General features: G+C 33.6%; 1 protein-coding gene across 4 annotated transcripts; it reads left to right on the forward strand.

Annotated features, from left to right (window-relative positions):
• Nucleotides 1-7,257: 7,257 nt before the first annotated feature.
• On the forward strand, nucleotides 7,258-50,823 carry LOC143236027 (uncharacterized). Of its 4 annotated transcripts, none has more exons than XM_076474251.1 (9): nucleotides 7,258-7,751; nucleotides 11,696-16,722; nucleotides 28,897-29,127; nucleotides 29,517-29,915; nucleotides 32,581-32,717; nucleotides 40,118-40,269; nucleotides 41,321-42,627; nucleotides 42,664-43,126; nucleotides 44,342-50,823. In XM_076474251.1, the coding sequence occupies exons 1-8, from the start codon at nucleotides 7,718-7,720 to the stop codon at nucleotides 43,090-43,092; spliced, it is 7,716 nt and encodes a 2,571-aa protein (XP_076330366.1). In that variant the 5' UTR covers nucleotides 7,258-7,717; the 3' UTR covers nucleotides 43,093-43,126; nucleotides 44,342-50,823. The 4 variants fall into 4 exon arrangements, 3 of the variants coding, with proteins under 3 accessions (XP_076330366.1, XP_076330365.1, XP_076330364.1); XR_013019427.1 differs by having other exon boundaries at nucleotides 7,259-7,751; nucleotides 41,321-43,126; nucleotides 44,342-47,234; nucleotides 47,319-50,823; XM_076474250.1 differs by having other exon boundaries at nucleotides 7,259-7,751; nucleotides 41,321-43,126; nucleotides 44,298-50,823.
• Nucleotides 50,824-55,144: the final 4,321 nt, after the last annotated feature.

Consider the following 55,144-nt stretch of genomic DNA (forward strand, 5'->3'; position numbering starts at 1 on the left):
TTAGCAATGAAAGATTAGGCTTAAGGCAGCTAATCATCACCACCCACCGTCAACTCTTGGGCCACTCTTTTACGAACCAATAGTGAGATTGTCCGTCACATTATAACGTTTCCACGATTGAAATAGCGAGCATGTTTGATAGGGCGAGGATTCTAGCCGGGGGCGACCCTCAGAATGCGTGTTGAGCGCCCTAACCACCTGGCCATGCTAGGGAAAATATATCGCTAAAGACATGTAACAAAGACTCTTCTCAATTGGAGGTGATTACTCTGTGATGAAACGGGCATCTGCAAGGAAGCAAGAGGGGGTTACCTCAACCCCTGGAAAATAAGAAGCATAATTATTTATTCATTCAGCATATGTATATAAATTTGTTATTCAATTCATAATATCACATTACTTTGCTCCCGTTACCTCCCCCGGAAAATTTTCCCTCTTCCTGGAAAAATTTCTGTGGACGCCCATGGCTGCTGATATATGACTCTTTATATTGAGAGTGATATATTTGCCTTGTCATTGAATGAAGAAGTAATCACCTGAAAATAAAATTGAAGTTTTTGTAAGCATTTTTATTGTTGCTGTGGGGACCCGGCATGGTCAGGCGGTTAAGACACTCGAATCATAATCCGAGGGTCGTGAGTTCGAATCCCCGTTGCATCAAACATTCTCGCCCTTTTAGCCGTGGGAGCGTTACAATTTAAAACAAACAATTTGCTGTGGAATCTTTCCAGCATGGCTGCAGAGCCTAGGGGCTTGATGGGGGCCTTATTCCCCAGCACTATTTTATGTGAGGAATCCAAGCACGTATAGCGTTTATAACATATTCACTGAACTTTTGTTATTGTTAATATTTATACACGTCTTGCGAATTATTGTAAAATGTCACGAGCACATGACGATATACAACATTTGAGCAGAATTTGGATCCGAAATCCACCTTGAATCTTTCGCTAAACATTCCCTCGTCAAAAGTGTTTTCTTTAGCCTTCGGCCCAGCATGGCCAAGTTGGTTAAGGCGTTCGACTCGTAATCTGAGGGTCGCGGGCTCGAATCCCGGTCGCACCAAACATGCTCGCCCTTGCAGCCGTGGGGGCGTTATAATATAACGGTCAATCCCACTATTCGTTGGTAAAAGAGTAGCCCAAGAGTTGGCGGTGGGTGGTGATGACTAGCTACCTTCCCTCTAGTCTTTCACCGCTAAATTGGGGACGGCTAGCACAAATAGTTCTCGAGTAGCTTTGTGCGAAATTCAAAAACAAACAGAGAAACAAACCTTTAGCCTTCTTCTGGTTTTATGTTGAGACGTTTTCAGCCACAAAGTCGACAAAATCGCTACCAACACAACATCGTTTAAAAGTCATTTGGGTGGCTCCCCTTAAGACCGGAACGAGACCTCAAATGATAGTTTCTAAGAGACATTTGTAGACAGTCCCAAAACTGAATTGGGGAACAAGGTAAGGTCTGTTTCCTCCCCTCCTACCTCCGTGCCTTTGATAAAATAACACTTATGTTTAATGCTACCCTTTAAGTTTAGTGTTAGCAAGTGGTAGTAAAAATAATTAAACATTTTCAAGCAATAGACACAGAACTATCCCAACTAGTTATAAATATAGTTATTCTTTAAAACCACTGATAGTAAAAGATCAAAGGATGGAAATTAGCGTTTGCCAAAAAGTAATTCTACGTTTAGCTAAAGTTCAAACCCTAAATTAACAACGTACTAAGGTTAAACTTAAGTGTAAATTCCACAGGAGTCTCGAGCTGCACTGAAGACTGATATTTCTTATAAATTACCAAGAAAATGGTTAAATTTATCTCCTTATGACGTCTGTTGAGCTCTTTCGGTGTTGTCGCTCTTCCTGTGACGTCTTCACATTGCACGCGCTCCGCGCTATTGATAGAATTACTAATTGTAGCTTAGCATCTTCCATTCATCTGGCACGTGCCATAATTGCCAACAGACTGTTCTGGTACACAAAGACTGAAGGACGAACTGCTAGTGCAAGGGCTTCGAGATTGTTCGGGTTAAGTGAGGAGATGAAAATAACTGATAAATTAAACTGGAAAAAAAAAGTATTTTAAAATAAGGTTTGTACACTCATTTAATAAATTTCTTATTATATTACTCAAAGGTTAGAAGTAAAACTAACGAACGATCCATGTTTAACACGATCGTTCAAACAAAACTGTTTGAAAACTAATAATAAAATTGCTAGTTCAAAAACACAGGAAAATATTTTGTAGGCAGATAAAAAACGTTACTATATAGCCAGACACAGACGAGATTTCCATTGCTAATCGGTTCAGGTTTCCCCAAAACGTTTTCCGTTTTGAGTATCCTTTCTCATATCAACCCTTACAGATTAAATCCTCATTACAACAGAGCCACAGAGGGACAACAAAATTCAAACCGGGTCATCACTGTTTCTTTGCTGCGTTACTATCAAAAGTAATAACATCCTTAAATATATTTTCTTTGCTATTTTAAATCACTTCCGCTGGTTATCTGTTGTTTGTTTCATTCTTGTTATTTTTGTTAAGACAAATTCTGAAATATTTGAATAGTTTGCTTGTTTCTATGTTTTTTAATTTCGCGCAAAGTTACACGAGGGCTATTTGTATTAGCCGTCCCTAATTTAGCAGTTTATGATTACAGGAAAGGCAACTAGTCATCACCATCCACCGCCAACTCTTGGGTTTACTATTTTACTAACGAGTAGTAGGATTGGCCAAAACATTATAACACCTTCACGGTTGAAAGAACGAGCAAGTTTGGTGTGACAGGGATTCGAACCTACCACCCTCAGATTAGAAGTCAAGTGTCTTAGACACTTGGCTATAGCGGGGCCTTAAATAGTCAAACAATCCTCTTCGCCTAGGCTCGGACTGGTGATAAGGTAATCAACTCTTAATCTTTGAATCGCGAGTTCTAATCCTGTCACCGAACACACTCGCAAGTTTCAGCAGTAGGAGAAAGATTATATATAATAAGGCTGTCAAAACAGCTGGTCACTGGTAAAAGAGTGTATGTTTTTCTCGTAACAAAGCCACATCGAGCTATCTGCTTTGTCCACTGAGGGGAATCAACCCCCTTATTTTAGTGTTGTAAATCCGAAGACTTAACGCTTCCCCAGCGGAGAACCACTGGTAGAAAACGTCTTGAATTGCCTCCACTGTTCGTTTGTAAACTTGGCAGTAGGTGTTGTTGACTAGTTGCTTTTCCTCTAGTTTGTCACTTCAAAATTAAAAATGGCTAGCGCAGATAACCCTCGCGAAAGCTATCCACGCTAGCGCCTTCTTAGAGTAGATTTTATTTTTAACTGGTAGCAGATAAATAGAACACACGTCTTGTTATGGCGAAGTTGTCTCATATCAGCTGAATTAAAGTCAGTTTTATTTCTTTTCTTCTCCCAGTCTTCATCCATTGAAGCTGTAAAACAAGTCTTAATACTAGCACGTGCTTGTGTGTCCCTTTGTCCCCATATATAAAGTGAGAATCTAAGTATGAGCACAGGACATCAGTAACTAACTGAACAAACTTAAAAAAAATTCAGTTCATTATTTTGATAATTCCTATATGTATTGTTATATGTTAAAATTGATAAAACAATTAAAAATTTGTAAAATTTTAAATAATACGCTCGTGTTTGTCTGTTTGGAACTTTTCTCGCAAATTTGTCAAACGCTACAAATCTCATATCGTTAGAAAGGCCTTTGTCCAGAGAGTGTAGATTACATATGGGTTTTATAGTTCAGGATCACATTATCTGTCTTTCAGTTGATTAATTTTTCAATGGAACGACCTATGATACACCATGACACAATATTTCTATGATCACGTGACGACTAGCTTTGATTTCTACTTCAGTTTCTATTTGCAAAATATTTCATCCAAACAACACTTAACTTCAGTGTAATTGTCTAAAAAAATTAACATTACACTAAATACAATTTTTATGGGCTTTCTTGACTAATTTTGGTCTGAAATACGCATGCGCAATTCATTCAAAACCATATGCTTGTCACTTTGTGAACACACATTCAGATGTTTCTGTGTATCAGCTAAGTTTGCTTTTACTACAAATTTGCATTTATTTTACTTAGCAATGATTTAGTTTCCGTTTCTTCTCATAGCCTGCTATAAATATTTTTTAGCTGCTTTTTCTTTAGTAATGGTTTTATTCTTCGCCTTATGAGTTTCCTTGTTTCCGTTTCTAAAATCGTTTCACACACTGAACGCTCACAAATGTTTCATATTCTGTATACTATAAACACTAATAATTTAATTTACTGTTTACCTTACATGTGGTGTTATTAAATAAAGTTATGTCTAGATAAATTTGTCTGCTCAATGAATTATTTTCAAACAGACCAAGATTTATCGAACTAACACACACTGGCTGCAAAAAAATGAAGATTAAAAAGCATGCGTGAAAATAACAGAATAAGGAAAATTCAAGCTATGTACATGAAAACTACCACAAATGATTTGCGGATCGTGGTTAGTTTCTTATAAATCAGATACAAATTTGTTTATTTGTTTACGCAGTTCAGTTTCTTTAGAACGTGTTTGTATATCAAAACAATTAAATAATTACTAAATCACATGCTTACTGTCACTACCATCGGTTTTCTTCATCTCAAGGCCCAGCATAACCAGGGGATAAAGCATTCGATTCGTAATCCGAGGGTCGTGGGTTCGAATCCCCGCCACACCAAACATACTCGCCCTTTCAGCCGTGGGGGCGTTATAACTAACGATCAATCTAACTATTCGTTGGTAAAAGAGTAGCCCAAGAGTTGGCGGTGGGTGGTGATGACTAGCCGCTTTCCCTTTAGTCTTACACTGCTAAATTAGGGACAGCTAGCGCAGATAGCCCTCGAATAGCTTTGGCGCGAAACTACAAAAACAAACAATCAAAACAAAACAAATCTTCGTCTCAAACGTTATTTTTCCATAAAACCTTTGGTCTATCAAAAGTCACAGCACTGACTGGTTATACATTTTGAATACATAATTGATATATATATATATATATACTCTTCGAAAAAAGAAACGCAAAAGGCAAAATATGAGACAAATTGTTAACAAGTTTATTCCGGGTAGTTCTGTATGACATGTGTGAAACTTTGCACATTCACTGCTGAACATCCAAAGTCTGCAAAGGCGAAGTCCACGCTCACTAGGTGAAGTTTAACGTCACTCAACGTCAATAAAGAGTATGCCCCCCGTGAGCATCAATAACTGCTTGGCATCTCCTGCCCATGGAAGCGATGAGATGACGAATCACATCCTGTGGAATGGCTGTCCACTCAGCCTGCAAAGTTGCTGCAAGCTGAGGTAGAGTCTGCGGTTGAGGTTGTCGCCGTCGCAGACGTCGGTCCAACTCGTCCCAAAGATGTTCGATGGGGTTTAAATCTGGTGGGCCAAGGAAGAACGTTGATGTTATAGTGTCTCAAGAAGACAGTGGTGAGTCGGGCTGTGTGAGGACGGGCGTTGTCATATTGAAAAACGTCGTTGACGTTCACCATGATGGGTTGCACATAAGAATCTCGTAGACGGTTGCGTACGGTCTGATCGGAAATCCTACGCAGCCCTGGTATGGTTGAGGCAGTAGTCGTCGCAGTGGTGGTCCTATCCCGAAGATGACGTAACCGGATGTTGCGATCTTGTGCGAGCGTGTTCACACGAGGTCTGCCAGATCGTGGACGGTCACGAGTTGATCCATATTGTTGATGACGATTCCATAGCCTTGTGATGGTGCTTGGGCGGACATTCACAGCTCTGGCAACATCTGATCGAGATTCGCCTGCTTCCAAGCCACTAATGGCGTTGTGCTTCAGTCAGTCTTGGCGTAACTGTATTGCGTGTCGGTGGCTTAACACTGAGCTATGGAAACCGAGAACCCCTCACTTTTATAGGGATTTTGCACATGCAGAACATGCAGATCTCTCAAACAAATTTATTAGACACGCACGCGTTTTGGCGAAAAATCCGATGTTTTCCTCCGTTTTCAAAGTGCACAACTGTTATTGTCATTTTGGTCTGACAATCAGTGCCTTAACACGTGTAACATCACATACTCTGAGCTTGTAACGCTATTACATATATTTCTCTTTAAAATAACAAAAATATCCCTTTTGCGTTTCTTGTTTTGAAGAGTATATATATAAACTTTAAAATCAACAGTTAATAACGATGTTTTCTCAGTGTTCAAACATTTAAGTTAATCGAGTTTCAGAAGGTTTTTTTTCATAAAAATTGTTTTAATGTCTTATTTCTACGTTTGCAGTTACTAATTGTTCACTTCAGGAATCTAACCCTAGTTATTAAGGTTATAAGCTCTCAGGCTTATCGCTGATCTATTGGGATTCTTTTAAAATTAATAACAACGGGAAGCCAAAAATTGTAGTTTATAAGTTAGCTCTTCAATTATCGACAGCTTTAACCTTAGTGCTTTGTAAGATTCTTACAGAAAATAATGTTTATTATTTCACTGACGTTTTTAAGATAAATCTGAAACCATAAACCAACTGGCTCTAAATAAAATCCTGCTACATAAAGGACTGTGTGTGTTTTTCTTATAGCAAAGCCACATAGGGTTATCTGCTCAGCCCACCGAGAGGAATCGAAACGCTGATTTTAGCGTTGTAAATCCGGAGACATACCGCTGTACTAGCGGGGGGCCATAAAGGACTGATACTGATATCAAGCATATGATTTTTACATTTTATTTTATTACATCATGGTAATGAGTGTTCTACAATATTTGAAATTTCATTAAAGTTATGAAAGGTTAAAACATTTACTTCTAAACAGGTGTGAAAAATAGTTTTATTACTATAATTATTATTTAAGTCGAAATAAATGTTAATATCTACAAATACCTATTTTTCCTGAACTTCCAAAAGTTTTTATTGACATTTCGGAATATCAGCATTTTATTCGGTTTTATTTTACTTTCCTTTATAAGTGACTGAATGAAACAATATTAGTATTAAAATCAAACCGGAGCTTTCGCTTTTAAATGTCATCATATGTGAGATGACATCTTTCCGGTATATTCCTGCGTCAGGTCGTCTGGAGGTTGTTCCATTCAAGGTTTCTTCTAACTTATAAAATGTCAACATAAGCTACGCAAGGAACCGAGTATCTTTTGATGCGCAGTAAGAAGTAGTTCGTGTAATAAATGGCAATATTAATATCTTGTTTTTATAACATTGTTGTTTGTTTTGTTTTGTTTCGTTTTCAGTTCTAGACATTAACTCTTTTATTTCGCTATTGCCTAACGAATACAGATCGTTTCAAGTAAAGTTGTTAAGATTTAATAAGAATTAAATCCTGACACCACGTGTTAGCGAATTCTTGTAAACATGGCGTCGGGGATACCCTTCTAAGTGGGCTCGCCATTTGGCGGGGTATCTACTGACGTCATTGCTCAAGGTTGTAGACTAGTACAAGTTATACCGGTACATTGTGAACAGTCCGCAACAGTTTTTCTAGCCTAAGAATGACCACGTAAGCTCGTGGAACCATAAGACAGGTTGCTCTAGTGAATGACATGGTTTGAAAGTGACCTTTGTATAAGTAGTTTTGGTTAGAAAATACGCTTAAAGATGTTTCTACAGCTTGTAAAGGTACGTCATCAACGGTGTTTGGGGATTCCCTGTCTATGAGCCTGGGGTTAGGGAAGACGTCGTCTCCCCGTACTTTGCGATGCCACGTCGAAAACAAAGTCAGGGAAGTGAGAGTAAGTTTCAATAAACTGTTTTGTATCTCGAGTCATTTTCGTATTTTTAATACCCAACTCGAAAGAAGCCATAAGCGACATTTCAAGTCAACTGTTATGCCTACAAAATGCCATAATGTATAGTGTATGTCAATGTAGACGCGAGTTCATAATGTGAATCAACTCGACACGGAGAGGAGGGGTTGACCTGAACGTCACGTAACGTACAGTAGTCAGTAGTGTTTAAGCTGTATGCTAGAGCATAGAGTTGTTTACACTCGAGGCTAAATCTAAGAACAACGAAATAACATATCCACCATATTACGAGTACATTAATAATCACAGTGTATTATTTTAATATATTTTCGTATTAAATCAGTTTGAGATATCAAATATTGCAACGCAATTTCTTTAGTGCTTCTCACTGTTACATGTAACTACATTTACCTGTTATCGTAATAAAAAATAATTCTTTTTGGTCACATTATCTAATCTAGAAATACACACAAATTAACATGACAATACAGCCATTTGTTCCTTCAGAGCTTTCCTTGGAAAGAGTGACCACTTAAACCCACCCTTTATTTTCAAGAAATTTGGATTATCCTTTTACATTTAAATTCTTGAAAGTTTCTGGGCCCTAGTGTTATTAATGGTAAGTTATCAAACATATCAATCACCCTGTCAGACAAATAAAGCTAACTGAAGTTCAGTCTGTCTTTTTCAAATTTTGAACTCGTATCCTTTCTTCATGCTACAGGGTGTTTGGAAAGTCACTGTGAACTTATATATTTATTAACAGACATGTTTCAATATAGAATACAGGAGGTAAATATGAATGGCAATTATAAACAGTGTTGAAAGCGGCCCCCGTTGGCATCAATACAGGCCTGGATCCTTCGTATTTTGTTTCTAAACACCGCTATCAGTTGCTGGCTTGAAATAGACTGAATAAAATATGATTACAAAACTGCACAGTGACTTTGCGAACACCCTGTATAATTCATTAAGGCCTTAGTTTGGGATTGAGTTCATCATTTTGTTTTTTCCTCTCAGCAAAATATTCTAAAACCACTTCACTATTCAGTTAGTTTGAATAAATATCTGTGGAAAATCATGTAATGTTTTAAGAAGTTCCAACATTGAAGAGGCAACCAATAATTATGTTAATATACGTATATATATACATTTGAACTTAGTTACATATAAATACTGCATAACATGTTTCAGATTTTATTATTTTTAGTATTGTATATATACTATTATTAATTTGTGCTCAAGCATATGTTTTGTAAGAAACAAGTATATACAATTACTTAATGACAATGACATGAAGTATCCACATAAATATCACGTACCTAAGATACCTTAAAAATTCAAAACAATTTGAAAATATCATTGTAAAAATAATTCCTAATGTTACGTAAAAACACAGATTCAAAAAATATAAAATTCTGTAACTCAAATGCTTCTGAAAGATGGCACTTTCTTGACCAGGAAAAAATTAAGAAAGTGTAAAAATAAGTGTTATTGACTGATTACAATTAAACAATGAGTTGAGATGTCATTCTAAAAATCAGGTGGCCCGCAGTTGGATGACAACAAGTTTACAGATTTATAGCATTAAAGTCTAGGGTTTGATTCTCTGAGGTGGAAACAGCAGATAACTCACTGCAGCTTTGCTAAAAAAAAAACAACAACAAATGCATCAGGTACCTATGAGTAAATATAATTGTACAATGAGTTGAGAAGAGGATGAGAAATAGTGATTTTTTGAGGTTTTGAATTTAGATTTTATGGCTTAAGCAATAATATATAATTTTATTCTTCTGTTAGACCTGTGTCATACTTATTGTCTGAATCATGGGTGTATCTTTAATTCTATTGGTCTAGTATAATAACCACCTTGTGGAAAACTGCATTTATAAACCTTTTTGTGTGCTTGTCTAAAGTACCATCCATCTTGCTAAACTTCTAGTAGCCCAGTAAACTTTGACTGAAACACACACCATGTTATTCTGAAAAGTTAAGGATATAATAAATATAGAAGGATACTGATTTTAATGTAACATTAGTGTTTTTTATTTATTTTAGTGTATAGCTGCTTCTCTTTCCATGCTTACTTTGCAAATTAAATCCTATTTACACATAATAAGTAAAAGTATGTATTTTAATATTTTTTGTTGTCTTTCAAAAATTTCTTGTGCGTACTAGAGGGATTTACACATTTTGATAAAGTTAAGAAAAAGATGACTTTACACTCCAGATTTATTTTTTCTTAACATTTATCAAAATGCTTTTTAATAATTGGTATTTAAGTCATAAGTGGAGCAGATTTTTAATATTTTTTTTGCTTTATTTGAATATAATATTTCTTTGTTCTCATTAATAGTTTGGAAAGTTTAATTTATCAGCTTTCTGACACTTTCTGTGACAGTTGTTAACACTAATACTGCTTCCACCTTTTCATGCTGAGCAATTATTGGATATAAAACTTTTTTTTTCTGTGTGTGTGTTTTATAAATTACATATATTAAGACTTCTAGTTATCCATCACCACCTACTGCTAACTTGAACAACTAAAGTCACAAATATGGAATTCATTGTCACATAATAACTCCCCCACTGCTGTAAGGGTGAGTACTTTTGGTAATTGTAAGTTGAGTGCCACAACTGCCATATTAATGTCTTATAACAAAGTATTCTAGTATAAAAGACAGAATGAATGTAAAAATTTAACTCATACTGTATATATATATATGGGCTACTTTAATAGTTAATGGGCTTTCTTACCTGATGTTAGAAATTGGGAATGTTGGTGAAGGTTCCCTGGTTTATAGTTTTTGATCTGTGTTTTATTTGGAGTTTCTCATGAGTTGTATTGTTTCAAGCGTAAGTAGATTGACAAAATATAGAATGGTGTATCATTATAATTCTGTTGCTGATATATTGTATAAAACTAGTCTAAGTTAGATACCATAAACTTAGACATCATAAAGCAGCTTCACACATGATCAGAGCCAGTAAAGGTATAAAACTTTTTCTTTAAAATATTTATGAACTATTGAATGGCTCCACCTATCCTCAGTTAAATTTAAATATGTGTGGTAAATAGATTGAGGTAAACATAAGCCAATTACAATAGGCTGGGCATGGCCAGGTGGTTAAGGGGCTAGACTCCTAACCCAAGGGTCGTGGGTTCGAATCCCTGTAACACCAAACATGCTTGCCTTTTCAGCCATGAGGGCATTATAAGTGATGGTCAATCCCACTATCCATTGGTAAAAACGTAGCCCAAGAGTTGGTGTTGGGTTGTGACAACTAGCTGCCTTCCCCCCAGTCTTAAACTGCTAAATTAGAGACAACTAGTGCAAATAGCCCTCATGTAGCTTTGCATGATGAAATTCAGAACAAACCAAACTATTACAATAAATACTGAAACAAAAATGTGCATTTGTATGCAAAAATGCACTGTATATACTAAAACAGTAATAGAAAACAGTGTTTCATTGCCATTTATGGTATATTGCCCAACTATAAAATCTCCCAATGTCAAAAGCAGTTCACATATTATAACAGATGTAGCCCAAAAGTTGGTGGTGGGTGGTGATGAATAGCTGTCTTCCCTCTTGTCTTAGACTGCTAAATTAGGAACAGCTAGCACAGATAGCCCTCGTGTAGCTTTGCACAAAATTCAAAACAAACCAAACCATTACAATAAATACTGAAGCAAAAATGCACTGTATATACTAAAACAATAAACTGAAGCATCCAAAAATTTGGCCTTTCTCAATAAATCACTGAATTTTTTATTAGATTATAAAAATTACAACAAATTTAGGTTTTAATACAGATGCAACTACATGTACTCTTAGCAGCAGTTGTAAGGGAGATATTATTAGCATGTAATAGGTGAGTGAGTGGGTGCTTAATGTTTCTTAACTGATTAAGTTTGTCTTTTTCAGATTCTACTGGAGCTGAAAAACATGAAACTCTTTCAAAATGTAAACGTAAGCTCAACCAGCCTGGTAGTAGCTTATCAACGACTTCCACTGACCAGTCCTCTAATAATAAAATTTTGTGTGCAGAAGTACTGTCAAAGTGCAAAGGTAACCCTAGCCACTCATGTAAGGTGAAAGAGCATGATACAGACAGCTTGACACTTTTAAGTGCAAAGGAAACTGATAGCAGAGATGTATGTTCCAATTCTAAAGGGAGTAATGTTGAACGAGAAGTTGAGCCTTCTGTGGAAAAGATGTCAAATAGAGATATATCTGTTAATAGTGTGTACCATCAGCCACTGACCATGAATCATAATCACAGCCCAAAACCTATATGTGGAGATGTCTTACAAAATAGGGAATGTATAAACAGTAATGATGCTAAAATATGGAACCAAATTGAAAGTGGAAGTACAGGAAAACACCTGTATCAGGAAATGGTCAACTTCCAGGATGATGTTACATCCATGGTCTCAAAACATTGTAGAATACAGGATAGTAATATCAGTTTAAGTAACATTTCAGAAGAGAAGTGTTCTAGTTCGAACAATAAGTCAATGAAAACATGTAGTAAAGATAGAAGAGACTCTGCATTCAGTAATTCCCTTTCGAATCAGACTGAAAGCTATTTAACGAACACTGAGTCATCAATTCTTGACACTTGCTTAATGCTCAACACTCTTTCATACAATCAGTGTGTAAGAAATACTATAAAAGGTATGGATGATAAAAACAAAGACTCTGAACTAAATATGGAGACACTGGAGCAAAAGACTGCTGAGGACATAACACATCTTCAGAGTTCAGATCAAGAAATCCCTACAGACATTACTAGCTTGGAAGGAACATCAACCTCTTTTTGCAGCTCAACAGAATTAAAAATCGTAAGTCTGACAAGTACATTGCCTAGCAATACAATGACACAAGTAAGTATTTCACAAAGAGTAATGGAAAACAGTGTTTCATTGCCATTTATGGTATATTGCCCAACTATAAAAGCTGCCAATGTCAAAAGCAGTTCACATATCATAACAGGTAATAACCTGATAACAAGTTCAGTAAGTGACTCAACAGTGAAAGTTTGTAGCGTGGAGTCTTGTCTTCACAGTTTAACATCTCCAGTCTGTAATTCCTTCACAAAGTCTTCACCATCTAAAAGTGAAATGGGAAAATCTAGAAAATTAAGTACATCCTTTCAATTTGAAGAAGAAAATACAGATGTAATAAATAAAAATCAAAAAATGAAAGTTACAGCAAACAGCATCTGTGATCCATTGGTTAGTTACGAGGAGGAAAGTACAAGTCTGTTGAATGAAAGACTAAGGTTAAAAATACCAGAGACAAAAGTGGAAGAGTTTAGTACCCTGTTAGATGGATCTGTAACAGTTCCTAACCAGGGAACCTCCCATTCTGCAAAATCTGTTAAGTCTCCCATCATTACAAGCCCTCAAATTCTAGAAGAAAGAATTAGCAAGCTTATCTCTGAAAATGCTGCTATTGTTGAAACCTTAGATCCTCTGTGGTCATGGCGATATACCCGTCAATCCAGTATCTCTTCCAGCCAGAACATTGAATCAGAACTAAAGAAATGTAGAAGTGCCGTACGAATGAGGCGTTATAGTGAAGACTCAAGCCTTGCAAAAAATGTTACTTCTAATGTTTCTCAATACTTGGGATCTAAATTTCAGTTTGCTCTGATGGAAAAAGGTATATCAGAAAGTTGTAAAGACATCAATAAAATATTCATTTCATCACAGGAACTCTCTCCTTTGCATGATAGTGATAAAGGAGTGTCTGTTTTGGAAAAAGTTGACATTCACGAAGAGGCCTTCCAACAGCATACAAAAAACTCGCAGAGGAGTATCATCAAAGACCTACTGCTTAAGGATAGGAGTAAAGGAGAAACAATTATATTGGATTTAGACAAGACAGATAAACCATTGGTGATAGAAACAACTAACAGATCACCTCCAGTCTCATTTTTGTGCAGATTGTGTAATACAGTGTTCCATTCTAGAGAAAACCTCGCTGTTCATCAACAGAATTACTGCAGAGGAAACAAAGAGTACTTGAATGCAGGTGAAGAAAACTTGCATTTTTTAAAAGGGAACACCTCATCAAATGGATGTTTGGCAACATCGCCTCCTCCTTTGGTTGCTTCTGTACCTCAATTAACTAATCCAAACCCTGCAACATGTTCTTTGCTTCAACATGGAAAAATGTTGCCTCCTAATAGTGGAATTCTGTTGCAAACATCTTATCATGGAATTGCTGATTCTTCTCACCTAATTAAAAAGTCTTTGGCTTACATTGGCTCTGATGTTCCTCCTCTTAAAAAGAGAAAAGTAGCTGATCCAGCAGTGCCTCTAGTTATACCTGAAAAAGTAGTTGAAAAAATTATGTCTTCCAGTGAATTACCCAGTCTTTCTCAAACCAGTCAATATTTAAAGCCACCCAGTCTTCCTCAGACTAATCAATATTCAAAGTCAGTATTTACAACTGCTTCTGCTAAAATGTCCAACAAAATAGTGACAAAGGTTTCTAAACAAGACCTACAAGAGTTTGGGAAAAGCCAGCATTTTAATCTTACGCATGTGAACTCAACATGTTCTACCACTCAAGAATCAAATAAAGTTAAAATAACAGAATCTGGATTAAAGTGTGATCCACTTTCACTTGATAATCCACTAAGCACATCAGTTGTTGTTACCCTATCTAAACCAGTTTTAAATTCTGAAGGAACGATCCTTGCTGTTCAAAGCACTCTTAAAGAGAAAATAAACTCTGAAGTTTGTTTGCAAGATGAACACTTGTTAACTTCTGTAATTTTTGAGCCTGGTATGTCGAGTGCTGTTAACAGTTCAAAGAAAATTAATCATGAAGAACTTTTTGGAAAACCATTTCCCGGTACTTCACCTATTAACCTTGGCAAAGCTGAGAATGCAGAACTTGTTCAAGGCTTGTTGGGCAATAAGCTGTTTAATGCTGAGTCTTATTACAGAACATCAGTTTCATTACCACTCATTCAAGACAATGTTCATAAACTGTCAGTTGCAGAGGGCTTGATTTCAGATCAAAGAGAAAGAACTGTTTGTTCTCTCATATCAAACTACAATGTGTTGCTTAGAGGATCTGATACCAACATACCTGGAAATTTTTCAGAAGAAGCCCACAGTGAATGCTCTGATCAATATCAGTACAAGAATTTAGTTAAAACTCAACCAGTTCCTGAAAATATGGTTCATTCACCATGTTCACCATTCTTTCCTTCCTCTGTGATACATTTGGCATTAGACAGGAGCTTGCAAAATGACAGTATGCAATCACTTCATCAGCAATCGTTAAATTCTACCATGAGCTTAAATATTATCCCTGCATCTTCTCCTAATATACCCACGTCAGACAGACCTCTTCCACTGCCTGCTTCTACCCAAAGAGTCATTGCAAATGATATTGGGCAGATAAAAAGGACAAAACCCACAAGACCTTCATCTCTGCCCTTGAAGAAGAAAGTGATTACTATGGTAGGATCCACTCTGATCAGCCCTGAAACACCTCGCTCAAAGAAACACTGCATTCAGCAATACATTAATGGGCATGCTTACACCTATTTGGGGCTAAAGTGCTCAACTAGGTCAACTTACTGCAGTATCTACAGACCACAACCTATGTATGTTCCTCAAGACACTGACCCCAAATTGTCCATGTATTCAAACTGGCAAGTTGTTCCTGCAAAAAATATTATGCTTGGACTATCTCCAAGCCAGATGATAGGACTTTATGACTCCAGGCAGAAGCTACATTGTTGTTCAGGAGGTTTAGCAGTAACCGAAGAATCATCACAACTGCTTATTACTCACTCTAGCTATTGGACTTATCGGTGTCAAGAACAGGAGAAGGCATCCAAACCTAAGAACCTTTCCAGAAATCTGAGTGAAAGTGAGCTTGTTATGAATCAGAGTGAAAACAGACAGTGTATTTCTAATTGTGTTGAAATGGTCAGGCCTGAAGAAAGTAAGGTACAAAAGTTATCTAATTCCTTGGAGCCAGATCAGTGTTCAAGAATTAATGGAAATGATATGGATCACTCACCGTTTTCCACTTCTTTAGAACAGGAATCTGGTTCTGTAAGAATCAAACATATTGTTAAAGTTCCTTGTTGTAATGAACAGTTAATTTCTCCCAAGCCTGTGGAGTTGGTCATTTCTGATAAAAGTAAACAGTTCATCAGCATTTTGGATCAGAATGACACACTGTCCAAACCTTTGGTTTCTGCTACTAGTAGCAGTCAGCTCCTGTACTCTTACTTTCAGGATCAGCAGTTACAGTTAACTAAGTCCAGTTTATCGTTGACAAGTCCTAAAAAAAGTAAACAGTTCACAAACATTTTGGATCAGGATAGCAGTTTATCTAAACCTGTGGAACCCGTGGTTTGTTCAGGCAGAAAGAATAAACTCCTTTACTCCCAACTTCAAGATCAACAGTTGCATTTACCTAAGCCTCAGCAGTTTATGGTGAGTCCTGGAGGAAGTAAACAGTCATTACTCATTGAGAGTGAGGCACAGCAATGGTGTACAGCCAACTCTCCAGAACTTGGTGATCATAAAGAAGAACAGCTCCAACACAGACCTACATGTAAATCTCTGGATTCTCTGGTAAGTCCATGTGGGAGTAAACCATGTCTAAACCAACAATGTGACAGTAAAAAGTTAGGCCTAACAAGGTCTCAGAAATATGTTACCTCTGCAGAAGGTCAGAAGTTTATCATGCCACCAAATCACGAACTACAGTGGGAAGTATTTCAAAGTGTTGAACACTTAAACAGCCCTGGAAGAAGGAATCCCATCCTGCCCTCTCATGACCAAAAACAACAGCAGAATTCCCCTGTACATACAATGTCAGTGACCAGTCCTGAAAGAAGTGAACAGTTAGAAACCAAGTATTCTTGTGTTGTATATAAACAGAAGAGCAACCATATATCAGATAATCAGGTCAGTTATATAATTTTTTTTTTTTGCTTCTGTACAAATTCATGACAAATTTATAAAGTAGTAATTGCATAACATAATGCACCTAATTTTAAAATTTTAACAGTGAGTGTTGTGTTTCTAAGTATACATCTTAAACTGTCCTTGCAGGTAGCATGTAGATATCGTAAGAGGTTCTCATATAAATTTTGTTTTTTGATGAATGATGTATAAATAGTTGATAACCAATCAGCATGATCAATTCTAAAAAACGTATTAGAGAAAACAAGGAAGGGTAGTTCATAATAGGTCAACCAGGAGAAGTTATTTTGTAGAAAATTTGTTATTAATATTTTGTCTAACTGCAAAAAAACTTAAAAAAAAGAAAATCAGAAAATATATTTTAAAAGAAGACTATTAAGTTACAAAACATGCACGTGTTGTTGTGTCTTAGAAACTTCAGTTTACCTTTGGACCACTGTATTATTAGTTCTGGTCTGATGGTTTATTTGAACAAGTAGTTTTTTATGTGTCTGTGCTATTGTGTGCTAATATTACAGATCTGTGAGAAATGGTAAATAACTTTTGAAATAGCTGAAAGATATATGAGTTCAAAGTATAGCAACTATTTTATATCAAACTGAATTAGCCACTTGTTAAGACATGTGTAAAGAAAATATTTCTTCTTTACAAAAGGTTTAGATTGTTTGGTAAGTTGGGTGAATAAATGGCAGATGGCTTATAGTTACAGTAATATACTGTCTTAATTTGAATTATAATTTTGATAAGAATAACCTTAACAATGTTAATGAAGAAAAAAGATGATGATGATTGAAATAGAATTTTAGATTTTATCTTCAAAAGTATTGAAGATAAGTCTAAATGGGTTATAATGCCATTGTATGGATCATTGGTTAGACCATATTTAGAGTACTGTGTTCAGTCTTTAGCTCTAGCTTAGGAAAGCCATTGAATTGTTGGAAAGGATGCAGAGAGAAATTAGTATAATGGTCCCTGGAATATAGGGGTTGTCTTGAAATCTCTCAAATTAGTTTCTCTTAAAAAAAAGAAGTTAGTGGGGGTCTGATTGAGGTGTTTCAGGTTGTTAAAGGAATTTATAGTACTGCTATGTCACCTCTTTTGTACGTGATGGTGAGAATGGTAGGACTAGGGGTCACAAGTATAAATTTTGGCAGAATAGGAGTAATCTTCTGCTAAAACAGTTTTATTTTTCTAACAGGCTGATGGTCAGTCTTTGGAATAGATTGCTTTCAGATGTAGTGGATACAGTAAGTGTAAGAGGGTTTAAGGGAGGGCTGATAAATAATAGAATGGTAAGAGTTGGCTTTGAAGCATTGTTGTTTTTTTAGTTTTGTAGATGGACTGACTTAGATGGACTGAGAGGTTCCTTTGTCTGTAAATTTCATCTTATATTAATATTATTAACCAGGCAGTAGCACTGCCAACATAGGAATGCTTTGGATTGTTCATTGAAATGGTATTTTAAATATCTCCTCAATAGATTGTCAGAATTTCATAATACTTTACTGTGTTTCCTTTAATAACAATATCAGTGTAGTAACTGAAGCATGAGATCTGGGAAGTTTTTCTTCTTCTATATTATATGATAATTCAAAAACCAAAACAATGGCATCAACCAGTCTCACTAGGGTGACATAGTTTCAAATAGAATATCCTCTTTTTATTAGTATTATTAGCTAATAGTAATTACAAAAATCATAATTCCATAGTAAATGATGTTTTTTACTCTTTGAAGTTAGCATTTTTACAGAAACTTGCTGTTCCTTTAAAATGCTCAGGTACAGGCTGAACTAGGAATTACCAACCAGTGATAGATAAACAATAAATATTACAGTTGCAACATCATTGAACTTTGAACTTCTGTAAAAATGCAACCTTCCTATCTCTGTTGAAGCATTGCATTAAAAACAAGTGAATGAGTAACAAAAATATGGTAAATGTAGGGATGGCATTTGTGTCATTCCTACATAATAGAAAAAACTTAACATATAGTAGTATATACATATACATAACTGACCAATCACATTTGAGTGATTTGATGCAAGTGTGATCCATACATTTACTTTCTTTTTTGAGAAGATTTTCTTTACTATAAATGATAGTGGCTCTGTATCTTAGGATGGCTAGTATAGGTATTAACACTTATTGATAAAGAGAGAACAATGTTTTGACCTTCCTAGGTCATCTTCAGGTTGAGAAAGAGAGTGGATCTGGTTTTCAATCACTAGTGGTATGTATATTCTTGATCAGAGATTATTAGTGGGTAAAAAACAAACAAAAAAAAAACATGATCTTTCTAAACATTCTAGTTCCTTCCTGATTATGAGTGGACTAGTAACATATTCATATGAAACTTCTGTAATTAAAGTCACTAAGCTGATTTATATAAACATCTTTGGACCTACTGCTATTTAGTTTCATCAGACTGTAACTATGATTGCACAGTGTTATTCATAATTCTAAAAGAAGGCTTAAGAGAAATATTATTACAGAACTTGTCTTGAAAAGTATTTAAAAACAGGCTTATGAATTGAATACTAAAAATCATTTCACGTAGGCCTTATTTATATAAAATATACACAATTTTTCTCCGTACTATTGAAGTAGAGTTCCACGATGTATTTCACTTTCAACACTCTGTCACCAACATTACATTCATATCAGGATATATATATATTACAAAATAGACATAAAATCTTCATTTATTTAATAGGACTGTAGAAAGTCATCTTAAACATTGTTGTTGTTTTTTATTTCACTAAACATTTGTTTGACAGTTCTTACTTATATAAGGGTGAAAGCTTCTTGTACACTTAAGTTCTTGAAATTTTGACATCTATGTTATTTAAAAACATATAACACCAAAAGCTATAAAGAATAAATATTGATTAGTTTTAATAAAATATTACAAAGTTACTAATTTATTTACACATGATTTTTAACATGATAGCACTGCACCTTTGTTTAGTTTGTAGCACATTTAAGAATAACATTAATTATGTTTCACCTGACTGAAATGGATATATAATTATAGAGCTGTTCACAAAAAATATTAATAGAAACTTGTATGTGCCATAACAGATATTTTCTAGTAGTCCATGGATACTTTTACATAGTTTTGCTGTTTTGATTGCACATCTTTAGTTCTTGAATAAGACTTGTAATCTAACCTTATAAGATGCACATACCTTGGTGGGGGGGTGTATTTGTACTTTTGTAATGTCAACATGTTTACCATTTTCTAGTTATAGTGCAGCTACTTATGGTATATCACAGTTTTTTATGTAGTCTACATTTTTCATTAGCATCTTATGGCTTGAAATAGTTGCATGCTCCCAGACCTCTGTAACCTTAGTATGCTTTGCACCCTAGCTCTTTTTTGCACAATATATGTTGCCATTTGATTTCGCAAATAAGAACCCTTCTTTCAAACATTGCGTGTTTGGGCTTGTAAAAGGATATAAATCTATTTTCAAACAAAAAGATACAAGATATAATTTGTGTGCAATAACTTAATACTTTTAGGTTTACATGAAATTATCCTGAACATGTGTTAATTATTATAAATTCAAGATAATGCATGTGGGATTTTGCAGTTTGAATTATGAGAATGATTTAGATAGTAATAACCTTAATAATGCTATGGAAGAAAAAGATATTGGTGTTCTGGTTGATCAGTCTCTTAAGCCATCTAAACATTGAGCAAACAGGAATTTAGGTTATATCTACAGAAATATTGAATACAAAGTTAAAGAGGCTATAATATCAGTGTGTAGGTTATTGGTTAGGAGACATTTAGAATATTGTTTTGAGTGGAGAGCTTCTTTAGAAAGGACATAGAATTGTTGAAAAGTGTTCAGGGGAAGGCGGCTGCTAAGATGATAATCGGGATGGAAAAGTTATCACATGATGATAGGCTTAGATCTTTGAACTTGTTTTCTCTTTAAGAAAAGAAAAGTTAGAGAGAATGTGATTGTGGTGTTTAAGATTGTTGAGGGAATTGATAATGTTGATGCATTATCTTGTTTTGTATCTAATGGTGAGGATAGTAAGATCAGGGAAGAGAAATATAAAATTGGGCAATGTCGGTGTTGTCTGTAGTTACCACAGTATCATGTTTCTAAGAGGGTAGTTGATCTTTGGAACAAGTTACTTTTGAATGTAGTGGTTGCAGTTAATTTAAGGGAGTTGAAGAAAAACCTTGATAAATGTTTGAATGATAATGGCTGGCTTTGAAGATTTAAGTGTTTAATTTAGTGGATATAATGTCCTAGGTGGACCAAAAGGTCTGTTGTTGTCCTTTAATGTTATGTTGATAGTCTCACAGACATTTTGTCTTAAACAAAATCATTTTAATGAAGTTTTTCTTTGATAATGACTTAAGCTAATATAAAAACAATTTCTACATCTCTACCAAAAAGATGCAAGTGTGATCTCAACCTTTTCACTGTATATACAATTTAAAGCATGACATTTATATTTCATTCACACTTTGATAACTGTGATGAAAAATGAAGGAAGACATTAAAATTTATACTACATACTGTAAAGTGGGTTCTTGTTAATTATTTCTTTAGCTACTAAGTACTATCGTGATTTTTAGTGGAGTCACAAAGATCCTCAGTTTTTTATTTTTGTATAAAAACTGTCAAATGTTTAAAAACTATATTGCACTTCAAACTTTTTACCAAGTTATAAAAAATACATAACTTTCTCAATATCATTAAAAATTATGACAATTAATTATTAGTAAATTGCTTCATCCTAATAATTAATGTTTAATAATATTTAATTTAAATGTAAAAAACAGTGTTTTTAAAATTATATTACACATTTCTTTCACTGAAGTGAAATGAAAGACATGAACATTTAAATAATTTAAGTTACCATAAGGTAGTTAAAAAGGATAAAAGAATCCATAAAAATTAAGTTTTTTTTAAGAACTCTGAAAAATAAGTGATAGGGTTTGTATATATTCCACAATTCTGTATATTTACATTTTTATGCACACCAGTGAATTCCTTGTTCATGCACAATGTGTAAAATGTATTTAAGCATTCACTCCATTTTGTTATAATTTAATGTAAAATGTTAAGAATTTTTTATTTTCTTATACATATGAAGTAGTTTGTAAGATATGAACTTAACCCATTCCAAAAACTGTTTGTGAAATCATGCACTGACTGTATACATTGTGTAGCATATATGGTAAGGTACATTTGAAATAGTATAGAAATTTAATATAGGTTGTGGGTTTGGCAATTAAGTGGTATCGTATAGCATTACTTCACTGGTAGTTTAATATTCCATATGCTTGCACAATAAAGTATGTGAAATATATCTTGACCAGTCTGCACAACTTCTCAAGAGTTAGAGAATTCCTCAGTCACATCAGGTTATAAGTATTATATGTAAACTGTACATTTATGACTAACATGGACTGATAACGTAAAGATTATTATTGATATATGCATTCAGTTTTTTTCTTATCATATGGTTACCAACTTTATACATTGATAGTACCTACATTTCAATTTAACTGCTTTTTTATGAGGCACATAATATTACTTGGCCACATGCATTGAAAATGTATGTATTACTGTCTGTTAAAAAATAAATATAATAGCACATAAATACAAAAGATGTGCATGTATCTATGTACACTTATGATTAGAGAAACATTTAGAAGAAGTTCAAAGCATTACGCAAAATAAAGCACATTGTCTCACAAAATTTCGAAAATATCCAAAAATAAACATAACATATTTTTTACCTACAAAGTCTATTGAATACCTTTACATGAAACTTGTACAATCCATTGAATTAGAATAAAATGTAATACATTATGATGTGGTAGCAAACTTTCAAAATTTACACGTAGTGTTTGTTTCAAAACAAATCATTTATTTTAGATAGGTATTTACAGCTTAGATGTAATGTAAGCAACTGTAAACCTGAACTCATATTGCTATAGAATTTGTTTATACTATAAGTATGTATTTGTTCTTCTTTAAATGATATGATTATTATATTGGGAATAAAGATGGGATTATACTAGGGATGTAGTTTAGTTGAATCATTTTCTGTTGAAAGATGCTCAAGGCCATATTTTAAACTTGACAACACATTTTCAAACTTTTTTACTGGAGTATTGAATGTGTACAAATGTGAATGAATTGCCTTTCCTATTAGCAATCTAATTATACTTAGTGTGATAAGGAAGAATAGTTACACATATACATGTACCATGCTTGTATTCAATCAAGAAACACAAATAAAATACATGTAGTTCCTTTCTTTTATGGAACCTAATGCGGAATGAATTTATCTAATTCAGTCAGATTTACTGAAATATTCATGCTAAAAGAGATCTCTTAAATGTAAGACAAGTGCACCAAATGCACTCCCTTTTTTGTTCAGGAAGCATTGAGAAAAATACTAAATATTCTGTAAATAATGCTTGAATTTTATTTTTTTCCAGAAAGAGCTGAACACAACTAGTTATATGTACATCATCAAACTTTAAAATAATTGCTTGGGGTTGTGTTAAGTGAATTTAAAAATTAATGTATTTTTTTCAAGAAAAAATGCAAAAAGAAATTAAGCACAATAAGTTGTGAAAAAGATCACTCTTTTTGGGAACCTTTTGCTACTGCTTCTTTGAAAATACCATTCAGTAAGGTCAACAGTAATGCCTTATACATAATTTCAAAAACTACATTAATATTAAAAGTTTTTTTTTACCTGTATTTTAATTAACAACAAAATGTGATAGTTGTAGAAAGAGTGGTATTTACATACAACACATCTAAAGTGCAATTAATTAAAAGTATGCATCAAATATGTCAGTCAGTATGATGACTTGAATGAATTAGGCCTCAGTAATAGTCATTTTATGCAAATATGGAAATGCAATGTTATTGCTACAACAATAATATATCCTGGAAAGCTAAAATTTTTTTAACTTTGGTAGAAAGATATGTAGTTGATTAGCTATTGTGTGTAAATGTATGTATATGTATATATATATATATATATATATATATATATGTTTCATTGTCACTTGAGTTTACTATGTATGAGGCCTATTCCTAATTCACATAGAATATATGTTTTTAACGTTTTGCAAATTTCATGTTTTTTTCTTCCAGAATTAATACACTAAATAAAATATGAAGTCCCAAACAAATGTTATACAAACTTCAATGATATGGTGTAATATATGTGTGTATATGTGTATATATATTCATATATATATTCTAAATACACTATCCTAATGGTCTTTTATGAAAACAACAGAGTCTCATTGATGTATGATAAAATAACATTATCTGAGCTTCAATCTAACATTACCAATTTGAAGATCTTGTATTATCACTGGCTTGTCTCACTAGACAGGAGGATGTTGCCTTCTTATTTATTAAGATCCTGTCATGTTTTGTTGTTTGTTTTTTTTCATTGAGTACCAGTCAGGAAAAGATATATTCTGAATCCTTCCTGCCCTCTGTTATATACAAAGTATTCATGCATTAATCCTGATAAAAACATTGTGCAAACTATATGAATAAATAAACAAATGTGTGTATTAATATAATTGTAAAACTTTATTTAAAACAGTAAGTGTAAAAGTTTAAATAAATATGTTGCTGAAAAGATAGACTAGAGCCAGTGATGTGTATTCATAAAGTTTATATTAGAATTGTGTTTTGTCAATCTTTTACATGTATAATGTACGAACAAATGGATGATCAAAATAATATTTTTTGACCACTTGTGCTAATAAAACCTGGAATAACACATATATGAATTTTGCACAAAAAGCATACGGAACTAAACCTGTAATTCTGCATCTGATACGATACAGTATTCTGTACATCTTTGTGTACGTTGGTCTGCTTGTTGTTTTCCCTACCTGTATGTTCCCATCTTGAATATATGCCATATTTCCAGTACCAGAATGACCTTGTCAGAGCTCAGCTATGTATGTGGTAGTGGTTTTCTGTTTGTATGGTCATATGTCCTTGTGTTGGGCACCACCTGCTCACCCTGTTGGATATTCCTACAAGGGCTAGCCCTATTGTTCAATTACTTCTCCATATATGGCAAGAGTATTGAAGGGTTGGACCATTCATACACTTATACAATTCCTGTATACCTGCCCTGCTACTGTATATCACTTTAAATGCATAGTACGTTAGTGAAATGTAGGAAGGAGTCTTTATAATATAAGTGGATGCATGTATTTCAATTTACATGAGGATATTTTTACTGCTGAAGAACAAATTGCAAGTCATCTTTTCATGTACTTTATGTGGCTTCACATCAGTTTAATTACACTGTGTTGAAACACCTCATCATATTTGTAATTTAAGAGTTTGAAACTTATTGTGTTTTTTTTAATTATATCATATGATGTGCTTCGTAAACATATTTTCTTCCTGCAATTTACAACTGAGTGATTAACGCTTTTAATGCACTTCTTTCACTTCTATAAAAAGACTCATATTTTTAAAAGCAAATTAATCTGTGTTTTATGTTTGAAATTTGTCAATTATTACACAGAACAAAGACAGTACTTTTCAGTTTCTCAAACAATTAAGGCTGTTGTGACTTTTCAACAAGGAAAAGAAAGCTGATTAATTTATTGAACACACTCCTGCTTCTCTACATTTTATTCTACAATGATTGTTTCCAGTAAAATAAACTTTACTATAGAATATTTAGGTCAGATATCTTTGTTGCAATACTAGATCTAAAATCTTTTCATTGTTTGCATTTTCTTTCATTCTTTGAAAAGTAAAATGTATAAGTACAAGAAAACCTAATAAAATTAAAACATACCTAGACTTATTAGCTACCCTTACATCCATTTTAATCTCAAGAATAAGCTTCGTGTTTACGTATATTGATTTTAATGAAATGTACAAAACTGCCTTTAAATGGTCTTTTATAATTTTGTTATAATAGTTGACGTTGTGTGTTCATAATGGTTCAAAAATAGATGAAGGCTTTAAATATTGTCATATGGCTGTACCTAACAATGAAGCTTAACTATCATATCTCTACAATGATAATCAAGTTTAACAACTGTGATGTCTCCATGGTGTCAGAGTTTAACATCTTTGATATCTCCACTGCAACAATAGATATTAAAAACTCTAGTGTCTCCATAGTGACAACAGATTTTAATTACTGTTGTATATCCATAGTAATAATAAAGTTTAACAACTGTCTTCAAACTGACAGTAAAGTTTAATTACTGTTATATAACAACAATGATATTAAAGTTTAATCACTGTGATGTCTCCATAGTAATAGTAGTTTAACATATTGGTTGTACTAATGACAATTGTGATGCCTCTATACCTAAAGGAGAGTCTAATGAGCATGATATATCTTTAGCAACAGTTAACTTTAACAACTGTGATGTGTTCATATTAATAGTAGAGTGTAATAACTCTGTCATGCCCATAGTGACAGTAAAGTTCAGTGACTTTGATGTCTCATTATTGACAATATAGTATAGTAATTGTATTTCTGATGTGCATAAAACATATAGTTCCAAGAAGTCTTGATAAAACTGAAATAGAAACCTTTATAACCTGAGCACTTTCAAAAGGTGGACCTTTCTTCTTCAGGGGCAATCTGGGAATCCCTGAAGAAGAAAGGTCCACTTTTTGAAAATGCTCATATTATAAGGATTTCTATTTCAATATAGTAATTGTGATGTTTCTATAGTGATAGTGGAGTTTAATGACTGTGATACCCCCTTAGTGACAGTAGGTTTTAACAACCGTGATGTTTCCATAGTGACAATAAAATTTTTGAGTGCTCTAGCAATAGTGACAGTAGACTTTAATGACTGTGATACTTCTGTAGTGAAAGTAGAATTTAACAGCTGGAATGTTTCTACAAGAGGAGTAGAGTTGAATGATCATGATATATCCATAATTACAGTTAACTGTGCTTTAGCCACTTTGTTTTTGTTATTGTCAAATTTTGGAAAACTTTCACTGCCAATTCTTATAGTCAAGCCTTAGCTGGTTTCTTAGATTAAGTTCTGAAGATTTTCACCTTTGTGAACACCTGTTGAGGAACAGTTTTGAAGTTTCTAGTGAAATGCATAGAGATGTTTATTCTGCCAGCTTTAATGTTGACTTTTTGTACATAAGTGTACCTTTGGAAGATATTGTATAGTTTAGTACTGACCTGACCTTTAAGTGTACCTTTGGAAGATATTGTATAGTTTAGTACTGACCTGACCTTTAATAACAATATCTCCAACAATCTCTCTATTGCTGCATCTGTTTTTCTTCTGAAACTGATGAACTTTGCTACAGAAGAATACAATTTTATTTTTAATAACAGTCATTATAATCAGATTTATATTGTTGCCATGTGTTCTGGAAATGTACTCACTTTAGCCAATTTTTTTTTGTGGTATCATAAAAAAAAACGATGGGAGATTATCTGAAATTATGAAAGTCACTTTATTATCACAGGTACGTAGATGACGTTTTCTCTATTTTCAAGAATTCTGGTCAAGCTTCAGAATTTCTTGAGTACCTGAATGTTAAGGATAACATCATAAAATTCACTGTCAAGCACCAACAAGACCAGAAACTTTCATTTCTTGGCACTTTGATTTACACTAATAATGATCACTTCTAGTGTGAAATATACTGTAAAAAGATGTTTACTGGGTTATAATGTCCAAGTTTCATGTCAAATATAGTTAGAGAGAACTTTAAAATGTCTAGCACTTATGGAGCATTACATAAATAATTCAATAATATAGTTAAGAATTTTTATGCAAAAATGGTAAGTAATTGATTGGATACTTTACAACTGTCTCAATAAGTATAATTTCAGTAAACCTTCTGTCACAAAGTTCTGAACTGTCTTGCTATTACTACCTTGTTTTATATATATATATATGTGGATAAATACTCTTTGGTTACTGAAAAACAAATAAAAAAATATAATTCAAAATTGAGATTTGTTTTTAAGGACCATATTCTTGCTTTAAAATCATCAGATGTACTTTACAAGTTTAGTTGCCCCTCATGTTAATAAGGCTATGTTAGATCCATTAAAAGAAAACTGTTAATTCATGTGAAAGATTATGAAAATTTGAGATCCTCAACTAAATTAATGTACTTTAAACATGCTATAGGAGAATGTGAAATACCTGTACGTTCAAATTAATTAAGCTCTAGCAAAGGCCAAAGATGAACAAAGCCTTCCAAACAGTATGGTGTTGCTAGTGGTAGAATAAATAGGATTATAGGTGATGTCTACAGATATACTGAATACAAGTCTAAAGAGGTTATAATTTCATTGTACCTCGCTAGTTAAGCTACATTTGGAATATTGGGTTCAGTCTTGGGCTTCTTAGGAGAGACATTAAACTATTGGAAAGGGTTCAGAGAAGGGTTACTAGAACAGTGCCTAGGATGGAGGGATTGTTATATGAGGAGAACCTGAAATATCTCAAATTGGTTTTCTCTTGGAAAAAAAAAAAAGAGTTGGAGGATTTTGATGTAGGTGTTTTAAAATTGTAAAAGGAATTGATAGTGTGGATGTATCATCATTTTTCATATTTAACGGAATACTGGCACGGTAGGAGGCATCTTCACCTAAGGCGATTTCACTTTTCTAACAGGGTGGTTGGCTTTTGGAATGGATTGCCTTCAGTTGTAGAGGCAGTAAAGTTAAGTGAGATTAAGAATATGCTTGATAAGTATATGACTGATAAGGGCTGGATTTAAGACTTTTGATAATTATTTCAATTTAATTTAGAGATGAAACAGTCAAAATTAACCAGTAGGTCCATGTTGTCCCAAAATATTATGCTGTGCTCATACATAGTCCTCATAACCAATTTGGTTAAACTTTTAAGTTTCTCTAAATGATGTAAAAAAAAAAGGACCTCATTGGTTTCATGTTTAAATGTAATTAAAATGGCTACTGACAGAGATTTGAACAAAATTACTTTAAAGTACACATCCTTTGTGATACGATTAGTAATGCTTCTACTAATTACAGCATGTTCATGTACATTTATTCAGATAAATGTTGCTAGAGATAGTTGTAAATATTGAAACATCATATTTTGTTATCATCTAGAAAATCATAATATGTTTCTTCTTCTAGGAAGAAAATCAAACTACTACGAGTATAAATACCATCTCTGTGGGAGGTGTCCCTCAAACACAGAATTTCTTATCAACCACATATGCCAGCCAGATAATTACACTTTCTTCACCAAATTGTGGATTAATTCAGCCCTCTGTGTTCAAAAACGTTTCAAACAATTCACTATCTCCAAGTAAACAAGGTGGACGAGAAAGTGATGAGACATCAGACAGCTTTCAGAACATTAAGGTGTGCTTTGAAAATATCATAGAGAAACAGTTTATATATTTTTCAAGAAGAAAACAAACCTTAGATTATTTTTAGATAGAAGTTAATATGTACAAGGATAAGTATAAAATACAGAACCATAATGTTCAATATTCAAAAAGAAAAATAAATGCTACAAATTTTAGTATGAAAACTGGTAACAAAATACTTGAAATAAGCTTTACCATAAAACAGAGTATAAAAGAGTAACCAAAACACTGTGAAAGATACTTTATTTTCCATTTTGAATTACTAGAAGTGAAACTCCTTTTAATTTTTAACATTTTGTGTATTTAAGATTTTATTATAGTTTTTTTTTAAATGCTATTCAGTATTGAATAAATGATTTGCGACTTTACCCATCTGTTTAGTTGGTAGAACCAACCACAGATGAAGAATCTACTCAGAGTGAACCTTTAAATGATAATGAATCCATCCCTCTGCCGAAGCGTGTTCGAATATTTGAAGGTGGATTCAAGTCCAATGAAGACTACACGTATGTCCGAGGTCGTGGACGTGGAAAATACGTGTGTGAAGAATGTGGAATACGCTGTAAAAAACCAAGTATGCTGAAAAAACATATTCGCACTCATACCGACCTTCGACCTTTCAGCTGCTCTCATTGCTCATTTGCTTTTAAAACAAAGGGCAATCTGACCAAGCACATGAAGTCCAAAGCTCACCATAAGAAATGTGTAGAACTAGGTATTGTTCCTGTTCCCACCACCATAGATGACTCACAGATTGATGCAGAGGCACTAGCTAAACAGGTTTGTGACATTATTTCTCTGTTACATGTCTTTTATATTACACTGCATATTGCAGGATTAGTTGTTGGTTTTATACTTCACTATAAATGGTACATTTTAGTCGTGATTTGGTTAGAGTTAATTTGAACTCTGCACTTATGAAGAATTATATATTCTGAAGTTATAATGAAAGATAAAAGTAATATATCCAATTTAATAAACAGGCAGATTGTGAGTTAGTGATTATACTTTCATTATGAATCTCAACTTTATAGAGTTATGTTTGGGAAATGATAGTTTTACCTTCTATATAATTATAATTGTTTAAGCTGTGATGACCCCTTGTAATTCACAGTTCTACCATTTGCAGTACAGCTACAGCCCACCCTCAAAACTAGTGCAAAGCTTGCATAATGCTGCACTGCACATCCCATGCTCTTACTTCGCACACCACAGCATCCCAAGTGTTCTAGACTTTCTTTTAAACCATGGTGGTTCTGTGCAGACCCTCCCATGTAACCTGTCAGAGCCCTCCGTCTGCTTCCTCTGCTACTACTACCTCTATTAATAATGGTGTTTGCAGTTTTAGCATTTTCAGTAATTTCTAGAACCTATCCACCCCCCCCCCAGATGGCAAAAGCTAACTTTACAGAATTAAGAAAGCATTTAAGAATATAGAAAAACTTTAATTCGTAGTAGTATGCATTTTATATAATTACTTTGTTTGAAACATTAAATGATAAATGAAAAGCTATTTAAATTGAAGTTATTGTCATATTAATGCTCAAATATTTCTACCTTTTATTTGTTAGGGAAAATCTGATTTTTTGTCTTTGTTTCTTTTAGATTTTTGCAAGGTAATTTTACAAATTAGTTAATTTCATGTGAAAGACAAAGAGCGATGGAACTCCATTCTGGCATTATTATTTATGTTTATGGATTGAGTGTTTTTCTCTTTTTATTTTCATCCTTTGAGTTCAATATACAAAAACCTTTATGGCTTTTGTGAGCTAATATTCATATAATTCTTGTAAAACTTACTGGATTAGTTACAGATGAGAGTGATATTTGTTGATTTAATTGTATAGTTGTTTGGCTTGTAATACAAAACCTTAAAGATTGTGATTATCGGTTATTTTTACAAAGATGTAATTACTGTTTATCTCTACTTCTGTGATTTGTTTACTGATATAATAAACAAAAATTATGGTTTTTATTAATGTAAAGGATGTAACTTTGTACCAAATGTAGAAGACTACATTCCTGCAAGAAATTCATTATGATATTAGGATGCAGAAGTAGAGTAAATATTTCCCTTTAAAAACAAAGCAAAAAGTTTATATGTAACGTTTTATACTTTCCGAAACCCTGTATAAGACTACATTATATAAATACAAAATATAATTGATGTTCAGTAAGCCTACTGTTTTTCATTTAGTAGCAAAACCATGATGGCTAGAACACATTTAATCTGGAAGTTTGAAAATCTGTATATAAATCAAATTGTTTTACGTTATTTTATTACTTCAATTCTTGTATGGAAATAATTTACTGATATATGGGTGCAACAATGAATATATGAAAAATTCTCTGAAATAGTCAGTCAAATGAACTCTTGAAGCTAAAAATTATGGTTTCATTATTATTTTATATAAACTAAGGTTTTATTGCTGTTTCATCTGTGCTTAAGTTATTGAAAAGTTGCTTTTCATCAAAAAAGAAGTAAAAGTTAAGGTACTAATTTCTACATTATGATAGTGTTCCATCCTATTATTGATGTGATGCTTTTGAATCTATACACTACAGGAGATGATGTCTTTGCTTTTAGCCGATGGTTTACTTTCAGTAATCTGAATTATGAGTTGGATGGATGGAGTTTTAAATAATTTCTAATGATTGCAGCACATAGCAATTACATTATGTTTTTGTTGGACTGGATATTGTCTTCATTAATAATATATAAACTTCAAACCTGCAATATATTCATACCATAGACTTACTACATTCATATTCTCAGTAACAAACTATTTAGGCAAAACTTTTGTGCAGGAAATTCACAACCCTTAACCATGTTAAATGTGACATACTGTTTTGTTTTCCTGGGCTAGATTATCATGTAAATGTGATTTATTGTTTTGTTTTCTTTGGCTAGATTATCATGTAAATGTGATTTACTGTTTTGTTTTTATGAGCTAGATTATCACATAAATATGATCTACTGTTTTGTTCTCCTGGGTCATCTTGATTAGAATGTAAGTTGTTTGTTACATCACAAATAGAAATGTATTTCTTAAGCTACAGAGTAGTCTGTGTTAAAGTAGATTTTGACTTGTTAAACAAAGAAGAAATCTGATTTATTTGGTGTAATGCATTTCTTGAAATGATTTTCTATGATAACTTAGTTGTTTTTCAGTGTCAACACATTCAAACCATTGGAATAAAGAATTCTTGGACCATATGGTCTAATAATATGATAAATTCCTATTGCCAGTTTACCATTAAATAAACTGACGAGAGAGAAAGGATTTTGTTTTGTTTTGAGAAACATTTACAGGTGGAAGTGATATCTGTTTGACTAGAAAAATAACATAGGAAATCAAACTTTACCAGTCATAGTGCAAGTCTGCTAGATGTTTAATAAAAAGTAAAATTTAAATAATACAATTTCTATTATCTCTTCATGCAGGAACATTTGGACCAAAAGAGAAGACAGTTTACAAATGGAGAAGAACTTGATGATGATGAAGAAGATGACTTTGATGAGGATGCTGGTGACAGCTGTGGTGAAGAAGATACAGATATGGAAGTTCTTTCCGATCAAAGGTCAGTAGGAAAAAATGCTATATATTTGTATTTTACAACTGAAATAATTTGTCAGTCTTATGATTGAAATTACATTAGCTACTTCTGCTACACTGTTAATTTTGTGTGTACTACAGTTGATAGGAAAAGTTTTTTTTGCATAAATAAGGTTGAAGAATTTTGTCAACTTCCTTGTACTTTAAAAAATACATCATTATTAATTTCAGTCATTGTTTCTCCAGGTTTACAAATTAATGACATTGAGAAATGTTTTTAGAAAACTGACTCTCTGCAATATAAATTTATTCAAGTGTATAAAAGCAAAGGTGTCTCTATGTTTCATTCTTTCTTATTTAAATCAGTTCCTATATCCTCCAGAGTTCATGATGAAGTCATTCCTCACTCTATGTTGCCATTTTGGTATTTTGATCTCCGGTACCTCACCCTCAGGAATTGGCAATACATACCTTCAGTTAGGATTGGATGGGATTGCACCTCTATGCCTTCCTACCAGTTTGTCTGTTATCTAGCCATTTCTGGTCCTTCATCCCAAAAGACCATTTTGTTTAACTAACTGGAACATTAAAGTATTATATGATCTTTCTTGACATATGTTTGAGCCCTTAACCTCATGAACCATGTATTGCCTTACTCTTAAGGTTTATATCATCAGTATGAGTTATTTGTGCTGCATGTACACAGGATACTTTATCCTATTATCCTCCTGTTCACAGACAGATCTTCCTTACATAAGACACAAGTAGCCAGGATAGGGGATAAATCCATTTCCCTAATTTATCTGACTGATATTTCTCACCTCTAGGACCAGTCGTCTGTTGTGTTCAGTGAGGGCCTTGAGGCATTATGTTACTTGTACTAACACGTTTCATAGTTTTAGACAATGGCTTTTTATTTAAAGGGATCCTTCAGTTTCATGGGATTATTCCGAGTTCCCTTGACAAAAAGGTGCAAAAATTGATCCATATTGCTTAGTCTGGATTCACTTTGGTGATAAGGAGACTTGTGTGAGTCAGGTGTCATCAGGTTTATTACATTTCTATGCCTTTAGTGGCCCAGTTGAATTGCTCATGGAAGGACATTGTGCAGACTAGTAAGTGGATCTTCACCCAATACTTTTATCTCCCATTATTGGTATGATTTGGCAATATCTTCCTCTGAAGGTTCTGATTACTTCCTGTAGCTATTTTAACCACTTCTGCTAGATTATAAGGAAGTAGGAGTATTTTCATTTTGGTTCTATTTTCCAGGGTCCCTTACCTCTTTTTCACAAAACCACACTCTGTGGTGAGTGTTGCCATATCAGGTGAGCTTTTATTTATGCAAATTGTTTTGATTGTCACTAGCCTTGAGGCTCCAACCTAATCTCACATGTTTCCACATGTTATTGCTGCAGTGTTGTGTATAAATGGCCATGGGTAAACCCTCCACTATTAGGTTTGTGACACTACCTCATAGTACAGCTGGCTCCCCCTATATAAAAATGGTTCAGTCACCATTTCTCAATCTGGCACCTGTTTGTTAAGACGTCTTTTTTTTTGTTGTTGTTGTTTCATATGAGTTTTCTCAACATCAACGTTTGGTTGAAGTACCTACACAACCCCTGTTCTAGAAACATTTTTGTTTTTACTTTTAAAGAATTCTGCCTCTGTAAACTTTGTTACTCTTGTTTTCCACGTGAATTACACAAAGACAGTCATTTCCATGCTGTCTAGTATTGAATATATGAACTTCGTTTACTCCAGACAGACTATTACGGTGGCTTTGGGTGGTTCCTTATCTGTTTGGATGTGATGGTTAGAGTCTTGCATGCACCCTCAACCTTTTTTGGGCCTTGACACAGACTTCTCTTCTTCTTTAATTCCTATTCATGAGAAAGTAGATTTTAGTCAGTCTTTCCTAGCATGTAAATATATCAACAAGTTTTACAATGTAGACATGTATCTACCTAACCATATACACCTTTCTATGAATTTTCTTCTAAGGTATATTACCTTTTTCACTCTCTCCTATTTCTTATTATTCTTTACTTTTCCTTTGTATTCAGCCCCTTTTTTCATTTTTATTCCTTATCTCAATATCAGAGTCTACTCTGATATTCCACTTTGGTGCCATTATGCCTTGTTCTCATAGACTAGTTGCACATATGCTTTGTGGCTTACAATCAAGCATAATCCCTTTTCTTGTACTCCCAAGCTCTGGAGCCTCTTCTACAGGTTTGGGGTTCTGATCCATTGTTCACTGTTAGTCTTTCTGAAGCTCAGTTTTTTTGTCTTCACCTTATATTCGGTAACCTTATACATTGTCTATCCATCATTCATCTCCTTTTAGAAGCAGTCCATCATTCTCCTCTTTTTGGCTCAGGAACAGTATGGACACTTTTATCTTGACTTTGTATTCCATTGGTGCTAGTGTCTCTAAGTACGTCTTACCTTTCTTTTTTTTTTGCTTTCTCCTTTGTTCCTATTTTCTTCCCTCCTCCAGAGTATTCTATATCTAGTTGGCATCTTTGAGGCTGTGTCAGACCTTTTGAGCAAGGATTCCATTGAAAGAGTTTCTCACCCTTCTCAGAGGGTTTATTCCTGTCTGTTTCCCATTCCCAAAAAAACTGGGGATTGGTATTTAGTTATAGATCTTTCATGTCTCAGTCAATTTCTTGACTTTCCTCAGTTTACTATGGAGAGTTTTTGAACTTCCAGTGGTCATTTTATTTGAATCTTTAGATGATCAGTACTTTTTCCTCACATTTCTATTTCCTTAGCATCTAGACTTTACCTTCAGTCTGTACATCAGTACCAAATTTATCAGTTCCTAGTTCTTCCTATTGCCTAGCATTGGCCCCAATCATTTTTGTTGTGTACAATGTGCCTTTGCTCATCACATTTGTGGCTTGAGATTGAGATTCCACTGTTATATGGACAACTGGCTTCTTTTAGCTCCATTCTGCCGGGACTTCTCCAATCATAATCTTTTTCTTCTTTGGGAGGCAGCTTGTCTGAGTTGGCTGGTAAGTTAAAGAAATTTAATCTTGCACCCATCCAAAATTTGGTTCATTTGGGTGTCTTATTCAATTCTCATCTCAGCAAGGAACAGCCATATCACTTCATTTTTTTTGCAATGAAGAGCTTGATTTCTACAGGTTTGTCTTCTCCTTCTCTTCCAGCATGAGAAGTTCTCTCTTTTGGGAACTTGGGCTTCCATGGATCCCATTGTCCTTTTGAGTGGTGCTAATGGGCATCTTTTATAGTGAGCTCTACACAATGTGTGAACCTTTCTTGGCATCCCTTGTCCATCTTCCCCTTTCCCTGTACCATGAACTTACCCAGTGCTTGACAGGAATAATGTTACCACTAGTGTAACTACAACAAATGGATACTCACATAAAAATAATTATGGCCCAAATATTTATTCCCCTAATTTTTGGTAGCTCTTAAGTTTTAAGCTCGTAGGGCTTCCCTGCCACTAAGTATTATGATGGTTGTTCCTCTTTCACCATCATGTCCAAATCTTTGTCTTTTTACAGATGGTTCCATGGTATTTAAGGGTGCATGTCTTGACTATTTCAAGATTTTAGGTTGACATAACCAGGAGAAATCAATCATTTATGTCAACCTTTTGTAGTGCTTACTGGATTGGTGAATTTGGAATAATTTTCTTCCAATTATGCATGGACATTTTTGGATATTCTTCATCAATTGCTAGGAGAGAACACTATTTAACTCTCTGGGTCTCCAAATCCTGAACCTCTATTTTGAGCTTATTTTTCTATGTTTTTATGGCCAGTCAGGTTCCAGCAAGATGTCTTTATCATTTACAACAATTCTGAGCTCTTCCTATTCTGGTTTAATTTTTCCCTTTCTGCTTACCCCTTCTATCCATCTCTTCACTATGTTCTCTTCCCTCCTTTAGGACACTCTTTGTCAGACCCTTCTGGTAGCACTATATTGATTGATTTAACTGTGGTGTCCTCTACTGACACTTCTGACTTTCTTTGCTTCTTCTTAAACCTTTTATTTTTCTCTTCCATCCAACCATGTCATCACTCCAGCTTCATGTACTGAATTTGTCTATTTGTATGACAGTCTGGACTCTCTTCATCTATAGCCTTCTTTCAGTCTCATCCTGTTTGTTTATACTCCTTACATATTTATTTACAAAATTGGCATATTTATTGCTGCTGGTCTCTGTATTGATACTTCTTACTTTCTTGTTTTGAGTTCTTCATATGGCTTTTGGACCAGGGCTTGATTATCTTAACTGTTTTCAGTTACTACGCAACTGTATTAGCTACTTTTGGTTGTTCTGTTCTTCCTGGATTATTACTTCTTCAGTTCTTATTATGCTATTTCATTCTTTTTTCCTCTGTCCTTCTAATTTACCTGAATTTCCCTTAATGCTGTTTTCCATGCTCCTACCTTACATCACCTCCTTTGGCTTTCTGTTCCATTTACAAGTTGTCCCTTAAAACTTATTTCCTCCTCTTTATCACTCATAATCGTCTATGTTCTGATGTAAGCACTGTAGTTTCTTCTCTTATTCTATTCCATCTCTCCTATATTTTTCTCTATCCAGATCTCACTTTTATCCCTAGAACACCTTTTTCACATGAGCATGAGGTTCATTCAGTCTGTTTCTGTTTCTTCCATTGCTCATTTTTATTCCCATTTTGATACCAATCACTTTCTCTGTTCTGTTCATGTAATCCATTGTCACTTGGCTCACACTTTTTTTTTTCCTTTCATGGTTCTTCATCCCATTTCTTCATTTCACGGAACCATTTATCCACTCCTGATCTTTCTCCTATTAACATGATAGCTTATTAGTTTACTGTATTCTTCGTTGGGTGGAAATGAATGTTGGTGCTTCCACATTATTTCCCACTAAATTCATCTCTTAGCTCACTCATTGGCTGCTCGCTGCTATTATCACCTAAAGGGAGTTGAACAAGCCAGCATGTTCCATATCTATATCACATAATATATCCATTATCTCGAAGCTTGTTCCTCATGAGGCAGTAAACTGCCTCCAGTCACTGTTCAACAAACATCATGCCATCCCTGACTGGTAAGTCTTTTTTTTTTTAATATTACCCACTTTTTACAGAGTCCTATATCCCCTTGCATGATTCCATTCAAAGGTAAATACTGCCTGCCAGAATATAGTTAACTGAACTCCACATAGTTTTTCTGGTTTGATATAATGCTCACTCATTAGATGAGGTGTTTAACAAGACCTTGCAATGCTCATTTTCCTAAACAAGAACCAATTCAAACTGTGCCAACTCATGGACTAGCATGAGTAAAGCAGGCAGAGGATCCTTGCCCATTCTTCATACCTAATTTAAAACCTAGTGCTGATCTACCTTTATGCATACTGTTTTTATGGTCACCCAGTGATGTACATGTCCAGACTCCTCATCATGTTTTCACTCCCCCCCCTTTTTTTTCTTCTTCTAGTGAAGCTTGAGAATCCTTGGCACTCACCAGTTACTATCCTTACTGCCAACATGGTGAACCATAGAGGATGCCTCTTGAGCATGACAACTTCCACTCAGTAAAGATTGGAGCAGTGGTATTCTATTCTGGCTGGCTTTCCCTCTGTCTTACCACTATCTGAATGTTTGGTGTCTGGGTGGTTTACTGTTGGATTGTTGCAGGACCAGCCAACATAAGTCCTCATTCAGTTCTAGGGCAGGTGTTATTTTCCCATTGTGCCCCTCTAGACTTAAGGTGAAGATGGTAGGGGCCCTCCTCCTACCTCAGATCAGAAGCCAAATTCCCAGTACTGTCTGTATTTGGACTGGAGTTGACCTACATGTACGTTCTGAAATGCTGTGGTCACACTACATATTTAGTACCTACAAAAGCATAATGCAGCTTTTGGACTGTGTCTGTTTCTTTCACCTGTCATTGTGACACTTCCTATCTTGGCAAACAATCACCCTTGTAGAGATGAGGTGCAGTCTGACCACCAAAGCCAATGTAAAGTTGTTACATTTGTGATTCCACCAACAATTGGTCACTTTTGGAATGGGTGTGTAACAGCTCTTTCCAGTACAAAATGTTCATACACTCAGACCACAAAATTGCTTCAGGCATAGATTTAGTATGATAACCAAGATGGTGTCAACTGAAAAAAACGAATGTGGTATCAACTTGAGAATGAGAAACATCCAAAAAGAGACTTGTAACAAGTTGTACCCCAACCATGGTAAATAAAAAGTTACATTTTGCTACAGATGATAGCCAGTGAATATTATGGTCAGTGGCAAAAGCTGATTACTTGCTATAGGCAACAGTATGCAACATAATTAAAAAACATTTTTGTCTAGAAGAGCAACACAAGTCATATTTCCATACACGATACCCTGTAGGATATTGTATTTTTGTAATAAATTGATATCTTGAATCTTCATGTTTTTCTAACATCGTTAGAGTTGCTTCCTTGGCATATTTTTTCAACAATTTCATACTTCTAATGTCTGGAGAGTGTAACAGGCATTTATGCTATTTCTTATGAGAACATTCTGGTCATGTCACTCAGCATAGCACCTATGAATTTCTGTACTCTTAGACAGTCGAAACAACCAGTGGGAAATTGTAATCCTCATGCACTAGATGACAGAGTCTCACAATGGAAACTATACTGCAGAACTATTGTTGTCATATAAAGGCATGTATGAATGTGATGACATGGACTGTAACAATGTACTCAACCTCTGTATATGTAACAAAAGAAAACATGAATAGTGTTTGAGCTGTTACATAACAGTGGAATTCTGCATGTAACAGCAACATCCACTATTATGTTTAAATGCTCTAAGGACTTTCATTTTTCAACATTGGACACTTTTCTGTGCAATGGTTAGGTGTTCCTGAAAGATGCACAAATATGTAAGGGAGCATCTGAAGTTATTTCATTTAATGACTCATATGAACATTATATTCTTGAGCTTTGTATTTGTCCCTTTCACAAACTGTGACTTATAAAAATCTATGTATCTTGATTGCTCAGCAGTAAGTCTTGGGGCTTTTCACACTAAAAATTGAATTTTAATACCTGGAAACAAAGCTTTTAATAGTACAAATCAATATTTATCATTATCTTTAAGAGAGGGACCTTAGGGATTATAAGCTAGTCTAAATTATTTGTAAGAAATTTGAGAAATATCTCTATTAATCAATAAAATTACTTTCAGGAAAGAGTTGACTATTTATGTTTCTCGAGTGTAACGTTTTTACAAAGGATCTTAATTTTTGCATTTTAATTTTGTAAACCTATCACTGACCTGCAGGGTTTCTTTTCAAAGAATGTCTTAATATAACAGAAACCTTCTGTGTTTCGTGGAAATACAGTTTCATAAAAATGTTTACCTGATTATTTATTTTCTAAATTTCTTTCAGATCTTTCAGTGACCAAGGAAGTCTACAAAGTAATGTTACTATCTCTGCAGAGAAAAACAAGGATCCAGAAGATTCAAAACACGAAGCTGCTTGCTGTTTGCTTAATCTCTCTTCCATGCCTACTGTAACATCTGAAACTTATAGTGAGACAGGTATGCATTTTAAGTAATTTTATCATCTGTTGTGAGCATTTAGTGCATTGTCTGATTATGTTCTTTAATCGTTTTAATTCAAAACATATCTATTTTGAATTCCATCGTATTTGATAATTATTTTTGTTTTCTGTTTTATGAAGTTTTACAAAATTATGATTGATTATATTTCAACATTTTCCTTCCTAGTTTTACAAGATTATGATTGACTATATTTCAACATTTTTCTTCTTATTTTTGTTGTTTTGATTAAATTGGCATTAATGTAAATTTGGAAGGAGGAATTATTCTAAGAAATCGCATTGGGGAATAGGGTAGTTGAGAGTTTGGCTGGGGAATATAGAAGAAAAAATTCAATCAAAGCATTAAAGATGGTGCTTTTTTATTTGTTTTAGAACTGCATTTTGTCTGCGTACTAAGCTATAGATTGCTATTTAAAATATATATCAAAGCTAAGTAGATCTAACTTACTGATATTTAGTAACTATAGCCTAAATACTAAAATAACTACCTGCAAATTTGTTTCTATATGTACAACAAAATGATACCCTTGTTGGTGCTATTAATTTTACAGTGAGAAGAAGCAACTGGGAAAATAGATTTTTCAAGTGTGAAGGGCACTATTTGGAAGTATAATTATTTAAGAAAGCATATTTATTAAAGGTCTACAAATCTGTTACAAGTATCCACCTAGTTAATAAGCAGTAAACTTGAAAGTTTATAACATAAAAATTTGAGATTTGATACTTGAAGTCAGTACTTAAGAGATATCTCATTCATAAGACACTTTTTCACTTAATAAAAGTTAGTTTTAGAGTTAGCACTAAAACATCACAAAATATATCATTTAGGATAGTATAGGCTTAGCAGGTAATCATTATTTTACCCTACTTTGTGCTGATTTCATATATGAGGCGTTCAACCACTGGAAAATGAATATAAAACATTAAAATGTTTAATTCAGTATGAAACTGGCCCAAACTCTAACTATTATCTGTTCCATTAGGTCTTTTCTTTGTTCTGTTTTTAATAAAATTTGAATATTTTTCAGAAAAACCAACAGATGTCTTAATATTTCCACTCCAGGAATCTTTACATGTTCATCTAGCAGAACCTTCTGTTGACGAAAACCATGCTTCCCAGCATCTAACTGTACAAGGTGATGCTTATCTTGCTGACAGCGTCTTGTTAAGACCATCCCTATCATGCAGGACTCAGTCATCCTCTGTTCACACTCCTTTATCACCAAGTAAAAAAGTGACTGCAATGGCCCTGGCTGAAAATCATACTGATAGCCAGAATATTTCTTTACCAATGGAGTCAGTTGCAAGTCATCATTATTCTTTATCTATTATTGAAGATCCAAAGGAAAACAAGGTTTTGAGCTACAGCTCTGATAAAGAACAAATTATTTCCAAAAATGAAGATAAGGATCACTGCTTGGTTTTTTCATCCTTATCTGTTACTTCAAACAGTGAAGATGAAACCTCTGTGTCAGGGATAGACCAACCAATGGATCTTAGCGTTACCCGAGACATGAAGGTTGATCCAAAGATTTCTGCAGACAGTCATCCTGAAGAACCAGCAGAACCAGTAGACAGCTTGCTTGGGGCTTGTCTTCAGTATGGTAGTGTAACAGCTCTGAAGACTGGTGGCTTGCCCATGTTGTTAAATACAAATAAAAGATCGCAATCTCCATGGGAACTTCAGCAACATACTAGTTCTAGACAGTCAGTAGATGACAGGGTACTACATTTATCTCCAGTGGCACCTCTATCACCAGATGATATACCCTCAAGGAGCTTCTTCTGTGATGACCAATGTCCAACCTCTTCTAGACCTCAGGCTGAATTTATTGTTGCTAAGTCAGGATGTGGACAGAGACTGGATGATGGGAAATGTGTATGTGATATTTGTAATAAAACTTTCACCAAACCCAGCCAGCTACGATTGCATCTAAATATTCACTATTTTGAAAGGCCTTTCCGCTGCGATAACTGTGTGGTCTCATTTCGTACTAAAGGGCATCTACAAAAACACAAGCGTTCTGTGAGTCACTACAACAAAGTTAATATGAACCAAACATTTGGAACCCCAACTGCAGATAATCCTCGCCCATTTAAGTGCAGTGATTGTAAAATAGCCTTTCGAATTCATGGACACCTCGCCAAACATCTTCGATCTAAAATGCATATTATGAAGTTAGAGTGTTTGGGAAGACTTCCATTTGGAATGTATGCAGAGATGGAACGGTCTGGGACAAATCTGAATGACATAGATACAACTGACTGTGACAGTTCCCTTGAAACCTTGCAGCTTATTGCTCAAAAGCTTTACCACCAAGAGCCTAGGCAAGTTGTGTGGCAAGGGGACAATGTTATTGGAGGTGCTGAGTCCCCTGATCATTCCATAAGCTCCCCAGAGTCTATTGCTTTGTCATTGGTCCAAAATAAACAGGCAGTTGCAAACGCTGTTAATCTTCAAGTAAAACATGAACTGGACAAAGTTCATAAAAATCCAGATCATTCACACCAAAACAACAGCAATTCTCTCTCAGTGGACATTGATAATGAAGTAAATGATTGTTTGGGGCATTGTGCAAAACCTCAACTTTTGTCTTGCCCACTATGTGGTCAGTCGTTTGTCAGTGCCAAAGCCTTAAGAGTACACACACATTCTCATCATGCCCAGTGGTCAACAGATGAAGCCACCAACTTTACTGAAATAGAACTTGCATCATCTGATTCTTGTACTGAAACTCCTCAGAAACTTCTAAAGTTTGCCAGTGTGCAAGATAGCATAAAAAAGCATTGTAATTTGTGATGCATGCAGTACTGAAAGTGCCAGTCTCCAACAGGTCAGTATCACTATGGTATTAATATCAAAGAAATAGTTGTGTTTCTGGTGCAATTTAGTCCTGAACATGTACTTGCAGCTTTGTTAAAGCTTCTGTTAGAAGTCACATTTTTAGAGAATGAAATTTCACATCTTTTTCTGTTTTTATGGGTCAAACTGAGAACTTTTAAAAAGGTTTGCCTCCAATGAAGGTAGGCCTAACTTTTGGAAGTACTTAGATTACAGGGTTTCTTAATTGTGATTTTTATTAATTTTTGTTTTTTTAACACACCTTAACATCATAAATTTGTACTTGTTTTCCACAAGGAGTTGAAATTCCTTCTTTTGTCTTCATAAAATTCACAAGTTTGATTGCAACCCTGTTAATATCATGAGACTGACTCATAAGAGGTTAAAAGAATAAGATAGATTCTGTCATTGAAGAAAAATATTTTAATATGGCCTAAAATCATGAAAATATAGTCATTGTCTAGTAGTAACACTGACCCTTGCAATGATTTTAGTCTGTTCTCAATATTAGCATAAGTTATTGATTTTTAATATTGTTGATTAGAATAAGATAAAGAAAGTGGAGGATTTTTATACAAACCATGAGTTTTTTCCTTCTATTTCTTCAGAATCCATGTATAAATGTAACATATAACTATATTTTTTTAAAAAATTTCTAACCAGAATCTAAACAGAGAAATGTAACAGTTTCTTATAATTCTTTATAAAGATGGCAAGAAAACCAAACTTTGTGCAGATAAACATTTAATGAATTAGCTAAGTACAAAAACACTAAAAACTATATGGTATTTTTTTTATTTAATGGATTCAGCTACAGTTATAAGATTACTAACCAATTACATCATGTACTAGTCATTGTAAAAGATACATAAATTATTTCTTTAACAGCTTATGCAAAAAGAAATGATTTTATACCAGAAATTAGTTTAAAAAAAGATCCAATAAATACACTGTCAAAAACTTCAGCCAATTTATTTCTTCTAGAATCTCGTAAAGTTTTAATTTTTTCACTTAAATTAGTGTTATCTTCTGCAGAATGAAGTTATGAAATCGTATTTAACTGTTTTGTAAAATTTATTCCTAAAATGTTCACATACAAAATAAAGCTCCATTATATCTATAGTTCAAGTATCATTCATATTAATGAAGTGTGTTTATTTTAGTGATAGTACATATGCAAAAGAATACATATGTTATTCCCTAACAGCATATAGCTGTTTCGTACCAAGCTTGTGGGAAAGCATGTGTAGCAGCTCAAGAGTTAAGAGGAACATGACAAGAGACGTCACAGAGGCAAAACCCAGTCTGAACAATTTCATGTGCTCAAGTGATGTTTTGTTTTAACCGGTGAATTCAGATTATTGTACATAGATGTTGTCCCTGAGATATGGTTCATGTGTGGGTGTTAACATAGCAGAAATCTGTTATATACAACAAAAAAATTTATTAGATTATCTTACTGGTAGTGGTGTCTCCTTCTCAGGTAAAGACACCTGGAAGTTTTGTTATTGGTTTGTTTTTTTAATCAGATCATTGTAAACTACATCTACCTATATAATAGAAGTGCCATTACAGGAAATATACATTTGTATTTTTTTAGAGACCCATAGATATCTGTGTTAAGTGTTTATGAATAGCAAAGTAATATTTTTGTTTTTTGTTAAATCTGTTAGAAAACTCCACAATTTGTTGATTCATGATGTTATGGTCATTCTCTTACAGTTAGTATGTCATAGGTGTTTGAAAGGCTTATACAAGGATTAGATATTGTTGTTTGTTAATCATGGTTGATTTCAGATCAATAATTACTTCATCATTCAGGTGGTTCAAAACCTACAATTTTTTTTATTATGTTTTGAGGTTTGTTTATTTTTTGTTGCATTTCAAATGCTTCTTGCTGATTAAGTAAAAAATCATGAAATTTTGTTTTTCACAATTAAAGTGTCAACTGCACATTTTTTTACAGTTTAAAACTGAACTTTTATAGGTACATTCAGGTCATCTCAAAAAGTTACAGATATACACCCTGTTAATTGTTTCATGTAATACCATCATTCTTATCTTCAGGTATAACAAAATACTTAACAGTTTAATAATAAAACATACAATAATCGCTTGAAAGCAAAAAATACATTGTTTTACTGTCCATGAAAGATTTGAAAGTTTTCTGTATAAAGAGAATTTGTACTTATTTTGAACTTACCACTTTTGAACCATACACATACAGTAAGTAGGTCCACTTAACTTGTCTGCAGTTTTATCAGTGTGTTGAAGTTGTCAGTTCTTGTGTAAAACAGAATTAGTTTTGTGAAAGGTAAAGCCCAGTTCAAGACAAAAAACTTTATGTATTTACTGTTTCAAGTGAGAGTAAACATTCTTTGTGTATGAAATAGTGTAATACAGTGACACAAGTTTCAGTAAAAAGAAAATTTCTGAATTATTAAGTCCTTTATAATTGCAACAGAAAACTGTGAAAGATTATTTCAATATATATGAAAAGTTAAAAATATACAAAAATTAAAAAATAAATAAAAGTAATATAGTTACTGTAGTGTGGTGGTAAAAACTCAATACACCATCTCTGTTAACTAAGAAATATGAGGCATAATTTGTAACTCACACAGAGAACAACTTTTTATAATTAAGAATATAAAGAGTTGAAAAAAGGATCTCAAAGCTATTCATTAAAGTCTTCCTTCAATGGCTTTTTGTAAGAAAGGCTGTTATTGGTAAATTGAATAGTATCAGTTTTTCATTTTTCTCTTTAGTATTATGTGCTTTTACTTCTCAGTTACACAAATTTGTTTCAAGGATGCTATTAATTGTACTTGCTTTTCTTGCTTCGTAATTATGTATACACATTAGCTGAAGAACATGTGGCAATTTGTGGCCAAGTCATTAGTATGCCAGATTGTAGAGCTAAGGTTCTGAATTTCACATCCCATTACCACCAAAATACAAAGAACTGCCCTTCATACTTTGGGTTCATGAATACGTTATCAGATTAATGTTCAAATCCTACTATTTCAGTTTGAAAATAGTAACCCCATAGTTGGCACTGGGTGGGCCTGATTAGCTTGCCTTACCTCTAGTCTATTACTTCAAACTTAAGGGGAGCTAGTGCAGATGGTCTTCACATATCTTTATGCAAAATCAAACAACCAACCAAGAAACATGAATTTAAAAAAATGGAAGAATAAGTGAGAAATATATTGTTGTTGTTTTTATAGAATGAGGAAGGTTTTTGATGTTACCTTATCATACATGCATCTGTGGTTACAGGTAGATGTCAGGTACTAGAGAATGGATGTTTTTCAGTCATGTATGCTTTTGAAAAACTTGAAACTCTCCTGTACTTCATTTCCCAGTTCTAAATTGTAAACACAACTGCAGCAAGTTACACTCTTCTCCAACCCTACAAATTTTGTAACCCTAACACTAACCCTCTCTCTGGAGCTTCAGGTCATTAGGCTCAACTGATCTTATTTCATTGCAACTTATCCAAGTTTTATAAACACTGTCTTGAAAAACTTTTTTACATTCCTATACATAAGTTCATAGAAGGTGTATATATAATTGTTGTGTATGTATATTTTAACATGTTGAAAAATAAAAGCAGCATGTGACAAGCCATTAGGATTAAAAATATAGATACACACATTTAAGAAATGTTTATTGCACTTGTATCAGTAAAGTTTAGTTAGCCTGAAATTGTCCATAAAACTAATTTATCTTCTGTAATAAGTTTACCAACTCAATTCTAACTCTCACGTGTACAATCTTCCATTATTTTTAACTGTTATTGGCAGGCACTCAATTATTTTATATGTTGCTCAGCTGTTAGAAGAACCTATTGACTATTTTAAATATTTTTGAAAGAGAAAAACAACAGTCCTGATGCTTACATGTGTAAAAGAGGAAATGTTGCCATGTGCCTATTTATGCAGGTTTTAAGTGACTATAGTCTTTTTTTCCACTATTTTCCTTACGTAAACATAAGTGATATAACACTGTTGTTTGTCTATTATTCTTGGCATACATCTATAGGTTTGGTATTACAGTGTTGCTATTTTCCTGTTTTTTTTTTTTTTTTTGTATAGGTGTGGTATAACAGTGTTGTTTTTCTCCTGGTTTTCTCATGTAGGTGTGATATAACAGTGTTCTTCTCTGGTTTCCTTGTATAGGTGTAATATAACAGTGTTGTTATTCTCCTGGTTTTATAAACCTATGTGTACAGGTATAAAGTAACAATATTGTACGTAATTATTCATTTGATTTTGTTATGCTACATTTGCATGTACCATAAAACTAGTATTTAGAAAACAAAATATTGTATTTATTCTCAGTATACCAGTTAAACATCTCTTTACTTACCTCCATTTGATATTCATTATATAGTCATTTTCAATGTTCGTTGGAATATAAAATGTGGTTAGAAATTAATTAATCGTTCAGAATTACTGTAGAAGTTTCACAATATTTTTGTACATTCCACTGAAACTACTTTTTTCTACAGATTAACATAAGAAACATACATAGGAAGTTGTGTAAGATCATTTGGAGAAAGTTGATATTCATGGACATTTTGTTACTTTAAAGAGTTAACCCTTCAAACAAGTTGCATAAGTAGGAGATTGTAAAGGTCGTTTGGAGGTTGATAGTAGTGATGTGTTCATGAATAATGTGTTATCTGAATAAGTAGACCCCTTAAAAATGTAGCATTAACACTATTTTTAACACTTTTATACATAAAAAATGAGCAAAACAATTGAAATTGTACTGCAGTGCAAAAGAAGAAGAAAAGGCCTACCCTTCACTGTGCTTACTTTGACCTTATAGTATTAGTTTATTTGTTGTTGAATTTTGTGCAAAGCTACTCAAGACCATATGCTTTATCCCTCACTAATTTTAAAGTGATTAACAGAACTCTACCAACTTTAGGGTTACTCTTTACCAGTGAAAATTGGGATTGACCATGATATTGTAATACCTCCTTGATGAAGGGAAGGGCATGTTTGGTGACAGGGTAGGATAGCCCAGATTGAGAGTTGGATTCCATATCCAGTGGAGTATTGCTCAAAAACATATTTAATAAATTTTATTAGTGAAAGACAGAAGTATAAAAAAGACAGTTAGCTATGTTTATTTAAAAAGCAAGCCTTACATTATGTTTTTTTACTAGTTTATACATATATGTGTGCAGCTGACAGGGATATATTTTAAGCTTATCTACTAATGGAGTAGGAAAATTATTTTCCTTAAACATGTTAATATTTTCACATTTTACTGTAGTTTCTTATTCTATGCTTGTTTATACAGTTCTGCAAAATAACAGTTTATTTAAATTCTTTAAAATACCAAGAGGTTTGATGATTGTATTTCTCGTCCAAAATTAAATTTTAAGTTCCAATCTGCTGATTACAAATTATTTGTATTTGTTTAAAAAAATTTTAAAAGTTTTCATAGTTTTATTTAATCATTCTCCAGAGTTACCAAAAGCAGAATATTTTCAGTAAAACATTTTATCAGTCGCTGTCATTAATGGTTACTGTTTGTTGGGTTAAAGAATGAGCTGAAATAGTTCCATAAAAAATTGTAAGAACATAATGCTTATAAAATGGTCCTGTTTACAATTTATGTGCATTTCCTGTTTCTAATTTTTTTTATAATATTCATTTAAACAATTAACTTAATCAAGAATGTAATGTATAAGAGGCTATATAAGCTTTATAAGAAAAAAAAATGACTCTCCTAAAAAAAAACTCAACCCCACATTGTTTTTACTGTTTCTACAATGACATGCCCTCACTGTCAGGTTTTATTTTACTTTTTAAAATGTTTAGCACATCTCATTTTTTGGCACTTGTTAGTAAAAAAAAAGTCACTAGTTTTTTGTCTTTTCTTGAACTACTTAGAAAGTTATTTCTGTGAATTATACTGACCTGGTTAAACAGTAGTTAATATTTTGATAGAATATTATAATTGTAGTTCTTTAACAAAATTAGAATTTGAAATTATTGTGAAAAAAATTATAACATGGTACGTTAATGCTGTACTGGTGTATTTTCACACTTTAATCGAAATTATGGAATTTTTCAAGGTGGATCATGACAACCTTACCCGAATATTTAAGGGCAAACGAATGTAGAATAAGTTGTTTTGAATGGATTGAAAGTATTATAAAAATGTGTTTCAGATTTAATATGGCTCTTCCTAAGATATTGATATATTTACATTTTTCTTTACTTTTTAATTGATATTTCCTGATACTATGCAAATTTGTTATTTTATTGAGGGTTTAATGTTACTAGCCTAAAAATGTTAATAACATTTAAATTAATTAAAGACGTGCTTTCTAGATATATTATTTACGTAGTGTTGCGTTAAGACATTGTTTCAGTTCGTACACCCTAAATCAGGAAAACTAGTTTGAAACAATGCAACTAACAGAAATGTTTGTTATTTCTAAAATTAATGATGAGTTACACTTTTAGTGATTGTTCATGTAGAACATTATTTATTATAAAATTTTGGTAAAAATACAACATTGAATCAAAGAAAAAAAAAGACAATGTTAACAAATTTAACTAACGTTGTTATTGTTCAGTGCTGACATCATCGTATGGAATGAGCAAAGACCATCCGTTGATGTTCAGATGTATCGTATTACTTCCATTGAACATTATAGGCACGTACAATCACATCATCCTTACACCTGAAGTTGTTCGAGCTACATTCGGTTTCTTTACCTTTGTTTCTAAGTTTGGTTTTCTTATATCGCTTTGATATTCCTCAATATTAAACCAAGAAAATAGTATACAGTTGTTTTAATTTCTGGCCCTTGTGTATAAGCAATAATTTTGAACTCGGTTAAACTAAAGTGCTGCTTCTAACTTTAGGGAGTTACTTGGGTTTAAATTGTATGAGCTGTTATCGCGCGCTTGAACTTCCGTTTGAAGACGTCATTAATCATTGTTATTCTCTGTACATTCCATTCCCATTTTATTCTGTAAAGATGTCTTATTGAAAGTTTTGTATTAATTGTCTCCTCTGAATAATTTTTTAAAGAGGTTTCATTAGTAAAAAAAAAAAAAGTGAATTTGCTCATTTACGAATCTTAATATTTGGTGCTGTTACAATTTTTGTTTTGTTTTTATCTTCTTTTACATTTGATTTATGACCCAGATAGTATACTAATGTAGAAACGTAACCGTCTGATTGGTCAGTATAGCGTCTAGTAACTACCTCTGTATATCGTAATGAACTTCTGGTGGTTTTAGTTTCATGTCTTCCATATTAATATACTGTGTTTAATCTAATACATTAGACGTATTTTCTATTATCGTTTCTAGAGCTTATACGCTTCATCAATGTTTAGCTTGATCATCATTAGAGGGCAGCACCATTGTGTAAAGTAACAGCCGAACATGTAAAATTTTAATTTAGTAATGAAAAATACGTTGTTTTATTGTTACTGTTCGGTTCGCCTATCTTCATTTCTTGTAATTATTTTGTTGGTTGATTTTTGTTTTCACAACAGCAGGCTAGTGTTAAAGATTGCAGCTGAGTTTGAGAATTGTGTAAAGAATGTATTATATATATAATTTACCATTATCTTGCTCCATATGTAGCCAAGTATTGTTCTGTACTGAACTGTTAAAAGTAAATATTAAATAGTTTTAACTGGTGCGTGCTGCAATGTTATCTTTATTGTGTTTTCTTTTTGCCCTCACCCACGATATTTAGCGGGATATATATTGATAAACGTAAAAACCAAAATGTATATACAAATTCACACATATCTATATGTACTAACAGAAATAATTATCGAAACACACATAAACAGGAGGCACGAAAACAAGATTGTGAATTTATTAATAATCCAAAACAGTATCGCAGCAAATACAAAAGTTAAAAAATTGTACGATGCAATACTATTTTTATGTGAGCTCTTTGTTTTTCATAGAATATTAAACTATTGTTTTCATGCTGCGAAACACTTTCCTAATATATCATTTATTGTTCTACACATGCATCTACGTTGTTTGGTCAACTTAAGACTATATAACCTTGAAAACGTTCGTATCAGAACTTTGTGCAGGCTAACTGTGGTTCTGAAATCACTGTCTTTAAGCTTAATCCCTAACTGATGAGTCGCGTTGTTGAGCGAATAGCATTAAGGATTGAAATCTGCTGTACTTGTCGACAGTTAGGGTGCCATCAGTTTTGTATAAATAACTGTAATCATTGTCCAAGATGCAACCCAAACCATGCTTCAGTTTAGATGCTCTGTATCATTTATTGAAGAAATTGTTGCTTTGCTCATTTTTACTGTTTATGGTTCAATTTTGTTTCCAAGCTTTCGGTTTGGTTGCTTCTTTTTCAGCAGCTAGGAGTCCATTGAAACTACTCCCTGCTTGTGCACATCTTAATGCTATCAGAGTAGCATTAATATCTGTACTTACATCAAGATTATTAGCTAAATAGATACTCGACTATTGTCTCCCTCGTAAGAACATATCTTTAGATACTATTTTTTTAAGGGTTTGGGGTTTCTACCTCGACCATTTACCCTGTTCAGTGTGTTGGTGGTTTTATATATATAGCAAAGCTTCATCAGTGTAGCTGCTAAGCCCACCGAGGGGAATCGAACCCTTGATTTTAGTGTTGTAAATCCGTAGACTTACCACTGTACTAGTGGGGAGCACCCTGGGCAGCGTCTTGCATACAATTAATAGTGAAACATGTAGTCTTACCACAATTCTTCACGTTAACTAGATAACAATCAGTCATAATGTAAACTACTAACAGGTGACTGTACTACAGTGTAATTCATTTTTGCACAATCAAGGATTGACGTTCCCATACTACTCGTCATTTATACGTTTTTAATCCACATTTTTTTATAATTGTTTACGATACTGGATATAAAAAATTTAAGAGAGAATACATGTTACTAACAAAGGAATATGAATTCCCAGCCTCAACTGCATCTTACACATACATGAACTAAACGACCAGGTCAAAGATCTACTAATGACTTGAATGTGGCTGTCCCTAATTTTAACTAGTAACCAACAGACAGCAAGCAAATTTACATTGACTTGCGAAATTATTTATCTCGCACCAATAATGCCACACTCTGATGCAATATAAATAATGTGAATAGCATTTTTAATTAGCTTATTTTTATTCAACGGTAATGTTACATATTATAATTTATATCGGACGAGTCTCCAATTTGTTGTGTTATGCACGTGACATATTGCTATTTCAAATAACAAGAAATTTGAATTTAGAAGGTAATTGACTGTTAATGTGTATCCAATATATATTATTTGCCAACAACACAACTGATGCACACAATTTTCTTTTTTAACACAGATATAGTTTAGTACACAAACAAACAAATATAATACGATTTACAATAATGGTTTATATACAACAGTTTTAAAACTTTCAGAAATACTGATTCTTATATCCGGTCTGGGACTGAATATTTTATCAATGATCCAGGTCCACGACGAGCAAATTAATTCTGAGTTGACATTAGCACACCTCGCTTAAGCTAGCTAGCTGTTGTTTCTTGACTGGCCTCTCACCGCTTACAAGGTCACTTCTTATCGATGAAGATATTTAATGCCCTCGTAGAAATTGTAATGTCAGAAGTAATTCACTGAAGTTGAACGGTTTGTAATCTATAAACGTTCTTGGTCAATTTATGTAGTTTTCCGATTAATAGGCGTTAATCACAATTATAGCTTCCTAGGCCTATAGCACACTGATTGTAGTTGTCCAATAATATTCTTCTTCTGTCACTCGGCTAGACGCTTTTTATAGGAATCACGCGAGTTTGTAGAAATTACAACAATGATCTGGTGCGTTTTCGTAAAACAAATGTTTATTTTTACTTTCAAGGACCTTCTACAAATTTCGAAAACAGGTGGGACTTATGCAATTTACAGTCAATAATACACAGGAAGAAAAAAGAAAAACTATACAGAAACAAGCATAGGCACTAAAATAAATGTATAATTAAATCTGTTACAGTGGTCAAACTTAACGCTGTTGTGTGTGAAGATGGTTGAATGTCAGCAAAACTTCAAAAAACTGGAATTTTATGATTACATAAGTATTCAATCCTTCAAAGTCTGTGCATCCCTAGCAGCAGTGGCAACTGTGAGTCTTTTTTCATGAATATCTCTCTGTCAGCTTTGTGCAAATGGATGGTGTAATTTTTGCCAATCCTATCTTGCAAAATTGCTCCAATTCTGACAAGTTCGTTGGCGATCGTTTGTATACTGCAATCCTGAAGTTTTGCCATAAATTTTCTACTGAATTCAAGTCAGAACTTTGACTGGGCCACTCCAGAACGTCCACTTTCTTCTTTTGAAACCTCTCTATTGTGGCTTCGTCCTTGTGCCTTGACTTTTTTTTTTTTTTTTAACTGTGACATTTTGATCCGTTTTAGATTCTAGGGCTGATTTAAGTAAGTTTTCTTCTAGAATTCGCCTATATTCTGCACCATCCATCTTCCCATCAATCCTGACAAACTTGTACATATTAAAGAGGGAGGAATAATTATATCAAAACAGTATTTGACCCTCCCCATTTCTTTACAGGCCATGTCATCACATTCAATCTTATTATGTCAGATGACCACATGTCTGGAAAATATCTCTATGTTGCAGTCTTAATTCCAGAAGGCTGAGTGGTAATAGTGTTATGTTCAAAATACACTGCCCTTCCCTGCAGACTTTTTATAAGCCATTTAGTGTATGAGAATAAAGGTATATTATTGCTTGTTTTACAAGTCTGCTCACACAGAAACCCATCGCCTTGACTGGTATATCTTTGTATGGATAACAGGAATACTCGTTTTATTCTCTGGCTGCTTGAGTTACGCTAAATTTGAAGTGGAGTTATGACTGCAAGCCTTGTCTTGGTGAACCTATACTCCATCGGGTTTGTCCACAAAGAGAAATCCTTTTGAATACGTTACGTTCTCTTGGCTGAAACATATGGACAGCTTTTGCCATTGACCTCTGTGTTCGTTGAGTCTTACCTGTTAAAGGAAGCCACACTTTGGTTAGCACACCTTGAGTATGACTTTATGTAGATCTCTTTCTGGGCAGTCTTGGTGCTTTTAGGTGATTTATATTTCTTTGTTGTTGTTTTTTTCCAATGTTATTAAGTTCAAATGATATCTCCTTCTTGGATAATCTTAAATCCCCAATCTGAAAATATATTTATTGTCTAAGTCTATGAATGCCTTGTATTGGAAAGAGCTTTTATACGCATTTCCCAAAAACAAGTTCTCTAAACTTGTAGAATTTTCTCGAGTGTAAGAATCAACAATATATGTTTTACGAAAGCACTAGCATATCTTCAAATATTGTTGCCAATTGAACATTCGAGAGCCTCGCCCTAACGATTATAAATCGACGCGCCAAGAGACTTATTCGTTATATTGTTGGTTTGCTACAGTTAGTATACAATAAATATCGGAAGCTGTGATAAACGCTTATCAATCAGAAAACTACAGATATTGGAACAATAACGTTTATAGATTTCGAACATCACAAACAGTTTAACTTCAAAATATTAATTTCAGATGTTAGTATTTGTACGAGGACATTAGATATTTTCGTCGGAAAAGAAACTCGCATGTGAAGAAGCTAGCTAGCATCCCGTCAAGTGAAGTGTGCCTGTGTACCAACACAGAATTAATTCGCTGATCGTGAACTGCTTTGACGTGCAATTTTTTAACTATTTTAGTATTTCAACCACCAAAAAATTAATTCTCTCTTATGTTTTTTTTTCAGGTAAGTACAAATACACTGAGAAAAAAACACAAAAACTTACACTTCTCGTACAATCGCCGTGATGAAATAATAATCAATGATGTCGAGAAACCCACTTGTTGAAACCCACTTCTTTACAGAAGTTCCAACCACCGAAGCCTGCAAGATAGCCTTAGAACTCTATATCCGAGACTCTAACCCAACTA

The sequence above is a fragment of the Tachypleus tridentatus genome, chromosome 13 (assembly GCF_004210375.1).
Source record: "Tachypleus tridentatus isolate NWPU-2018 chromosome 13, ASM421037v1, whole genome shotgun sequence".
Classification (NCBI taxonomy): Eukaryota; Metazoa; Arthropoda; class Merostomata; order Xiphosura; family Limulidae; genus Tachypleus; species Tachypleus tridentatus.

Bases quoted from the DNA above. Each gene is read 5' to 3' on its own strand.
- LOC143236027 (XM_076474250.1), top strand. From the start codon at position 7,718: ATGCCACGTCGAAAACAAAGTCAGGGAAGTGAGA. The intron at 32,718-40,117 runs GTCAGTAGGAAA...AATTTCTTTCAG, and splicing joins GAAGTTCTTTCCGATCAAAG to ATCTTTCAGTGACCAAGGAA. The intron at 40,270-41,320 runs GTATGCATTTTA...AATATTTTTCAG, and splicing joins TGAAACTTATAGTGAGACAG to AAAAACCAACAGATGTCTTA.